Source organism: Lycium barbarum, chromosome 1, assembly GCF_019175385.1.
Source record: "Lycium barbarum isolate Lr01 chromosome 1, ASM1917538v2, whole genome shotgun sequence".
Classification (NCBI taxonomy): Eukaryota; Viridiplantae; Streptophyta; class Magnoliopsida; order Solanales; family Solanaceae; genus Lycium; species Lycium barbarum.
The window spans coordinates 155524303-155594848 of record NC_083337.1 but is presented as its reverse complement, the minus strand read 5'-3'; the positions used below and the strand labels follow the sequence as shown (position 1 = coordinate 155594848).

The 70546-nt window shown below is 34.1% G+C and overlaps 8 protein-coding genes across 16 annotated transcripts; 2 read left to right on the top strand and 6 right to left on the bottom strand.

The window, feature by feature from the left end:
- Window positions 1-2510: 2510 nt before the first annotated feature.
- LOC132598727 (uncharacterized) lies at window positions 2511-6609 on the bottom strand. Of its 5 annotated transcripts, none has more exons than XM_060311792.1 (5): window positions 6218-6450; window positions 4954-5210; window positions 3927-4017; window positions 2888-2954; window positions 2511-2726 (listed from the first exon to the last, which is right to left on the bottom strand). In XM_060311792.1, the coding sequence occupies exons 1-5, from the start codon at window positions 6283-6285 to the stop codon at window positions 2709-2711; spliced, it is 501 nt and encodes a 166-aa protein (XP_060167775.1). In that variant the 5' UTR covers window positions 6286-6450; the 3' UTR covers window positions 2511-2708. The 5 variants fall into 5 exon arrangements, with proteins under 5 accessions (XP_060167775.1, XP_060167771.1, XP_060167784.1 ...); XM_060311788.1 differs by having other exon boundaries at window positions 2511-2762; window positions 6218-6447; XM_060311801.1 differs by having other exon boundaries at window positions 2511-2762; window positions 4954-5215; window positions 6218-6445.
- A 5240-nt stretch (window positions 6610-11849) lies between these two features.
- On the bottom strand, window positions 11850-12996 carry LOC132598754 (uncharacterized). Its single transcript, XM_060311823.1, has 2 exons — window positions 12570-12996; window positions 11850-12220 (listed from the first exon to the last, which is right to left on the bottom strand). Exons 1-2 carry the CDS (start codon window positions 12751-12753, stop codon window positions 12051-12053), a joined length of 354 nt encoding a protein of 117 aa, XP_060167806.1. The 5' UTR covers window positions 12754-12996; the 3' UTR covers window positions 11850-12050.
- Window positions 12997-25804: 12808 nt separating this feature from the next.
- LOC132598714 (phospholipase D alpha 1-like) lies at window positions 25805-31544 on the bottom strand. Of its 4 annotated transcripts, none has more exons than XM_060311745.1 (4): window positions 31225-31544; window positions 30483-30584; window positions 26913-28812; window positions 25805-26548 (listed from the first exon to the last, which is right to left on the bottom strand). In XM_060311745.1, the coding sequence occupies exons 2-4, from the start codon at window positions 30576-30578 to the stop codon at window positions 26115-26117; spliced, it is 2430 nt and encodes an 809-aa protein (XP_060167728.1). In that variant the 5' UTR covers window positions 30579-30584; window positions 31225-31544; the 3' UTR covers window positions 25805-26114. The 4 variants fall into 4 exon arrangements, with proteins under 4 accessions (XP_060167728.1, XP_060167738.1, XP_060167758.1 ...); XM_060311755.1 differs by having other exon boundaries at window positions 31332-31544; XM_060311775.1 differs by having other exon boundaries at window positions 31387-31539.
- Window positions 31545-50323: 18779 nt separating this feature from the next.
- LOC132598701 (uncharacterized) lies at window positions 50324-53820 on the top strand. The gene is made up of 5 exons (XM_060311728.1): window positions 50324-50508; window positions 51470-51583; window positions 51899-51978; window positions 52891-53015; window positions 53463-53820. The coding sequence occupies exons 1-5, from the start codon at window positions 50456-50458 to the stop codon at window positions 53532-53534; spliced, it is 444 nt and encodes a 147-aa protein (XP_060167711.1). The 5' UTR covers window positions 50324-50455; the 3' UTR covers window positions 53535-53820.
- A 1551-nt stretch (window positions 53821-55371) lies between these two features.
- Window positions 55372-57450, bottom strand: LOC132598706 (uncharacterized protein At2g34160-like). The gene is made up of 5 exons (XM_060311733.1): window positions 57249-57450; window positions 57111-57159; window positions 56221-56283; window positions 56048-56112; window positions 55372-55719 (listed from the first exon to the last, which is right to left on the bottom strand). Exons 1-5 carry the CDS (start codon window positions 57366-57368, stop codon window positions 55630-55632), a joined length of 387 nt encoding a protein of 128 aa, XP_060167716.1. The 5' UTR covers window positions 57369-57450; the 3' UTR covers window positions 55372-55629.
- A 2227-nt stretch (window positions 57451-59677) lies between these two features.
- On the bottom strand, window positions 59678-63223 carry LOC132621088 (probable polygalacturonase At1g80170). The gene is made up of 9 exons (XM_060335267.1): window positions 62920-63223; window positions 62498-62629; window positions 62192-62362; window positions 61880-61900; window positions 61379-61586; window positions 60838-60919; window positions 60641-60749; window positions 60283-60399; window positions 59678-60207 (listed from the first exon to the last, which is right to left on the bottom strand). The coding sequence occupies exons 1-9, from the start codon at window positions 63154-63156 to the stop codon at window positions 59923-59925; spliced, it is 1362 nt and encodes a 453-aa protein (XP_060191250.1). The 5' UTR covers window positions 63157-63223; the 3' UTR covers window positions 59678-59922.
- Window positions 63224-63917: 694 nt separating this feature from the next.
- LOC132598688 (uncharacterized) lies at window positions 63918-68093 on the top strand. Of its 2 annotated transcripts, none has more exons than XM_060311706.1 (6): window positions 63918-64061; window positions 64210-64309; window positions 65247-65332; window positions 65435-65499; window positions 66288-66370; window positions 67683-68093. In XM_060311706.1, exons 2-6 carry the CDS (start codon window positions 64229-64231, stop codon window positions 67773-67775), a joined length of 408 nt encoding a protein of 135 aa, XP_060167689.1. In that variant the 5' UTR covers window positions 63918-64061; window positions 64210-64228; the 3' UTR covers window positions 67776-68093. The 2 variants fall into 2 exon arrangements, with proteins under 2 accessions (XP_060167689.1, XP_060167698.1); XM_060311715.1 differs by having other exon boundaries at window positions 63937-64061; window positions 64218-64309.
- A 1015-nt stretch (window positions 68094-69108) lies between these two features.
- Window positions 69109-69399, bottom strand: LOC132616787 (uncharacterized protein At1g15400-like). Its single transcript, XM_060331447.1, has one exon. The coding sequence runs from the start codon at window positions 69397-69399 to the stop codon at window positions 69109-69111; it is 291 nt and encodes a 96-aa protein (XP_060187430.1).
- Between the last annotated feature and the right edge of the window lie 1147 nt (window positions 69400-70546).

Here is a 70546-nt window from a genome sequence, read left to right as displayed (position 1 = left end):
TCTTAAATTTGGTGCTCAATCAAATTATGTCATATAAGTTTCGTGCCCAATCGAATTACGTCAGTATAAATTGGGACAGAGGGAGTATACTGTTTTGTTACCGTCGGTGTCACTGTTAAACCTTTATGACCAGATGGATAGGGAGAAGAAAGCCTCTCAATTCCATTAGTTTTCTCTGGAAACGAATCTGTACATTGATTGAAAATACCCTCCCAAAAATGAGATTCACTGTGTAAAAAGAAACTTTGTTCTTTCAGTGTCTTTCACTATTGATTCGGGTAACTTTTCCAGGATGCTGTCCTCCATGAATCTAGATTTTGAAGTGGCAACTGATAAGACATCACAATAGCTCTCTTCTTGTCCTCGAGGTTAACTGCAAGAAATCTCGTAGTATAACTTGGGACTCTATTTGTTACTTAAGACCTTCAGTTTCTATTATAGAGTTTTTGAAGGTACACCACATCAATAGAACCAATCAAAAAGTATGGAATCCTTCAATTTTGACAACAGGTGCAACTCCAACTCATCTTCCCAGGTAAAATAATCAGGCAACTTACTTTTTGAAAGTTAACAATATACTTCGCAGAAATTTAAATGCTTTTCAATACTAGTACTACTATTTATCAAACTTCCACGTCTACTTTAAAATCTGAAGGTGAACGAAGTAATCAGCTAAGTCAGAAGACAAGATTGACGAATAACAACTAGCCTGTTGCTTCGAACATGAAATGGAACATACTTTGTTTCTATCTTAAATCTAAAACCGAAAAGGTTCTTACAAGTCATTTCCGTCTGAAACTAACAAGAAAACAAAATAGAGAAAAAATATGTTTTAACTCTGAATTTGGCACGAAAATTCACTTTAGCAACTAAATTTAATTTTTATTTATTTACCCCCTTAACAACTTACGTTGCAATTGTTTTTCACCCCAAATACTGACGTGGCAAAAAAAAACAAAAAATTAATAATTAAGAGAATGAAAAATAAAAAAAGTGAACCCGCTCATATATATATATTATTATAAAAGACAAGTGAGGGATGGCTCAGTGGTTAAGTACCTCCACCCACGACCGGTAGGTCCTGGGTTCGAGTCACACTGGAGGGGAAGTATGGAAACACTATAAAAATGGGAGGGAAAAAAAAATATATATATATATTATTATAAATTAAAAAATAATAAAGATTATACAATTAAAAAATAAAATAAATATTATACAATTAAAAAATAAAATAAAAATAAAAACTATTACCATCTTCTTCACAATCCCCCTCTCCAGCTGCTTCTGCCCCCGCCACAGCACCCCCCCTCCAGCTGCTTCTTCTTCTTTTACTTCACTCCACAGCCCCCCCCCCCCCCCGCCACAGCCCCCCCCCCCCCCGGCCCAGCTGCTTCTTCTTTTCATTTTCACCATTTTTTGATTTCTTAATTTTGATTTTGATTTTGATTTTCTTTCAAAAATAAAGTTATGAAAGAAATGGATTTGCTAATAATAGTGGTGGAAGAAATGAGTTTGCTAGAAATGGTGATGGTTGTGGATGTGGGTATTTTGATTTTCTTTCAAAAATAAAGTTATGAAAGAAATGGATTTGCTAATAATGGTGGTGGAAGAATGGGTTTGCTAGAAATGGTGGTGGTTGTGGATGTGGATATTTTGATTTTAAAAATAAAGTTATGGAAGAAATGAATTTGCTAATAACGGTGGTGGAAGAAATGGGTTTGCTAGAAATGGTGGTGGTTGTGGATGTGGGTTAAAGATGGTGGTGGTGATTTTTTTTTCTTTTAAGAAATTTGATGAAATTTGGTGGGGAGATGATGGTGGTGGTGGGGGGTGTGGGTTAAAGATGATGGTGATGATTTTTTTTTTAAGGGCAGTTTGTCCAATTTTTTGCGGCGGCAGCGGAGGCGGTGGCATGGTGGTTGATAAAAGTAGGGTGAGGATGAGGAGAAAGAAGAAGAAAGAGAAAGAAAAAAAATAATAAAAGAAAAACAAAAAATGATGTGTTGGTAATTTTGACATGACAATGATGTGGCATTGACGTGGCACGAGTGTAATACACCTCCCATTGTGAGAATGGTATTATTTTTTTAGGGTGGAAAATAATTGAAACGTAAGTTGTTAAGGGAATAAATAAATAGAAGTTAAGTTTAGTTGCTAAAGTGAGTTTTCGTGTCAAGTTAGGGATTAAAACATGTCTTTTCTCAAATAAAATAACACTGTTACAACAGTTGACTTTCACATGACATGAATTTCGCTGAAGGTGCCTCCGATGAGAGGGTCACACAGAATTTAGAACTGCTCAAGTAAGATAGGCTTTCAAGACAGATCTGATACCCTCTAGGTGGAAGGTGATACATCATGATGGATGAGATTACAACTACTTTGAAAGAGGGTTTTACAAATTTAATTGGCTTAAATGTGGAAGATTCCATAGTGTAATGATCATCACAGTAGTTCCCTTCTTTTCCCTTAATCAATTAATAGAGCATAAGAAATAAACACCCGCTAGCAGAACCAGAAGAGTCCATAGTTTTTATAAACGTCAACAGGTTTCCCAGCACAATCGTTCGTTTAAATGTACACCAAGTAGATTACATATCATTTACAAAACACCCCATATCCAGAAACCTCTTCGAAGCAAATCAAGTTTAGATCATCCTAGACCTACTCCCTTGACAATTTGTCCCGCAGCCTTTGCTTGCAACATCTTAATCATACATTCCTTCCTGCACCCAAACATCCACAAGAAAATCTACCATTTCCTGCCCGTTTTATATGAGACGATAACATTTAAATAAAGAACATTTTTAATAAAGTGGGGAAAGTTAAATAAAGCACAGTAGAGAAGTATTCAATACAATTAAGCTTTTTCAACAAGCAGACTTACAGCAAGTGGGATAGGCTTGGCAAATGGCTTGTTGCTCCCCAGCAGACTATCATAGGTAGCATTCCAACTGCAAAAACAAAATTACAATTAAAGTATGATCCATCAATAGAAAACATTTACTGGAGCAGAGAACAAAATATCCAAGCATGATTATTCCTAAAATCCAAGCTAAACATCTGAATTTCCTACTCATGCAAATCCCAAGCATCATCCTCTCTGGCTTCTGCAGCCTTTCCTCCTTCAACTGTTAACCTTAATGTAGGACCACCCTATAAAAGTAATTCGACACAATTTTAACCTTTCTATCCCAACTTTAAGTGAAATCAGTAATGAGACAGAACGTGACAATAGTATCGCCTGGTTAAGCAACTGAAAATATTTGGCTAGGTCAAAGAGCCACACCTCCACTCTAACGTGTGCCATGTTCACATGGGATATTTACCTTTAAGGAGTTTTAGACAGTTATAATTTTAGAACTTGTTGCAGCATGTCTCAATAAAACAGGGTTACTGCACCAAAGAGGTGTTCGATCCAACTAACAGACTGTTGAATTATACTCCTTTGGTATACAATTTGCCAAATAAACATCAATCCTATTAGAATAATTTTGGCCTAATTTGCTTGGATCTAATTTGTTGAAGAAAGAAGATATGGTGAAATGTTGTACATTTGCCTTGCCAGAGCTCTAGAATGCTACATTTTATGATCAGAATTCAGAAACTCAAACACCTAGATAATTACCCATGCCAAAAGAATAGCACCATGTCCAATAACATATCACTTTGATTCCATTCTTTCAAATCCAGCTGCAGCATAGCACCTTTTTCTTCCCACAATAAGTTTCGCCCTAGCACCATATATGATTTATTTCTTCATTTTTAATCAAAGAATCATAATTTAAGGACAAACTGACAACAGCTTCAGTTGTTTAATGAGATGCTAAAACTTGAAATACTAGATCATTTGTAGTCAATTAATTGTAAGACAGTGCAGGGTTTTCGAAGTATCAGATAGTTCGGTAAAAATGATAACATCAAACCTTAATTTGGGTTCAAGTAGCTGTTTTGGTTGGTTCTCAGGAATTTTATGTCCGACCCACTGCTGTCTGATTTGGTTCCAGCGAACAAATCCTGATAGAAACGAACTGGCTGCATAAGTTAAAAAAAAAAAAAAAGGGCAGCCCGGTGCACTAAGCTCCCGCTATGCGCGGGGTCCGGGAAAGGGCCGGACCACAAGAGTCTATTGTACGCAGCCTTACCTTGCATTTCTGCAAGAGGCTGTTTCCACGGCTCGAACCCGTGACCTCCTGGTCACATGGCAGCAACTTTACCAGTTACGCCAAGGCTCCCCTTCACTGGCTGCATAAGTTAACTCATAAAAATGGATACCAAAAAGATGATGACAAGGACCAGAAAAACAGTCAGGAAAGAGTCCACAAATCCATAAATATATTTTTTTGAAACCTCTTGGCTGATCAATCTTGGTCTTAGGACCTTTTTACACAGAGACAGACACAAGGAGCAACTTTACAAACTTCTAACATCCCCGAGGGCCGAGGGGGATTAGTAGGAATATCTGGAACATCTACATTTTGGAGAACTGTTATTCGATAAAGATTAAAGTATCTTTATTTATATAAGTTGTTTAGGCTCCAGAAAGCTTTAGAACAATTACCCCCTAGATTTGCCAAGTGCAGCAGCTTTCCTGCCACATATTTGCTCGTCAAGCATAATAATACGTTTTCAAGACTATCAATTACTAGGTGCAACATAGGGAATATTTTTAGAAGAATAATGATCGATATGATCCATAGTCGACCACAGGTCCAAACCCATCTAAAAAAAGAGAGAGGGACCAGCGAACAACGAAAAGAAAGAAATCAATTGATGAAGCATGAGTACTACCTCTAGCCGTCTAAAGTTCACATTTGACAACTGAGATTATATTGGTCATGTTGAATAAAAAAGTTTCCATCGGAAACATTGTGGTTCATCTAAAAACCAGGGTGACAAAGAAGGCACGGAACGATATTAAGGTAAATGAGCACGAGAAGATCAGACACCTACCATGATTTACAAATTCAGAATGGTTTGTCGTATTTGCAGTGCCATGAGCATCGTGTGTCTGAGTAGATGTACTAATTGACGAGATGCTTCCTCGTGACTGAGCTGCACTGTGGTTATCCATGTCACACGTGCTAGTTGTCCAAAAGTCCGCAGATAGTTTAGCTTTATGTACTAAATGATCTAGATGTTTCTGCCCATTCAGTGGTTCATGAACTGAAGAAGTTAATTTGGTTTTACTACTGGATCCCAGACAGCCACTGCACTGTTACAAATGACATTTCTTTCTGTAAGAATCGATTAGAATACATAAAATGCAGTTACCTACAAGAAAGGTCTTCTAGCCAGACAATTCAAAATTAATTTTCATGCCACGTACACAATGGAAAGGATTAAATGGCTATAGGGCAAGGATGAAACAACATTTCCACCTCACTAGGATTGACTGACTCTTCCACAGATCATCAAAACTATATCAACCTCTATCAGTAATGAGGTTTAGAGCTATACTACTATATATCTAATTTAAATTATCAAGTTTATTTAATTATTCTTTTAATAAGTTACAGAAATATGGAGAGTCATACGGATGGACAGATTGAGATTTTGGACAACCTGATGACAAGGGCAGTGTAACACCAATTACTAGCAAAGCTTCTTCTATCATTGTGTAGACTAGATTCAAGCAAATAACATCAGTATTTAAGTTTGACTAAATAACTTAGAGACCTACATTTTGAAGAAAGTAGTTGTTTTAACTACTCTCTAAACTCCTAGGCTACATCCTCGGAGACAAGTGAACTACATTTTGCATTTTAAAACATGTTGAGAAAAAGTTATTCCTCAAAGAATCAAAATTATATGCATAAAAGGTTGTTCCTCCTTCCTCATTCACCATCTTCCGTTCCACCAGTATGTCAATTCATTCATAAAGAAATTAAAGCAAATAATTGCTGGATCACAAATTTGGGCAAATTAAATACTTCCTTAGTGATTGATTATATCACTATTCGCATTTATACAATTCCAATCAAGTAGACCGCAATCCTAAAGCAGTTGGGGGTTAACTATATAAATACTCTGTTTCTATTTTATTAAGGCCCATTTCAGATGATTGTCGTAGACTATTTTTAAGCTATGACAACCACACTAGTGTTAAAAAAATTCTACTCCTCAAGAACCATATCTGCTCAAACGCCTAAACAAAAAAGCCCTAATTGAATAAACCATAATAATTAATCTATGATGGAGACCAAAAATACATTACCCCATGCATGCGATCAATTGGAGGAACCAAGCTGAAATAGATCGGATAAGAAACAATGTTGCCACCATAAACCAAGATAAAAATTTCACAGGGCCTGCAATAAACAAGACAAAAAAATTGCACAAGAGCAATCTCTCTCTGGGCAAAACCCTCCAGAAATGGGATGCGGTGAAATTGCCTTTCAATTAATCATTACATTTTTTGGGCCCCATGTTTCCTTTTAAAAAACTTTTTGTGAGGTTAACGGGAGATGTATTACGTTGTTAGTTTAAATTTAATATTTATATTAAGTTTTATTTAAATTTTATTGTTAAGTAATTTGATAAGTGTCATTTTGTAATGATCCATTTAGTGTGATTGCATCGTTATCTTTTTTTTTGCTCATTTTATCTTTACTTATTATCTAATAATTTTATTTTACTCTTTACCCTATCTTTTTACAGTAGCTCTACCTCATACCTTGCTTTTTTTTCTTTTCTTTTTTTGTAGATTTATCCTTCAAATTGCTGATGTGATATTATGTTTCGACGAAAAATGATATCAACTATCCAAATATTATATCCATCAAAACAATATAATACGATACGTCATGAAACAATATGTAACAACCATTCAAACAGAGCGTACACAAATTGAATTATATCAGATTTTTATTAACGATTAATTTTGTTTTAAAAAGTTGTGCAAAAATATCCTCTGTGTGTGAAGAGTTTAATTTTTGAAGGATCATCAGAAAACTTGTAACAAAAGCATGGGGGATTACCAAGATTTAGTACCAAATAAAAAGCTTGGTAGATCAATAGGAGTTTAGATAACGGGTTCACCACAAGTTTTGGCAAATTAATGGGATTATAGTACAAGTATAGTGACTTAAAATAAATTGTTCATAAATTCTAGCAGTTTAGGACTTTTTGATGGATAGGTTTGCCATAACTTCTAACGAATCACCAAATTTTTAGTACAAGTTGTGTAAAAGATTTTAAACAAAATGTTTACAATATCTAGTGAATCACGATAAGTTCAAAGAAAATTCAAAAAAACATTTTGCTTTGAAATTGATCCCAAAATAGTCAAAATTAACTCCAAACTTGATATCCAGTATTGCAATATGAGTCCTAACATTATCTAATGGTTTGATTAGATTCAAACCTTCAAAAATCGATATAACCACTTTATCATCTTCGGTAATCAAGCTTTACGAAAACCAACAATGGTACTCTTCAGATTTAAAAGTAAACATATGTAAATCTAGATGGGAACATAATAAGTATTCAGTCAGATCCATTTGTGAACAAGTTCTTTTATCTTCTTGAAACAAGGACCCATTTTTTGCAATTTAACGCCTCTATCAATTTGGTTGAGTTTATTATGGCAAGAAAAATGAAGTTGCGTTATTTTTCCTTTAGTTTTAATTTCACGATAGTGATCCAAAGTTTACATTACAAGAATTGAATTATCATGAAGTTTGAAAGTGAATCTTTATCGTTCTCTTTAAATTACAATTATTGTAAATTATAGTTATGTGTTAAACAACCCTAAAAGTTATTGTTGGTTTACTTAAGTCGTGTTACAAATATCACATTTCTTAACTACTTAATCATCCCTTGATTATGTGTTTTGCTCTTTTTTTAATTATATCAAGGAAGGGGAGGAGAGAAAAAGAAAAATATATCACGCTCTTGTACTGGCATTTGATATTTATACCAAGCGAGACATCTATTATACAGTAGTTTGTGTATTTTTTAAGTATATATTTTATCTCTTTATATTCTTTTTCTATCTCCTTTTTACTTTCTGGGACTTGTATTTATGTGGTGGAGTTGCCTTATTAAAGTTGACACGTGATTTTCCGGCGTGTTCTTCCTCCTCCTTATAATTTTCTCTTCTTTCCCTTGAATGAGAAATTACGAATTTAGGATGAACGTGTTAGATTAGGGCCTAGAATTGTCAACTTCCGTTTTGTATGTGTGTTTTGTACATAATTCCTTATTATATAGAACATGTGAGAATTGTGATGATATTTCAAGATTTCTATTCATCTTTCAGCTGTTCCGATCTTGTGGTTGCCGCAATTGATCCATCATAAACTTGTGAACCGCAGTCACTTAAGAACCTAAAACCTTGTGATTTTATAGCCAAAAGTTCAACAAAGCACTACTCTTTAGTCTTCTCTGTTTTATTGGAAAGGTAATATCACATAGATATCCTACGTATTTCACGTTACTTAAATTTCTGGTTATTAGAGGAAAATACCGGATTCTAATTTAAAAGATTAACTATTATTCACTACTAAAAAAAAGGGAAAAAACCGACTGATTTTTTTTTTAAAGAAAACCAACGTATTTTCGTCAATTAATTATAATTATTTTTTTATGTTTTGTTCTAAAATAAAACGGCGATAGACCTCAATTTTTTTTTAAGTAAGACTGACGAACTCCGTCTGTTTTTAGAGCGCAAAATTGCAGTTTAAAGTATAAATTAAAACAATGAACGTGTTTGATTATAACAACCCGAAAATTTTCAAGTGCTTAGAATTACTTCCTTATTTGTAGAGTATTTAATTTTAACGAGTTTCATATCGGAGCGTGTACTAAGTATACCAATATAACATGTATGTATAAATTAGTTGTTGACTATTTTTTACATGATATAATATTAGTTGGTGAATTGGTTAAGAGTAAATTAGTGGGTCAGGCCCACTACTTCAGCTATTGGTCAGTTTTTAGATGAAAGTGGAGGGACAGAAAAATCATTATTCTATTCCCAGACTAAAACGAACAAAAAAAAAAAAGAAAAAAATGGAAAGGAGAACCGCATAGGGCAGTTGGTGCTACTGCGTTCAAGAACCATTACAGACAAAGATTTCTCTCGGTTAAGAAAGACAAAAAAAATTCCAAGTACATAGTATGTTATTATTTTAGTATTTAAAAAGAAAAGCATGTTGCAGAGTGATTTTGGATATTAACAAGAATGGTAGGATTTGTAAAGGGGGTTGGTTTCAAATTGCAAAAGTTGCCATTCTTTTGCTGCAATTCACGTGCAACTATATAGTGCCCATTTTGTTTCTTTTGCCCATTTTTGTTTCTTTCCCTCCCTTCGTCTTCAGTACACTCTATAATATTAAAATTTATTTTGGGATGTTTATTTTCCTTCTTTCACCCTTTTTCTGTACACTATAAATATTAGTATTCATTTTGGGATGTTGGGGTTATATAAAAATATTGTAGAATTGTTTAGTAAGGGTATATATGGAGATACAAGTTCTACTTTTTAAAAGAATTATGGATCAAGGTATAGAAGATTGAGATTTAGTTCTAAACCTAAAATTATAGGATTAGTTTTCCTAGACTAATTTAAACCATTTATTTATGTTATTGGATAGATTGAGGCTATTGGAGATTGTTGAAGAGAATTCGGCATTTCAAGAGAGTTGTGTTCCGGTTATAAGACAAGTGAGGCTTAAACTCTTAGTTTGCTTGCTTTTCATAAAAAGCATATGGTTTGTGTTGTATGTATGCATTTAAACCGTTTAGTTCGTGTGAGTGGGCAAGCATGATCTAAATTGGATAATTTCCAAGTTTATAAAGTAATGACCGTATGAGTTCTTTAGCGTAAATTCTCTTAAATAGATACTATTTATATAAATGTAAAGTTTAGAAGTGGTATTGATTGGATATATGTTCCACTTATCGTATCTTCAGAGGGGCACACTTCCATAGGTCCCATTGATGTTCAGTGAGAGATAGATGCTAGAATCTTAAGTGACCCGGGTAAGATGGGGGTAAATAATGCCCTCTCCGGAAGACGGGGTAAGACATAGACAAATACGTATTATGTCCCGTGAGCATAGATTCAGATTCAGTGTAGTGCATCTATTGCTCGTCCGGGTAAGATGGGGGTAAATAATGCCCTCTCCGGAAGACGGGGTAAGACATAGACAAATACGTACTATGTCCCGTGAGCATACATTCAGATTCAGTGTATTTCATGTATTGCTCGTCCGAGTAAGATGGGGGTAAATAATGCCCTCTCCGGAAGACGAGGTAAGACATAGGTAAATACGTACTATGTCCCGTAAGCATAGATTCAGATTCAGTGTATTTCATGTATTGCTCGTCCGGGTAAGATGGGGGTAAATAATGCCCTCTCCGGAAGACGGGGTAAGACATAGGTAAATACGTACTATGTCCCGTGAGCATAGATTCAGATTTAGAGTATTTCATGTTTTGCTTGTTTATGCTTCATGAGTTCAGCTTTAGCTTCAGTGTTTGTATATATTTAATATACTTGTACTGTGTATTTGCTTTTATGCATTATCAGGGATTTCAAAGACTTGCTCCAGGGGTAAGCTGAGAGTGTCGATGATCTTGCTGGGTCTTTTAGACTCACGCTTGTTGATGTTGTATGTGTGCAGGTGTGGTTAACAGTGACCAGGTAGCCGATACTTGATTCATTCCAGCTTCGTTCAGTCCAGCTCAGTCGAGGTGAACCACCATTAGATCATGGTGGCCTCTTCTTCTTTAGTTGACTTAATAGTATTCCGAGCTACGTCTCGTACTTTTCTATTCAGACTACTAGTTCCATGACTTAGACATTTTATGGGGTTTAAGGGCAAGACTCGGTATTTGTATTTCGCTTCCGCACTTTTCTTTATATTATGAGACTTTGCGTATTATTCATTTTATTCGTTAATTTTCGCATGATTTGCTTAGAGGGTTCGCCTTATGGGTAGAAGCTCGTCAGGTGCCCGGTCACGACCTGAGTGTCAGATTTGAGTCGTGACATTGATCAAAGAGCATGAGTGGTAGAATTGTTCAATATGTAGATACTTGAGTTCAATTCCAAGTTGCTACACTGCATTATTTTTTTTATTTTTAAAAAAGACAGGTTCCTTGGTTTTGGGCATTTTTCAGTGGTGATTTTGCTTGAACTCGAGATGAGAATCCAAAATTGATTGCTCAAGGACTGAATGTTGTCAATCTCGCTGGCAGAAAACAATTGAGTCTAGATATTCATATTCTAAAATAATGTTTGTAGAAACATAAATTTTATTGGGTTAAATTCATACAAAATTTGAATTAAATCCATGATAATTTGGGTTGAACAATTAATTCAGACTGCACAATTAAATAAGTCCATTCAATTAAATTCAAGTTCAAGGTCCATTTCATCTTGAGGTACAAAACTCATGCCACGTAACATGGCATCCCAGTCAAATTCAAAACCAACAAAATGATGTCACGTGCTCAAAAGATATGGCAATCCCAGTCAAATACAAAAGCCAATAAAAAACCGCCAAGTGTCTAAAATGGCATGTCTTGGCCAATCACAAGCAACCTTATCACACAACATTTGTGATAAGCTTGATGATTGACATGAGCCAATCAGAATGAAGCAAGAGAGTTCATCTGCACTTAACTTGCCTACTCCCTATAACTATAAATTGGGAGTTTACATAAATTTTCGAGGACATTAAATAACGAAGTACTGCTCGACATTCCTAAGGATCGAAATACATCTCTAGGAGATTCAAATCATCCTGCAATTCGAGAAATACGCTACCGAAGGCCCTCGAATCACGAAAACGTTTAGGAGAGAAGAATCAAAAGAACAACGAATTGTACTCACAAGATTCATATATAAAATTACATTTTTCTTTTATTTTTTATTGCAGTTAATTTTCGGCACTTTGAAATTTTGTTGCGAGCAATGTTCGTACATTATGATTTACAACCAAATCGGGAGCCTAAAATTTCTAATATTCTTTTCTACAGATCAATAAGAAAATTCAATGCGATGTACCCGATCTTTGGAGAATTCCAGTGTACAAAGCTCAACGATTCGATGGCATGCCCAAAATCTCGTTCCCGCAACAATTACTAGAACTTCTATAATGTTCTCTTCTGTACTCCTCACTATTGCCCTTTGAATCTTTCACATCAGCTGCAAAATGAACTCTTCTCTTCTTACTCTTCTTCTTTCTCGAATCCTTTTTCTTCTCACCTGTTAACATGAAAACTGTCACGCTCAAACAGGGATGATACCTATTAATTATTCCCTCCCTCCCTCCTAATTTATCTAATATTTTTTGCTTTCAAAATTCAAATTAGGTAAATTTTGACCAACATTTTAATATATCTGTCCATCTTATTGACATGTGATGAATTACAAGTTATAGTATTTTTTTTTAATAATTTTTAAATATTTAAAATGTTGATTTAAAATATTAGTTGATCTAATTCAGTTCAACTTCAAAAGTTAATTAAATTGACTCGATAAGCAAAAAGAGCCTCATAAATCGGGACATAAAACGAACTACCTAGTTTTCCAAGAACTTTAGAGAAAATGGTACCTGAAGATAAACAAGACTTCAGACTATGCTTTTTATGTGGAGAATTTTGAACATTCTTGGCAAGTTCAAGCTTGGCAGTTTCGATATACTTTTCCCCTAGAAGATCAAAAAGAATGACGGTGCCGGCAGAAACGGCCATGGCTGTTGCTAAGACAATACCTTGTGAGCTCATTAAACTGGACATAACAATTAATGGTAGAGTTGAATTGATGAAATTGATCAGAAGAAAGACGAATGAATGTAAGTTAAGAAAGTAGTAACTAAGACTTAAATGGAGATCGCTTTTGGTTGAGTAGTATGGATAGTTAATTGGTATAGAGGCTAGCTAGCTCCAGCTAATTAGCAATAGATAGACTACTTGTTGTTGCTATGTCCCGTGAGTCGTCAGAGAGAGGTTCAAGGACACAGTTAGGTGGGAGTCGGTATATGCTCCCCTCCTCTTATATACACAATGCTCCCTCCGTCCCAAAATAAATGTTGTTTTAGTATAAAAAAAGTATTCTAAAATAAGTGACATCCGAGAAATTCAAGATAAAAACTGACAAGTGTTTTCAAGTTTCAATTATGACCTAAGCATTAAAGAAGTAGTCATCTTTAATATTGCTCAATTATAAAAAAACATCTAATAAATATGAGTAATTAGTAAACTCCACATTCATTTATTGATTTCTTGAGCATGATTTTTCCTAAAATGACACTTATTTTGGGACGGATTGAGTACTAAATAGTACTCCTACATCTCAATTTGGCATTTTTCGGATGTCGAAAATCAAACAGGTTTTTTTTTTCACTTTAATTTTTTCACATGCCTCTTAAATATTTTAATTATCAATTATTGTAATTTATAGTTTTTTTTTTCCGTAATCACCAAGTATGTAATTTCAAAAACTAAAATATTTCATGTTTGAATTCAAATCAAAATTAAAAATTTAACTCTCAAAATTTGAACGGTGCCACATAAATTAAGAGACAAAGAGTGTATGAATTTTTAGTCAATCAAATCATTTATAGTCATTACTGAGTAGTAAATATCTTTTAACAAACACTTGCCTTTTAAGTTAGCTTTCGGGGTTAAGTTAGGCCTAAGATATATTAGTTATCATGATATCAGAATGAGTCTCATATTCTCATTCCAATTCTTGATTTACCCGACATATACATTAGTCTTAGTTATATAATTTTGGCAATTCTTACCTCTTGAGTTAAGCTCAAATTTCCTTTTCTATCAATTAATTTTTAATATGATAAAAATAATACTCTGAGCTGTTAGCATAAGTTAAAATTGTATTTATAGTGTAATCGTTTTTAATAATATTAGTGTAAATATATTAGTGTAAAAAAAGAAAAGTGGTGCAATGTATATTCTCGTATTTGGGTTTGGTTTTTGGCTTTTTCTTTCAATACTGCAAGTGCAACGCACGAAATGGGAAAGAGAGAAGAAACTAGCTAGAGAAGCTGGATGGTCAAAGTTTGAGCTGAGTCAAGCTGGGCATTCAGTTATGAACTTATGGTTGTCAGCGTCGGAGTTCTAGATTTTTAAAAGAAAAAAATACTCACTTCATCAAAGTGTCAAAGTTTTAAGAAATATAAAGAGACTTTTGAATTTTGTATTTCTAAATTAAAGATGTATGTAATGTATTAAAATATTTTTTAAATTTTGTGATTTTAAACTTATCATGTAAGATGTTTAATTATCTACTTACTAAATATATATATAAAAAAATATTCTTTTTGGGACATAATTAAAAAAATAAGATAGTTAAATTAGGACGAAGGAAATACTAAATTCTTGATAAATTATTTATACATATTAAGTATATTTTTTAACATGATATAAAATCTATATCAAAGCCTATGAATTTTACAAACCCATAATTGATATTATGCTAGCTCCACCCCTGGTCTACACAGTCCCCACAAGGCTAGCCAGTAGGTGTTTAATGCGTGTTTAAGGTGTATGTTTAATGAGTTGAATGAAAAAAAAAAAAATTTGATGAAATCGTGTCGATGTGCCCATAGGTGAGGGGAATTAGAAAGGTGGAGAATTGGAGACGTGGAAGTTCTCGCTTCTTCTTTGCTTTAGAAAGTCAAGCGAAAGTGAATCCCGTACCTATCACTGTTGAGTGCAGCAAATAGAAAAATCGAATTAAACAAAAACCGAATTAAATTGGGAAAAAAGACGCTCTATCCGTCCCAATTTATGATACAATTTGACTAAACACGAATTCTTAAAAAGAAAGAAAGACTTTTAAAATTTATAATCTAAAATAAAGTCATAAATATTTGTATGGTTATAAATCATTTCATTAAGAGTAGAAAGAAAAATTTTAAGTTAAATTAGAAAATTTTGAGTTAAATTTTTTCTAAATATAAAATGTATCATTTTTTTTAGAACGACTAAAAAGAAAAAAGTGTATCATATAAATTGGGACAGAGAGAATATTTTTTTTATTTAGTTTGATTTTGGTTTAGAAGGCGTTTGACCATTGAAATCAAATTTTTTTTCACTTTATTTTGAATTTTTGAAGTTGGAGTTAAAGTTGAATATAACATATTTATTGGGTTAACTTAACTGCCTTATAGACGAATGAAAACACACGTAAAAAGAATTTCAAAATTTGAACCGAAAGTGTATGATTAAAACACATTATTAAGAGTTGAGGCGTTCAATTGAAATATGATTTAATTCGTGTGCCTAAATTATCGTGACAAGTTTAAGGGCTATATATTAAGCCATGTTGGGATTACATAACAATTTATCTTAATGTCCAAACACTATTTTAACTTCCAAATTGACCAAACGCCTATGAATGTTCCTTTTGTATTTATATGCCATCCTCCTATGCACAGAGGAATTAACGACGGCACTAGAACGCTGGATATAGCACACTATCTATTTTCTTCTGCCATTTTTAACTGTCACGCATCCCCTAATTTAATAATCATAGGAACCCGCCCCCCCTCTTAGAAAAGCTTAACAATAAAAGACTAAACAAAACAAAGAAGAATATTAATGAAGTGAACATTAAAAAAGGTGGCTGGAAAATGTGGCAGACAAGAAAGAAAGCTAGCGAAAGACTTTCATTATTTATCTAGGTTTTCTTTATTTATTTTGATTGCTAAAAAAACTTCTATTCATTGTTGGAAAGCGCTAAGACGGGTATAAGAAAAAGAAAAAAGTGCAGAAAATTATAACCATTTTCTTTATTTAGAAACTTCCAATCATTATATTCTCATTTTGTTCTTAATAACATACTTTATAAAAAATAAAAATAACGACGTGACTTGCTGCGAGATGGAGCAGAATTTTGATTCAATATTTAGATTAATTATGCGTATAAAGTACTCCTTTTATAAACACTAAATCCAGTCAAATAGTATTAATCAAACTAGAAGGGAGTAGGTAAAGCGAAGATGTCATGATTGATTGCATTAGCCATTTGGCAATCTAGAAGGGGAATCCTTGAGCTAAATTTCTTAAAGATAAACCATAGTAGTTAGTGGTCGTAGCAATAATGACAGTTGTGACATCCAATGTGAAAACAACGACGTTGAAAAACAATCATTTGTTCACATCCAAATAACTCATTTCAAATTCCCACTTTGACAGACTCTTTCTGCCCTTATTGATTTTTTCACCAACTTCTGCTGATATCGATTGCTAAATGAAACCATAGGTACCAAATTAAACAAATGGTTGACCCTGGGAATGTCACACATCTCCATCTCGTACATGACTCGTGTGCTGAGAAGCCCAGCAAAGTCATGTGAGGACTAAACAGACCAAATTGAACAAATGGTTGAGCCAGATCACATCAAATATCTCCATCTCGTACATGACTCGTGTGAGGACTAAGATCACACAGCAATCCCTTTAAAGTCTTACGTAATTTAGATTAGGTGATCAGCGAGTACATAATTGATTCGTGCATGAAATTTCCAGTTAAAAATGACGTAACAAAGATTAAGATGGGATTAAGAGTCGAGACGGAAAGTATTACAGGGCTAATTTCCAAGATTGCAAATCTACTTCTATGACCATTCCAAAACACGCCTGTAAAACGTAAAGAACTACACCAAAGACTGCAAGTCAACAAAAAGAACCTCATACAAAGTCATGTTACTGTCCAACAAAATGCCCAGCAGAAATCTGAAAAAAAAAACAAGAACTATAAAGTATTATGCCACAACAAACTGCACCTTTCAAGTAACTCACGAGTTTGTTAACTCTTCGCCACAACAAGCTAACACGAGAGTTATCCACTTATGTAGTGAGGATAGGAGGAAGGTAGTCCGATTTAGTACCAAGAACTGGGGCCTTGGTGTCGGGGAAAAACTCATGGCCTGGTAGCTCCGTGACATCCCCTTCACTGGCCACTCCAATGGGGTAGCGAAGCAGGTGACCTGGCAGATCTCTTTCCAGACTCTCACTTGAATACAGATCCCAGTATTTATCAGCTATTTTATTCACCTTCGTCACACATTCCTCACTTTCTGGATGTAGAAAGGTCTCATCAAGCATACCAAGGTGCTCGTACCACAATGCCATTCTGAAACCATGAACTTGACCCCTAGCTGGTTCCGCTGTGGCCAAATGATGAGGCTGGTAGGCTCCCATGGCTATTTCAGAATCTCTAGCACCATCCATTGATCTCTGGTTTATGTTTGCGGATCCAACTATGATGTACTCGTCATCCACTGTTCAGAAATAAAGATAGTATGAGTACATTTATGAGCTAGTATAACATCTATGCAGTACTGTGCATGAAAATGTTTTTGGTATAAGCCATGAAAGTAATCTGTAACCGTTTTCACTTGGAATGCGCCGACACATTTTCAACACTGAGAAACCCTCTTTCCCATATATTCAATTCATAAACACTCAAAAGTTTTGATTTCATAATATTAACAAAACTAAAAAAATTGAAGTATTACCAAATTCAATACCTTCAGTCATTTAAAAACTTAAAAACCCAGAATTTTATGTTTAAGAGAACTCTAGATTTCATCTTTATCAGAAGGCCAATACTAAGATGGAACTATAATAGTAAACCAGTACTTACCGATCATCATCTTGGAATGGACATAGATCATGAAGCGACGAGCCTCCTGAGCTCGCATGTAATTAGAATCAGGCTCTGGGGTCTCCCACGGTTCATATTCTCCGCTCTTCTTCATCTCCCGGTTACCAATGCAGAAAAATGTCAAATAATTCCTGGGATCCTCCTCAATACCTTTAGCATTCATGGCTTGAACAATGTTCTTATACATCATCTCCATTGTCCTTTTCTGCCAATCTAATATTGCTTGTACTGAAGCGCTCTCGGGGATTCCTTCTGGCCACATTGGGACAATAACATAAACGGTAAACCTTTCCCCAGCTTCAATCTTACTGCAGATCTTCAATGCAAGTTCCTTTGGGATGACATGCAAAGCACCAATGTCCTCTACTTTGACATCATCACATTGCCAGTCATAACAGCTTCCAAGAAAATACTGATTTTCAATGTAAATAAAATTCTTTGCTCGACGAATAGCATATCTGCTATAATTTTTTCCTCAAGAACCATATCTGCTCAAACGCCTAAACAAAAAAGCCCTAATTGAATAAAACCATAATAATTAATCTATGATGGAGACCAAAAATATATTACCCCATGCATGCGATCAATTGGAGGAACCAAGCTGAAATAGATCGGATAAGAAACAATGTTGCCACCATAAACCAAGATAAAAATTTCGCAGGGCCTGCTATAAACAAGACAAAAATGTAACAAAATAATTGCACAAGAGCAATCTCTCTCGGGGCAAAACCGTCCAGAAATGGGATGCGGTGAAATTGCCTTTCAAATTAATCATTACATTTTTGGGCCCCATGTTTCCTTTTAAAAAACTTTTTGTGAGGTTAACGGGAGATTTACCTGCTGTATTACGTTATTAGTTTAAATTTAATATTTATATTGAGTTTTACTTAAATTTTATTGTATCGTATTGTTAAGTAATTTGACGAGTGTCATTTTGTAATGATCGATTTCTTGTGATTACATCATTATCTTTTTTTTGCTCATTTTATCTTTACTTATTATTTAATAATTCTATTTTACTCTTTATCCTATCTTTTTACGGTAGCTCTATCTCATACTTTTTTTTTTTTTTTTTAGATTTATCCTTCAAATTGCTGATGTGATATTATGTTACGACGAAAAATGATATCAACTATCCAAATATTATATCCATCAAAACAATACATCTACAATACAAAACGATACGTCATGAAACAATATGTAACAACCATTCAAACAGAGCATACACAAATTGAATTATATCAGATTTTTATTAACGATTAATTTTGTTTTAAAAAGTTGTGCAAAAATATCCTCTGTGTGTGAAGAGTTTAATATTTGAAGGATCATCAGAAAACTTGTAACAAAAGCATGGGGGATTACCAAGATTTAGTACCAAATAAAAAGCTTGGTAGATCAATAGGAGTTTAGATAACGGGTTCACCACAAGTTTTGGCAAATTAATGGGATTATAGTACAAGTATAGTGACTTTAAATAAATTGTTCATAATTTCTAGCAGTTTATGACTTTTTGATGGATAGGTTTGCCATAACTTCTAAGAATCACCAAATTTTTAGTACAAGTTGTGTAAAAGATTTTAAACAAAATGTTTACAATATCTAGTGAATCACTATAAGTTCAAAGAAAATTCAAAAATACAATTTGCTTTGAAATTGATCCCAAAATAGTCAAAATTAACTCCAAACTTGATATCCAGTATTGCAATATGAGTCCTAACATTATCTAATGGTTTGAATTAGATTCAAACCTTCAAAAATCGATATAACCACTTTATCATCTTCGGTAATCAAGCTTTACGAAAACCAACAATGGTACTCTTCAAATTTAAAAGTAAACATATGTAAATCTAGATGGAAACATAATAAGTATTCAGTCAGATCCATTCGTGAAGAAGTTCTTTTATCTTCTTGAAACGAGGACCCATTTTTTGCAATTTAACGCCTCTATCAATTTGGTTGAGTTTATTATGGCAAGAAAAATGAAGTTGCGTTATTTTTCCTTTAGTTTTAATTTAACGATAGTAATCTAAAGTTTACATTACAAGAATTGAATTATCATGAACTTTGAAAAGTGAATCTTTATCGTTCTCTTTAAATTACAATTATTGTAAATTTTAGTTGTGTTAAACAACCCTAAAAGTTATTGTTGGTTTACTTAAGTCGTGTTACAAATATCACATTTCTTAACTACTTAATCATCCCTTGATTATGTGTTTTGCTCTTTTTTTAATTATATCAAGGAAGGGGAGGAGAGAAAAAGAAAAATATATCACGCTCTTGTACTGACATTTGATATTTATACCAAGCGAGACATCTATTATACAGTAGTTTGTGTATTTTTTAAGTATATATTTTATCTCTTTATATTCTTTTTCTATCTCCTTTTTACTTTCTGCGACTTGTATTTATGTGGTGGAGTTGCCTTATTAAAGTTGACACGTGATTTTCCGGCGTGTTCTTCCTCCTCCTTATAATTTTCTCTTCTTTCCCTTGAATGAGAAATTACGAATTTAGGATGAACGTGTTAGATTAGGGCCTAGAATTGTCAACTTCCGTTTTGTATGTGTGTTTTGTACATAATTCCTTATTATATAGAACATGTGAGAATTGTGATGATATTTCAAGATTTCTATTCATCTTTCAGCTGTTCCGATCTTGTGGTTGCCGCAATTGATCCATCATAAACTTGTGAACCGCAGTCACTTAAGAACCTAAAACCTTGTGATTTTATAGCCAAAAGTTCAACAAAGCACTACTCTTTAGTCTTCTCTGTTTTATTGGAAAGGTAATATCACATAGGTATCCTACGTATTTCACGTTACTTAAATTTCTGGTTATTAGAGGCAAATACCGGATTCTAATTTAAAAGATTAACTATTATTCACTACTAAAAAAAAGGGAAAAAACCGACTGATTTTTTTTTTTAAAGAAAACCAACGTATTTTCGTCAATTAATTATAATTATTTTTTTATGTTTTGTTCTAAAATAAAACGGCGATAGACCTCAATTTTTTTTTAATTTTTTTTTAAGTAAGACTGATGAACTCCGTCTGTTTTTAGAGAGCAAAATTGCAGTTTAAAGTATAAATTAAAACAATGAACGTGTTTGATTATAACAACCCAAAAATTTTCAAGTGATTAGAATTACTTCCTTATTTGTAGAGTATTTAATTTTAACGAGTTTCATATCGGAGCGTGTACTAATTATTCCAATATAACATGTATGTATAAATTAGTTGTTGACTATTTTTTACATGATATAATATTAGTTGGTGAATTGGTTAAGAGTAAATTAGTGGGTCAGGCCCACTACTTCAGCTATTGGTCAGTGTTTAGATGAAAGTGGAGGGACAGAAAAATCATTATTCTATTCCCAGACTAAAACGAACAAAAAAAAAAAAAGAAAAAAATGGAAAGGAGAACCGCATAGGGCAGTTGGTGCTACTGCGTTCAAGAACCATTACAGAGAAAGATTTCTCTCGGTTAAGAAAGACAAAAAAATTCCAAGTACATAGTATGTTATTATTTTAGTATTTAAAAAGAAAAGCATGTTGCAGAGTGATTTTGGATATTAACAAGAATGGTAGGATTTGTAGAGGGGGTTGGTTTCAAATTGCAAAAGTTGCCATTCTTTTGCTGCAATTCACGTGCAACTATATAGTGCCCATTTTGTTTCTTTTGCCCATTTTTGTTTCTTTCCCTCCCTTCGTCTTTTCTCAGTACACTCTATAATATTAGAATTTATTTTGGGATGTTTATTTTCCTTCTTTCACCCTTTTTCTAAGGGTATATATGGAGATACAAGTTCTACTTTTTAAAAGAATTATGGATCAAGGTATAGAAGATTGAGATTTAGTTCTAAACCTAAAATTATAGGATTAGTTTTCCTAGACTAATTTAGACCATTTATTTATGTTATTGGATAGATTGAGGCTATTGGAAATTGTTGAAGAGAATTCGGCATTTCAAGAGAGTTGCGTTCCGATTATAAGGCAAGTGAGGCTTAAACTCTTAGTTTGCTTGCTTTTCATAAAAAGCATATGGTTTGTGTTGTATGTATGCATTTAAACCGTTTAGTTCGTGTGAGTGGGCAAGCATGATTTAAATTGGATAATTTCCAAGTTTCTAAAGTAATGACCGTATGAGTTCTTTAGCGTAAATTCGCTTAAATAGATACTATTTATATAAATGTAAAGTTTAGAAGTGGTATTGATTGAATGTATGTTCCACTTATCGTATCTTCAGAGGGGCACACTTCCATAGGTCCCATTGATGTTCAGTGAGAGATAGATGCTAGAATCTTAAGTGACCCGGGTAAGATGGGGGTAAATAATGCCCTCTCCAGAAGACGGGGTAAGACATAGACAAATACGTATTATGTCCCGTGAGCATAGATTCAGATTCAGTGTAGTGCATCTATTGCTCGTCCGGGTAAGATGGGGGTAAATAATGCCCTCTCCGGAAGACGGGGTAAGACATAGACAAATACGTACTATGTCCCGTGAGCATACATTCAGATTCAGTGTATTTCATGTATTGCTCGCTCGGCTCGGCTTTGGCTTTGGCTTTGGATTTGGAATCAAATGATCTGATTGATAATCTTTTTGGACCAAAATTCTTTTAAATTTTAATTTAATTATTTATTAATTAATTAATTATTTCCAGATTCTGACCCGTTAGTGACCCGGATCCGCGTGTCTGACCCGCGACCCGTTTCTCTCTCCGGATTAATTTAAATTTCCCTCCATTTTTTTTTTAAAACGTACATTTTCTGAAAGGTTGCAAACCTTTCTGAAAAGGTGCAAACCTTTTCCTAACCAGTGCGTTAATGGCTATAAATTTCAGTTAATATTCAGATTATTACTTACGAATTTTCTGAAATCCTCTATTCTTTTACTCTTCTTAAAAGTTTTCTTTTCTGTGTGATATACTGCCATTGAATGGTTCGCCGCTACCAGAATTTGGAGTACTACTATTTTGGTAAGATAATCGTTCTATCCTGGGAGGGGATATTCCATCAACCTCGAGTACTGTGAGGGGAATAATTTTCTTAAGGACACACTTTGAACTAAGTGGGCTCGATTATGTTCTGAATATATTTTTTCTAACACTGTTTCTGTTCATTTGTCCATTTTCTGTAATTTACTGGTTTTAAGTTTTTACAGATTGTGTAATCTGCTTTTACTAAGTGTTTTATAGATTCAGAAACTTTATTTAGACTTATACAGATTATTTTTAGACAACAACACTTGCCTTTTAAGTTAGCTTTCGGGATTAAGTTAGGCCTAAGATATATTAGTTATCATGATATAGTCTCATATTCTCATTCCAATTCTTGATTTACCCGACATATACATTAGTCTTAGTTATATAATTTTGACAATTCTTACCTCTTGAGTTAAGCTCAAATTTCCTTTTCTATCAATTAATTTTTAATATGATAAAAATAATACTCTGAGCTGTTAGCATAAGTTAAAATTGTATTTATAGTGTAATCTTTTTTAATAATATTAGTGTAAATATATTAGTGTAAAAAAAGAAAAGTGGTGCAATGTATATTCTCGTATTTGGGTTTGGTTTTTGGCTTTTTCTTTCAATACTGCAAGTGCAACGCACGAAATGGGAAAGAGAGAAGAAACTAGCTAGAGAAGCTGGATGGTCAAAGTTTGAGTTGAGTCAAGCTGGGCATTCAGTTATGAACTTATGGTTGTCAGCGTCGGAGTTCTAGATTTTTAAAAGAAAAAAATACTCACTTCATCAAAGTGTCAAAGTTTTAAGAAATATAAAGAGACTTTTGAATTTTGTATTTCTAAATTAAAGATGTATGTAATGTATTAAAATATTTTTTAAATTTTGTGATTTTAAACTTATCATGTAAGATGTTTGAATTATCTACTTACTAAATATATATATATATATATATAAAAAGACTCTTTTTGGGACATATTTAAAAAAATAAGACAGTTAAATTAGGACGAAGGAAATACTAAATTTTTAATAAATTATTTATACATATTAAGTGTATTTTTAGCATAATATAAAATCTATATCAAAGCCACTGAATTTTACAAACCCATAATTGGTATTATGCTAGCTCCGCCCCTGGTCTACACAGTCCCCACAAGGCTAGCCAGTAGGTGTTTAATGCGTGTTTAAGGTGTGTGTTTAATGAGTTGAATGAAAAAATTTTTTTTTGATGAAATCGTGTCGATGTGCCCATAGGTGAGGGGAATTAGAAAGGTGGAGAATTGGAGACGTGGAAGTTCTCGCTTCTTCTTTGCTTTAGAAAGTCAAGCGAAAGTGAATCCCGTACCTATCACTGTTGAGTGCAGCAAATAGAAAAATCGAATTAAACAAAAACCGAATTAAATTGGGGAAAAAGACGCTCTATCCGTCCCAATTTATGATACAATTTGACTAAACACGAATTCTTAAAAAGAAAGAAAGACTTTTAAAATTTATAATCTAAAATAAAGTCATAAATATTTGTATGGTTATAAATCATTTCATTAAGAGTAGAAAGAAAATTTTGAGTTAAATTAGAAAATTTTGAGTTAAATTTTTTCTAAATATAAAATGTATCATTCTTTTTGAGAACGACTAAAAAGAAAAGTGTATCATATAAATTGGGACACAGAGAATATTTTTTTAATTTAGTTTGATTTTGGTTTAGTAGGCGTTTGACCATTGAAATCAAATTTTTTTCACTTTATTTTGAATTTTTGAAGTTGGAGTTAAAGTTGAATATAACATATTTATTGGGTTAACTTAACTGCCTTATAGACGAATGAAAACACACATAAAAAGAATTTCAAAATTTGAACCGAAAGTGTATGATTAAAACACATTATTAGGAGTTGAGGCGTTCAATTGAAATATGATTTAATTCGTGTGCCTAAATTATCGTGACAAGTTTAAGGGCTATATATTAAGCCATGTTGGGATTACATAACAATTTATCTTAATGTCCGAACACTATTTTAACTTCCAAATTGACCAAACGCCTATGAATGTTCCTTTTGTATTTATATGCCATCCTCCTATGCACAGAGGAATTAACGACTGCACTAGAACGCTGGATATTTTATAGCACACTATCTATTTTCTTCTGCCATTTTTAACTGTCACGCATCCCCTAATTCAATAATCATAGGAACCCGCCCCCCTCTTAGAAAAGCTTAACAATAAAAGACTAAACAAAACAAAGAAGAATATTAATGAAGTGAACATTAAAAAAGGTGGCTGGAAAATGTGGCAGACAAGAAAGAAAGCTAGCGAAAGGCTTTCATTATTTATCTAGGTTTTCTTTATTTATTTTGATTGCTAAAAAAACTTCTATTCATTGTTGGAAAGCGCTAAGACGGGTATAAGAAAAAGAAAAAAGTGCAGAAAATTATAACCATTTTCTTTATTTAGAAACTTTCAATCTTTATATTCTCATTTTGTTCTTAATAACATACTTTATAAAAAATAAAAATAACGACGTGATTTGCTGCGAGATGGAGCAGAATTTTGATTCAATATTTAGATTAATTATGCGTATAAAGTACTCCTTTCATAAACACTAAATCCAGTCAAATAGTATCAATCAAACTAGAAGGGAGTCGGTAAGCGAAGATGTCATGATTGATTGCATTAGCCATTTGGCAATCTAGAAGGGGAATCCTTGAGCTAAATTTCTTAAAAATAAACCATAGTAGTTGGTGGTCGTAGCAATAATGACAGTTGTGACATCCAATGTGAAAACAACAACGTTGAAAAACAATCATTTGTTCACATCCAAATAACTCATTTCAAATTCCCACTTTGACACTCTTTCTGCCCTTATTAATTTTTTCACCACCTTCTGCAGATATCGATTGCTAAATGAAACCATAGGTACCAAATTAAACAAATGGTTGATCCAGGGAATGTCACACATCTCCATCTCATACATGACTCGTGTGCTGAGAAGCCCAGCAAAGTCATGTGAGGACTAAACCGACCAAATTGAACAAATGGTTGAGCCAGATCACATCAAATATCTCCATCTCGTACATGACTCGTGTGAGGACTAAGATCACACAGCAATCCCTTTAAAGTCTTACGTACTTTAGATTAGGTGATCAGCGAGTACATAATTGATTCGTGCATGAAATTTCCAGTTAAAAATGACGTAACAAAGATTAAGATGGGATAAAGAGTCGAGACGGAAAGTATTACAGGGCTAATTTCCAAGATTGCAAATCTACTTCTATGACCATTCCAAAACACGCCTGTAAAACGTAAAGAACAACAACAAAGACTGCAGTCAACAAAAAGAACCTCATACAAAGTCATGTTACTGTCCAACAAAATGCCCAACAGAAATCTGAAAAAAACAAGAACTATAAAGTATTATTCCACAACAAACTGCACCTTTCAAGTAACTCACGAGTTTGTTAACTCTTCGCCACAACAAGCTAACACGAGAGTTATCCACTTATGTAGTGAGGATAGGAGGAAGGTAGTCCGATTTAGTACCAAGAACTGGGGCCTTGGTGTCGGGGAAAAACTCATGGCCTGGTAGCTCCGTGACATCCCCTTCACTGGTCACTCCAATGGGGTAGCGAAGCAGGTGACCTGGCAGATCTCTTTCCAGACTCTCACTTGAATACAGATCCCAGTATTTATCAGCTATTTTATTCACCTTCGTCACACATTCCTCACTTTCTGGATGTAGAAAGGTCTCATCAAGCATACCAAGGTGCTCGTACCACAATGCCATTCTGAAACCATGAACTTGACCCCTAGCTGGTTCTGCTGTGACCAAATGATGAGGCTGGTAGGCTCCCATGGCTATTTCAGAATCTCTAGCACCATCCATTGATCTCTGGTTTATGTTTGCGGATCCAACTATGATGTACTCGTCATCCACTGTTCAGAAATAAAGTTAGTATGAGTACATTTATGAGCTAGTATAACATCTATGCAGTACTGTGCATGAAAATGTTTTTGGTATAAGCCAAGAAAGTAATCTGTAACCGTTTTCACTTGGAATGCGCCGACACATTTTCAACACTGAGAAACCCTCCTTCCCATATATTCAATTCATAAACACTCAAAAGTTTTGATTTCATAATATTAACAAAACTAAAAAAATTGAAGTATTACCAAATTCAATACCTTCAGTCATTTAAAAACTTCAAACCCAGAATTTTATGTTTAAGAGAACTCTAGATTTCATCTTTATCAGAAGGCCAATAATAAGATGGAACTATAATAGTAAACCAGTACTTACCGATCATCATCTTGGAATGGACATAGATCATGAAGCGACGAGCCTCCTGAGCTCGCATGTAATTAGAATCAGGCTCTGGGGTCTCCGACGGTTCATATTCTCCGCTCTTCTTCATCTCCCGGTTACCAATGCAGAAAAATGTCAAATAATTCCTGGGATCCTCCTCAATACCTTTAGCATTCATGGCTTGAACAATGTGTTTATACATCATCTCCATTGTCCTTTTCTGCCAATCTAATATTGCTTGTACTGAAGCGCTCTCGGGGATTCCTTCTGGCCACATTGGGACAATAACATAAACGGTAAACCTTTCCCCAGCTTCAATCTTACTGCAGATCTTCAATGCAAGTTCCTTTGGGATGACATGCAAAGCACCTATGTCCTCTACTTTGACATCATCACATTGCCAGTCATAACAGCTTCCAAGAAAATACTGATTTTCAATGTAAATAAAATTCTTTGCTCGACGAATAGCATGAATATAAGCATCTTGGATGCTTCTGTCGATTATGTTATCCTTCCCACTGACAAGACCAGCTTTTGCTGCATCTTCAGGTTTGTCAGGAAAGCCAAAAGCAGCCCCGCCATCAATTGATCTGAATAACTGAACATTCCATGTTTCAGGATCATCAGGGTACATCACCGGAGATGGTGGAATGATAATATCATCAAGCTCTCTAAAGTTCACAAGAATATCCTTTCCACCCTGCTTTCTCCACCTCTGCTCAAAATTAAACAGAACGTCCCATGCGATTGGGCCTTCAAGCCGAGAGTGAATGTCATGCCAAGGCTCCCTTGGTCCACCTTTGGTAATTGAGCCATCAGGGTAATTAGGTTGGTGGAAATCATCATGGTGTGCAGTGTCCAATGTCCTAAAAAGTGAATGGAAAGGTGTATCATATCTACCATCACAAAGATCAATACCACCCACAAAACTCACAATTCTCCTCTGTTCCGACTCTCCACTGGGCTGCGCACTGTCCACTGCTACGATTTTCTGGTGATGAGTAAACATGGTAGAGATTTGAAAATCTTGAACAATGCTTCCACCATTATCAGGATTACGAGGGCAGAGGACACAGTGTACATCAGTACCTTGAAAGTACTGTTCAGTTTCTTGATCATGAGTGGCCATCAGACCATCCTTCTTCAGCAAACCCACAGACGTTCTATCATCCCAAACAAGCATAAGAACTTTAACACCTTCACTTGCCTTCTTCTTGAGCAGCTCCCCAAGTGTGATGTCTCCTCCAGGTTTCTGCCTCCTCGAGTCCCTCACCAAGGTTATTTCAGTATGCACTGACCAGCCAGTAATGTAAATCAAGTGCTTTGCATTAGTAATAGCATCAAAGATATCTTCCCAACATCTGTGGGGCTCATAAAACTTTCCGCCAGCAAGAGGAATTTTAGGAATAAAATTGTCTGGCACATGCGCATCTTGATACAAGGAAACCCGACATCCTTGTCTCTGTGCAAAGAAAGTGTAAGGGACACCAGGATATCTAGAGCTTCTAATTCCACGTTCCCAGTTTTTATCTCGAGTGACATCAAAAAACTGTAGCTTTACGTGGATTTTAGAACCTTGTGATATAGGATTCATTTCTTTATCCAGTAACTCAACCCATTTATCAATCTCCTCCCCTTCCAAAAGTTCATCAACCGGAATATAAGCTCTTCCAATTAAGGTTGCACCAATGGGATTGTCATCTTTGACAGTGAATATAACATTTGAAGCCATATGTGCACAGTAAATGTGAAAAGACTCATACCACCTCGGATTGTTTGGTTCATTTTCAATCATTCTGGTTCTCCCAACCCTAGCCTTTTCCAAATCAACTGTAGCATAAATTTTAGGAGTCCCAGCTCCAATACCAATTGTCTCCTCCACACGTTGCTTTATCTGCAATATGAGATTTCAAAATCAAATCTGTCATAAAAGGGGCAATCATTTCCTCAGGAAAAATCCTATTCTAGTCAAATCGGTATTAGAATTCCAATAAATCTTTGTATCTAAAAGGGCATTCTTAAACATCTACCTCATTTAAGAGAAAGTTGTCTATGTTCTATTAACAGATTCTCTAAAGTCAGAGATTTATAACACCAAAAATCATTTAATGTCACTTCCGGAAAAGATTCAGAAGTCCAGATTTTTAGCTGAAAATATGAGGTGCCCAAATACGGGACTATAGTCTAACATTGAACTCGGGCTGTATGGGGCCCAGCCCTCTACTGCTCCCACTTAAATAACAGGTTTTATATGTACAACAGCTTCACTTATCCAACAGGAGAATGATTGAGATTAATTAGCACAAGAAAGCTATTACATGTATTACCAGGTAAAAGAAACTATAAAGTACATAGGGCATTGGTAAATGTCTCTAGCAGCTTTAACCTTAGGTTTTTCACATGGTCAAACTGCAGGATTCTATCTGTAATTCTCTATCATGAAACTATGCTTTGCTCATACGCTTCAACCTATATGCGCGCTGCTGTCGACTTTGAAGGATTTACAGAATTAGATTCATCACAAAGTATACATTCCATATGTTGATACTTGAAAGAAGAGTCAAGAATCAACAAAATCCATTTTAAAAAGATGGCTGTAACCAATAAATACCTTCTACTAGCCTATTTAACCTCAGGAAATCGCCAAAACCTTGTAACTAAATCATATTTTTTAACCAAGGACTCCTTTATCCAACTGGCCGTGTTGCATAGTCCATCACGGCTTTATGATGTTCTGAGAAAAGGCTTAGGTGTAATCACAAGGAACCTACTTAAGCCTAGATCTAGTGTAAAAATCTCACTATAACTTAGCAGCTAAGAAAAGTAGCACTCTTCATAAGCTTCATGGTACGGCCATAACTTATATTCAGCTCAATTGAGAATCGACATGGAAACTATCCACCCTACGCTGCAATAGGGGTCTACGAGTGTTATCCATTCAAACAACTCCCTTTTACTAGTCCCTGATACTAAAAATAACTTTTCCCTTTTAATTGTCCATTTTAGCAAATCAAAGAGAGATTTATAATTTTTTGTCCAATATTACCCTTAACTTCAAACCTGTTCTGAGAACACTTTCCCTGAGCGGCGGGTATATTGGAAACAACCTCTCTACCCCACAAAGGTAGGACATCTTACCCTTCCCCAGACCCCACTTGTGGGATTGTATTACCCTTAACTGTATAGAGAACTAGCCAGCTTCTCTACCTCTCAAGGTAGGGGTAAGATCTGCGTACACTCTACCCTCCCCATACCCCACTTGTGGGATTATACTGGGTATGTTGTTGTTGTTGTATAGAGAACTAGTAGTCAAATTTAAAACAAATTAATATGGGTAATTTGGTAAAACAAACACTTAATAAATGATTTTTTTAAATGGAGTGTCATGTCAATAGAGGGCCGGTAAAAGGAAACTGGAGGAGTACTATTTTGGGAACATGTGATCCAATCTTCTATACTCCCACTCAATTCAGGCAAAGCACAAGGGAAAACAAAAACTGAAATTGAACACAATCCAAGTCGATCAAGAAAATTGATCATATACATATGTATATGTATACCTACCTTGCTGAAGAAGTGTCCACCACCCCCATGACCCTGCAAACCATCGACCTCGTAGATTGTGACATGGAGAGTACCGTGAAGCTGAATCTGAGCCATTTTCGCCTGCTTATCCAAACATTAAAAAAAACACATCACACCCTCAACCATATAGTTCACATCAAAACATTAAACCCACAAAAGGTATACTAAAACACAGAGTTGATTTCTCTGATGATCACTCAACTAATAATTATTATTCTAGAAAGTCACTTTCTTTGTTAAAAGAAAATTGAAATCAAGACAAAAAGTGATTTTCTGAGATAATAACTATTAATTGAGTGATCATTTGACAAATCAACTCCTAAAACTCAAAGCCATTACTCCAAAAGCAAACAAAGTTGAACACAAACCAAACAAACTGTATTTGGATCCAAAGTTAGGTGGGATGGGCAATATGAACTTTCTCTACTCAAAACAGAAAAACAAAGTTGAACCCAAGCAAGAATATGGAAAATCCGTGCATATGAAAACATGAAAGCTTAGCAAAAACTTATGTAAGAAAAATCAAGAAAGTTAAGAGGAAGGAGATCTGAAATCTTACACCCACGAACGAAAATTAATTTGAAGTGTCGGTTATGATCCAATCTTGGTTGTAAGAGAGGAGTAAATGAATGAGGAGATATATAGTGATCCAAGAAAGTTTTTTAATTTATATCTATATAAGCAGTGCTCAAAAGTTGAGAGAGAACGAGGGGAGCAGTACCTTTTTAATTTAGTATATCCTAGATTTAAGTATGGGACCAGAAACCAGATCTTTATGCTCTATGCAAATATTCTATTCCAATTTAGATCTGTATACACAGTACACACCTAGGGGAGTTGAAGAAAACCAGAAAAGTTTTAGTCAATCTAAGATCATGAAAACCTTGTGCCTCTTTCTTCTAGAACAAAAATTCTGAAATTTTGCCTTAAACAGTTGCACTTTGAAGAAAAAGAAAATGTAAGATTGATCTCTGACTCTTTACACGCTCCGTGATATTTGATCTATTTTGACAGGTCGCTTGTTTTTCCTCTAGTCGTCAGCGGTGTCTAATAGATATTTATATATATAAATATTTTTATTTGTAAAGTACAAAGCTATGCATGTGATGCGCCCTCTATTTCAATTTACGTGAACATAGATCCCCATAAATTAAGGTGCCGTCTGGCCATAAATATAAAAAATAACTTCTCTTTTTATGGAATTTTTAAAGTTGGAATTGTGTTTGGCCATAATTTTTGAAATTATAGTTGGATAAAAAATTGAAAAATAAGATTTTTTTATTTTTGGTATTTCGAAATACAACTTCAAGTTGTATTTCTAATATTTATGACCAAATGCCCAAAAGTAAAAAAAGTGAAAAAAAATTCCGAAAAAAAGTGAATAATTTTTATGGCCAAACGGCTACTAAAACAAAGAGAGTAGTATTTTTCACAATCACTCACTTATAAAGTAAGGTAAATATTTATAATAAGTATTAATTGATAAAAATAACATATTATTACATGTTAAACTATATTGATAATGTAAAATATTTTACATTGACGCGATTGAGGATATACAACTTAAATCTTTAAATGCATGGACATAATACATTACTATTTATTTTGAATTATCAATAAACAATTACTAAATATAAAAATTTATCTGCAATTACCAATTAAGTGACCTAGTAATGAAAAACTTTTACTCCCTTAATATATAACACTTTAACTCTAACTCGGTGTATAATTAAATTTCAAATGATGTTGGATAGGTGCATTTGTATTTTTAAGCACAACACTAAGGGGTCGTTTGGTTGGAAATAACTTATCCCGAGATAACTAATTTCGGGATAAGTTATCCCGGGATTAGTTATTCCACCCTCAAGGTGGGATAAAAAAACACCCTAGATAATTAATCCCGGGATTAATTATTTCAAATTTTTTCCAACCAAAGTGGGATAAGGCGATACTAATTTTTATCTCAGGACTATTTTTCTCTATCCATCGTACCAAACGAGCCCTAATTGTAACGTTTGCTTTTCGGTTCCCTTTTCCGTCCTTTTCTTTCATTGTAACGTTGATTAGTAAGTTCAAGATTTTTTATTGTTTCGCCGAATAAAGACTATTGATTCATGTCCAAAAAGTCATCAAGGAGAAAATTACGCCACGTGTAGTGCCTTAGCCTAAACTCAAAGGTTTACGCGTTTTTGCCGTCGACATGTCAACTCTGCTCAAAAGTGCTTTCTGCTAATTACCATACAAAATGTCATTCCCATATTCACCATTGAGGGCTTTGTTATGACCAATGATAAAAGAAGAAATTAACTTGACTTTCGATACACGGATTTAACACGCAGGTCTTAAACATGGGATTTGGTTAAATTTCTCGACGAAAATTAACCTCATGGACAGATTATTAGGAATGGCACAAAGTAGCATATAGCCCGCCCTAATTTGAGGGGTTAGGCGGTAGATATTTTACAAATGGACCAACAAAAAATTTGCTAGGTAACCCATTTCAACAATTGTTTAATGGCGTAATAATTTTCTTTTTACTTTTCGTGTATCTTATAGAATTTTTAGACTATGTCTAACGATTCTTTTTGAACCAATTGAAAATTTTATAAAGCAATGTAATAAAATTGTCTGAAAACTTATAATTTTTTAAACATTGAGGGTTCAGATAAGGCCACATTTTAGATGAAAATGTCCTAAGTAAGACGCGAATTTTCAACTTCAATTGCATATGTTTGAAATTATTTCTGAAATGGCTAAACTTTCAAAAACATAACTTCAGCTATAAAGTAATTGGCGGCCTCAGAAACATATATTTATGCACTTCGACCAACCTAAGATAATCAAGAAAAATAATTTCATGAACTATATTTAAGCAACTATTAAAAATAAATTAAAATCTAGATTTTACCTCGAAAGGAATATTTGCATAGATCACAGCTCAAATTGACTCATTTTGGGCGCCGCACAAATTACCCCTGAGGCTGTCCATAGTTGATCCATGTCTGTGATGTAACGAAATGATCAAGGGCCCATTTGGCTCCAACTTTTATTTATTTATTTATAAGCTGTTTTGAATTTATAAGCTACTTTTTTCAAGCTAAGTCAAACAAGCCCCTTATTTTTTTGGCTTTATTTTAAGCACAAAATAATTTATAAACTAGTCAGTCAAACACTCAAAAAAAAATTAAAACAACTTATAAATTGTTTTCAGCAACTTATAAACTAAGCCAAACGAGCTCCAAAAGTCCGTTGGGGACAAAACGTAACCTCTGGGAACTTTCCCTTTTTCTACCCCAACATCAGTTGTCACTTTATCACTATCCTTGTCACACCCCGTCCTTTTCCTTTTAGATAAAGGTAATTCATCTATAATTTCTTATTTTGTCTTTTGAACATAAAAACTAATTATTATTTATTCCTTTGAAAAGAAGATTATTTCGTGTGTGTTTTTTCCAAAAAATATTCAATTATCACAAAGTATGTTGATATTATAAGCTTAGATTCTCAAAGAGTTATTCTTCTTAATGCCTTTTTAAAATTTTAATACAAAGTATTAGAACACAACATACTAATATATTTTTAAGAAATCATATCTTAAAAGCACTTTAATTTATGTTTACATGTGCATCTCATGTATTAATTAGTTTCTTTTTGGGTTGGAAAGATTGAAGCAAGTAACTGTAAAAAGGACTGCTCGATGCATTAAATTCTCGCTATGCGCGGAGTTGGGAAATAGCAAGTAACTATATGAGTTCAAAATTTGCAATTGTTAAGTATGTAACACATACCCAATTCATCTTAGGTAAATTTTCGATAAATTGAACAATAACTTATTTATTAATCAACTTATTTTAATCTAACCATACCACATGAAAGCGTTAAATGTAATGCCAAGTGCCAGTTATTATTAAATAATAAAGAAACGTAGTAGGGAAGACAAAATATTCCTTCATTAAGCGCAAGTTTAGCCTGAATGTCCGATCGGTTAAATCAAAAATGGCTACCTAGTCTGAGTCCGGAACTTTGCTAACCCAAAAAATAACGTTAAGAACTAAACTAATCCTTTTAAAAAAAAATCAAAGTAGGCTTCACGCACAGAATCTATGCGTGAAATCTTCTTTCCCCCCGACCCCAGCCTTTGTTCTTTGGAAATCAAACTCAAAATTAAGCTTTTTTCCGTACTTTAACCGAAGATTAGTCACGTTTCAAAATACCGGAATATAAATATTTTATATAGAATTTAATATTTTTTTAGCGTATAATAATATCGGCTCATTACATCAAGTATACATATACATTTGGATCGTCGTTTTAGGGGTTGTAAAGTGCTGCGAAGTAAGTTTAAAAACTTGTTATATTTAGGTTTAAGTGTCATATTTTATAGGGTTTTGGTTAATCTCTTTTGTTTTACTCCCAAAGCTATGAAAGTACTTTTCCGGTTCAAGAAAGATAGAAAAGAAAAAATTACTCTACTTTGTATTAGGTTGCTTTTTTCTTTTATGTCTTTTTATTTTGTTATAGCCTTGAGTCTTTCACTTAGAAACCAGCCTCTATACCGATTTGTTTGAGTCATCAACCTTAAACTCCCTCATATCCTTTATACAATAAATTTTGACAGCCCGCTGCAACGCCTTTTTTGATATGAACATCATTCCCTTTGCAAGGACGCAATCATCAGTCATGAGATTTTTTGGTTCAATCCACGTTTTTTGGCGACTTTGATCATCATCTCTTGTGAAGACAAATGCATCCTCACGACCTTGTAGACTGTCAAGATATGGAATATAGTCAGAATGCCACTGCATTGGGCTGTCAGGAATTGGGTTTTTCGCCATCGGAGGTGGTACATGGTGGTGAGTTGGTTCTGGTTGGTTCGGGAGACTAAAATGCATATCTTCTTCATCCCCTTCACTATCTTCATCATCAGTTACCTCTGCATTATTAGCGGGTTCATCGCCATCACTCTCTGATGTATCCACATAACTTGGACAATCAGCGCCATCTAAGAAAGGCCTCCTCCTACACGATAAAAAGCATATGTTAAATTCCAAATTCAAATATATATATATATATATATATATATATATATATATATATATATATTAATTATTCACCATCAAGGTGATGAACCTACACATATTGAGAATGAGCATGGTGTGGAGAATGATCAACTCCATCAAACTGAAAGGACTGCTCAACATCCATAGTTGGTACCACTGGCGAGTTTTGATAATAATCAGCTGCACCGAACTTAGAATTATTATAATAATCAGCTCCACTGAACTGAGAGTTTTGATAATAATGAGCTGCTCCACTAAATTGATATGATTGCCCAATATTACTCGTATCAGGTCTATAACCCCTACAAAGATTTAAAAATGGTTATTTACCAATACATAAAATAAACACGTGCTGCTACACAAAATAATAATATAAGAATGCATATTTACCAAGTTTGATTAAATTGTTGGGTTAGATTTTCCATAGGCACCTGGCTACTCAAAATGCTCCCGTAAGAACTAATATCTCCATAAGTATTAACTTGACTGGGCTGTTCTTGAGAGACCTTTCGGGGTATCTTTTCAACATACATCTCATGAACATTAACGGGGATTAAATGTTTATATTCTTCTGGCGCATTCAAACAATCCCTCAAAGAATCATCATCATTGATATAATGCATACCAAGCACTATACCATGGGAAACTGATTGTGGATATCTGTCTGTTATAGAGATTTCATACTCATCTGGACTAATGTTCATTTTTTCATGTATGTAAGTGACTAGTGATTCATAAGACATTTCAAGTGGACATTTAACATGAACTTTTGGTCTTTTATTGTAACAAACTGTACTATTATCATCAAGGATAATACCATCCCAATGTAGTGAAACTCTAACTGGTGGAATATCTTGAGCCATTTTTTGTATGAAGTTTGATTTTTTTTTTTTTGAATGACTTAATAGACTTAAACTTATCAAATGTATGAGTTTTTACCTTGTCCAACATTTTTCTTAAATAGATTCATATTGACCCCTATTGCGCATTGAAATGTTGCGCAATAGTCACTATTTTCGTCATTTCATGCATTGTATTGTTAAATCGGTCATTTATGTGTCATAAAAAAGCTGAAATTGGCATGCATGATGTATTATCAAATCAAGCATGGGTGTCATAAAAAAGCTGAAATTGACATGCATAATGTGCTATCAAATCAGTCCTTTATGTGTGATAAAAAAGCTGTAATTTTCAACCATGATGTGTTGTCAAATCTTGTTATATTGCGCATTGAAATTTTGCGCAATATGAATTAAATTCAAATAAAAAGATAAAAAAATGTGATAAAAATGTTGAAATTGACATGCATGGCGTGTAGTCAAATCAAGCATGGGTATAAATACACTTGTATTGCGCATCGAAATGTTGCGCAATGTGAATTAATGTTTAATAAAACGATCAAATATTGCAGCATTGTATTGTCAAATCGGTCATTTATGTGTTATTAAAAAACTGAAATTGGCATGCATGATGTATTGTCAAATCAAGCATGGGTGGCATAAAAAAACTGAAATTGGCATGCATGATGTGTTGTCAAATCGGTCCTTTATGTGTTATAAAAAAGTTATAATTTTCAACCATGATGTGTTGTCAAATCATGTTATATTGCGCATTGAAATGTTATGCAATATGAATTAAATTCAAATAAAATGGTAAAAAAATGCAGTACTATATATAACATGATTGACAAACAACTAGTATTCACTTTAAAACGAGTTATCATGACATTCTACACCCAATTTGATAATCTTGATTCTATTACATGTTTTACCCCAGCAAACATATTTGAAGCAATGGGTAGGACATGAGAACTAGATGATGATGATTTTCATTACTCAAATAACCCTAACAAAAGATTCAGTCGAGAATACAATAAAACAATGAGAGAGAAGTGAAATTGGCGTGTTAGGGAGGCTAAAGCACTGGAGCAAAAGTTAGCTTCAGTAGGGCTTAAATGTCACGCCCCGAACCATGGCCTGGGCGTAACACGACACTCGGGCCTTGCTTGCATGTGTCCGAGCGAACCTCATGGCTTGCTTGTCAACATGGGCATCAAAACAATATGATCTATATGATGCAATTTAAATGAATCATGAAAATATAATTTGCGGAATAAAGTTTTGAAATTATCTCATAGCATGAAATATCATGCAAACATAATAGTCTGCAAACATGAAAGCATAACTGACTCTGTGAACTAACATCTGTCTATGAAACCTCTAAAACATGTTTGAATACTAACTACCAGGATATGGCCCTGGGCTACCATAAACTGAATACTAATGCAGACTCCATGCTGAACCCCGAGAGGAATGGAGCTCACCAATAAGCTAATAACTGAAGTGACCCTACTGCGCAGATGTATGCTCCTGAAAATCGGTATCTGCGCCGTGAAGTGCAGGCCCCGGGCAAAAGGGACGTTAGTACATGGTGAATAGTACTAGTATGTAAAACCTGCTGAAATGAAGAACATGGCACAACATAGGTATAGGACATGAACTGAAACTGAATGTAACTTGAACATGAGCATGAAACGTGAGTAAAGTCTTAAACAGTAAATCAATGGAAATACATGTATGTAAAATTGCTCGTAATGTGGGGAACGCAGAACACTCACACCTTGCCAGGGATATGAGATTTAAGTAATAATAAGCATGTAAGGATCCAAACTGCATAATGAAGGTGTTGCCTCCTTGCTGACAACCCTTATCCTACGGTGGCAACGTAGTTTCAGGCTATCTGAGCCTTCTCGGTTAACTAAGCAATTCCCAAAAACATGAACATGATATAGTTGGCTAAGAAGCCCATGATTTTCGTGAAATAACTTGTAAATAACTTGTAATCATGATTTCACGAAATAACTTGTAACATGGTTTCATGAAATATCTTGTAATATGGTTTCATGAGATAACTTGTTATAGTCTTGCAAACATGTTCTTGATTCATGAGTAATAACAATAGTTCATAATTATATATATATATATATATATATATATATATATATATATATATATATATATATATATAATTGACTTGAAAACATGCTTGTAACTTGCTAGATAAAATCATAAAGTTTCATATAAACATAATGAGAACACATGAGGAAGAATTCATGATTCATGGATTAAGCTAGAGTTCCTAATAACCGTAATGGAAGATTAGGAATACAATAACGAATATAGATACAAAATTCATGTACATAAATACGGGCTATCAATATGTTGGGTTTAATGCCCTAGGATTTGAACTTCATGGATATCAAGAAACAGAGCATGGGGAAGAACGTAGAGATTCCCACATGTGGATAGAAGTTCTACATACCTTAATTGCTCCAAAACTTGAATTAGAGACTTGAGTTTTGGAGAAGATTTCCTAAATCTTGATTCTTGAACCTTGAGATGGGTTTTCTTGAAAACCCTAGTTTGTGAACAATGATTTCTTACTTAGATGATTAGAGTATATGTTAGAATTGAGTTGGAAGGGTTTGGATTGACTTACCTTGATGTTTTGGATTGTTGCTAGGGCTTGGAATTGTGAATAATGAAATAAAAGAACTCAAGGCTTGAATTTATACAAAAGTGAGGCGGAAGTTATATGGACGTATTATACGGTCCGTATAATATGACCATATTTCATCATGGCTGAACAGAACGTCGATTTGGAGCGTCATGAAGTACGGACGACTTATATGGTCCGTATAAAATTATATGGGCCGCACAAGTAGTTCGTATAACATGACAAGTGAATGGACTGCTCTATACTTCTTCAGTAAAATTGCCATAACTTTTTGTACAGATGTCCCCTTGACCCCCATAATATACCGTTGGAAAGGTATTTCAAAGGGCTACAGCTTTTATTCAGGAAGTTTTCCCAAATTCCAAATTAATAAAGGGGTTATAATCGTAGGAAGTAAGACCTTCTACAAACTCACTTGCAAACATGCCCCGTAGAGTGGCTTCCAACTTTGCTTTGCCCAAAGACATTTCTTATGACTTGATTAACTTCAAAACACTTCCTATAACCCTCATATTGGTTCCATTATATTATCATCTTATGAGTCAAACCTTCGCCCGAAGCTATGAGGTGTTACATTAAATGCCCAAAAAAACGTGCTATGTCAATACCTCATGGAACTCCACAAGAGTTTAATTTTGCTCTGAATCGTTTTCGCGAAGAGAACAATCGGATGCAAATATGTTACCATAGGGGTAGAATATGGTGTACAATCTAACACAAGATTTAGATCCAAGTGGGATTCGGACTGTGAAATGTCCGATGAAGATTAATATTTTTCTTATAATAAGGTAAGTTGGTAGGGTCATAAAGACCCCCCCCCCCTACCCCGAGGGTACTTGGGGGTTTGCAACTATATAAGTAGCTTTTTCTTTTATTATTAGACTACAACGTATTCAATGTCGAGTAGTAAAAACGCAGCTTGGTCTTTACTCCTTCCAAAAGAACCAAATCATAGCAGTTTCTCGAGTGATAACAGTGATTTCAAACTAGACGAATTGAATCCTCACTTTCTTATAGAGCGTAATAATGATTTCGGCAGTGTGAAATATTCAGATTCGCGAGACTATTATTGCGGGTTTCGCCGAGAATGGTCACATCGGTTTGCCGAATCAGAACGTCTTGTTCGTGACTTGGAAAATCTCTACGCTCCAATCCCAACAAGGTACTCAATAACCATGCCTCTAGTAAGTCCAGAAACTTGCAAATTTGTCGTACAAAGGATTAGAAAAGAAAACAACAGAATGCTTGCAAAACGTTGTAGATTTTACATGCTAAAGTTGACCGAAGAACAAGCATCATCAACCGGTAGAGAACTAACATCTCCTGGAAAAAAAATGTGTTAAGAGACCGCCAATATCGTTCTGAGGACGATATTGAGGACTTCTATTCTGATGACGATTAGGGTCTATTTAGGCTCACTGTGTTAGATTATGAGTCATTTAAGTTTCGGACTAAGGCTGTTAATTTGTATTTTTATTTTATGATGAAGTCATCAATTTGAATTAGTTTGGCATGTTTTCAATTTGCTTTTATTGTTAAAGTCTATTATTAATTGACAATTTAACAAAGAAACACAAATAAATTAGTACATAAAGGGTGCGGATTATATTATAGGGGAAAAGGTACAACTAGTAAAAAACATAATCCATAGAAATATTAAACTTAATAAAATAAATACATATAAATACTAAACAACAACAAGATAGCACAAATAATCCTTCACAATTTAAGTTTTTCTTTCAAAGCTATTATCTCGTGTTGAGCGTCTCTAAGGTTAGCCTTAAGCAAAATTCATTTTTTTTTTTTGAACTGGTGAGCAAGACCTCCAAAAGTTCAATTTTTTCTTCAGCTTCCACAAGCTTAAATTACGAGTCCAACTTAGCGGTATCTTTAGAGATACGTGAAGTCGTGGTATTTCTATCAAAAAGTGAATTTTTAAACTTCGCCGCCACCGTTTTATCCACGTGAATGCTATCTTCGCACTGAAAGTGTTTGCAACCGCCCATATCCTATAAACATTACAAGAAAATTAATTTTTTTAAAAGTAAAATATGTGGATAACGTGAAAAAAAAACACTAAAAAATGTAAAAACACTTACTTCGGGCACTTTACAACGCCAAAAACGGCGATCTGGATTATCTTGGGTCTTCGATGTTTTTAGTTTACAGTAATAACCGCATTCACAAATATCGGATTGCATAGCAAACTTTGAAGTTTTAAAACTTTGAGACATGTTTTTGGGAGTGCAAAAGTGTGTTGAAAGGGTGAAAATGGAGGAAATAAAAGAGAAGAGTATGCTGGAAATGGGAGGTTTTTGGTGGATTTTTGTTACGCCCTTCATGCACATATTCTGTGCGTGAAACCTACTTTGTTTTTTTTTTTTAAAGGGTTAGTTTGGTTCCAAACATTATTTTTTGGGCTAAAAAAATTTTGGACTCAGCTAGTCTCTATCATCTAAGCGCAAATAAACGAGTCAACAAATTGGTTAAGGCTTTTGCGCTAGGCCAATAACACCAAATTGGTATCAACTTTATGGTCTATTATAAATATTCATTTAACTATGTGGTCATTGTCGCGGAATATCGGTTAAAAGAATATAAAATTTTGACAAATAAAATCTACATAAAATTTATAAGGCAATTTTTTATTCATATTATTACTGGCAGAGATTGCAGTCATACTTTCATAAACTCTTGAACGAATATGGGGACAGAGACATTGTGTTGGGAGATTTGGAGTACTCTGAGAGGCGTCGCGACTTTGATATTGTAGGAGTATAAAGGTTAAGGAGGTTAAGGGTGTTGTTCGTAAGATGCGCAAAGGAAGAGCAACCAGACCTGACGAGATTTCTGGGGAATTTTGGAAGAGTACAGGCAGGGTAGGCTTGAAGTGGCTGATTGGGTTATTTAATGTCATTTTCAAGACGGTGAAGATACTCAAAGAATTGAGATGGAGTACAATGATTCCTTTGTACATGAATAAGGGCGACATTCAAAGATGCAACAACTATAGAGGTATCAAGTTGCTAAGCTGCACTATGAAAGTGTGGGAAAGGATGGTGGAGATAAGGATAAGGAGAGGCGTGTCTATTTCAGAGAACCAATTTAGTTCATGTCGGGGCCCTCTAATACAGAAGCCATTCATATTTTAAGGAGATTGGTGGAGAAGTATAGGGAGCGGAAGAGGGACTTGCACATGGTATTCATCAACCTAGAAAAGGCTTACAACAAAGTGCCAAGAAAGGTCTTATGGAGATGCTTGGAGGCTAAAAATGTACATGAGACGTACATTATAGCGATAAAGTACATGTATGATGGATCCAAGACCTAGGTAACGACAGTAAGTGGAGACTTGGATCACTTCCCAGTTCTGAAGCGGTTGCATCAGGGATCAGCTCTTAGCCCGTTTATATTTGCCTTGGAGATGGATGGATTGAAGCGACAAATTCAAGATGACGGGCCATGGTGTATGTTTGTTCGCGGATGACATAGTCTTCATTGGTGAGATTCGCAGCGGAGTTAACCCTAAGCTAGAGGGTTGGAGACAGACGTTGGAGTCTAAAGGATACAAGTTGAGTAGGACCAAGACAGAGTACTTGGAGTGTAGCTTCAGTGGCGTACCACATGAGGCTTACATGGAAGTGAGGCTTAGTACCCAGGCTATCCAAAAGAAAGGAAGTTTCAAGTATGTTGGGTCTATTATACAAGGAAATGGGGATATCGAAGATGATCTTACACATCTTATTGGTGCAGAAATAGAGGCTCGTTTTGGGAGTGCTGTGTGACAAGAAAGTCCCACTGAAACTTAAAGGAAAGTTCTACAAAGTGGTGGTTAGACCGACTTTGTTGTCCAGTCAAGAACTCTCACGTTCAGAAGATGAAAGTCATGGAAATGAGAATGTTGCGGTGGATGTGTGGGCACACTAGGAGAGATAGGATTAGGAATGAAAATATCCGGGACAAGGTGGGAATGACATCAGTGGAGGACAAGATGCGGGAAGCGAAACTGAAATGGTTTGGGCATGTGAAGAGGAGAGACATAAATGCGCCAGTGAGGAGATGTGAGAGGTTAGCTATGGACGGCTTCAGGAGAGGTAGAGGTCGGCCAAAGAAGTATTGAGGAGAGGTAATTAGACAGGACAGGGCCCAGTTTCAACTTATCAAGGACATGATCTTAGATAGGAGGTTGTGGAGGACTCATATTTGGATAGAAGGCTAGTAGGTAGTCTTGCTTATTCTTTCGTACTAATAGTTGTAATTTTGCTCATTCGTTTATTGCCCTTTGATTTCTGCTATATTTACTAGGTCTTGTACTTCGATTATCTAATTTATCTATGGTAGCTATTGCCTTTCTTTCCGGACTATTTTATCATGACTTTCTCGCTTTTGTTATTTCTCACTTTCATATTGCTTTGATATGCCTGTCCTTATTTGACCTTTTTGTCTTGTTCTCTCTTGAGCCGAGAGTTTTTCGGAAGCAACCCCCTATCTTTCAAGGTGGGGGTAAAGATCTGCGCACACTCTACCTTCGCCAGACCCCACATTGTGGGGTTCCACTGAATATGTTGTTGTTGTATTGACTAGAGACCACCCCTCAACTTATCTAATGAATTAGTAATGATATAGACTTCTATATCCATATCAAAACAATTAGTTCTAAACCAAACAAGCACAACACAGGAAATATTCTCAAACAAGGGGAAGGGGGACCGAATACAATTCCTATAGTTAAAAGAAATAAAAACATGAAAAAGGTATTGATCTATTTATGAACTATGTGAAATTATTCAAATGTATCATTTGTTAATAGTTTGATCAAATCTACAATTGATCACACAAAAAATAGAGTACATTATTTTGTATTGACTAACGAAGCAACCTTAATCCATAATGATAATATTTAACATCTAGTAATGTCACGTATCCAACACGAAGACTTTTTTATTAGGGAGAAGAGTTAAAATTACCTTGAAGTGTGTAAAATTGTCTAAATTTGGCCCTAAGCTTTTGAAAATGGTATAGATTTGACCATCATTATTTTCACCCAACATCGACCACTCGTCTAAATTGATCATCAGTTCATTGCCATAACAAATGATTAGCTCCGCTCTACAAGCACCACATGAAGAACACGGTTACTCCGCCACCACTAGTCCCCTACACCCACGACACTTAAAGAAAGAGGACACAAAAATTTCACACAATAATGACCACATTCAGATGATCTTTCTCACACCTTTATCCTATCACCTTATATAGTTGGCATGAAACCACCTCTCAAACACTAATACACCTTGAGCTACAATACTGCTACAAATTATTAAGAGATGAATTCTATGTACCTAAATTTGTTTTACCATGAAAAAGTTAATATGCAGCTTTGTCATTACTATTGGTTATTAGAAAGATTAGCGACAAATTATGTCTATAGAGTTGCAATAGAGGCGAAATTTCAATTTTATGGTGCAATTGACATGTTTGAGTTTCATTTTGAGTCGATTTGAGACTTAGAAGTATTTAATTTGAATGTAAGGGAAGAGATCTGACCACTGACGGTTTCCAGTGTCAAAGAAGGCGGTGGTACAACTGCTGTAATAGTGACCATTATTCAAAGTGTCGAGCACAAGAGGACACATTAGCCTAATTTTGTTTTAGCATGAAAAAGTTAATATGCAGCTTTGTCATTACTATTGGTTACTAGTTTTAGCGTACGCACTTTACGCGTGACCAAAGCGCGTCTCTCATTTGACAACAAACACTATATAGGATTAGCGACAATTGACGTTTTATTATTTAGTTTTTCCTTCATATTTTAATCATTTGATCAAGGATTCATTTGTTTTGTATTCTTTTATATTTTACTATGTGCAATCGCGTGAATCAATAAATAATTTTTATAAGAAAAATACATTTTCATAATACATTATCTAAATGACGAAAGTATAATGTTATTACACGGTCATGATAGATGAATTCAATATTTTACTGAATATACAAACTGTGAATATTTTTAAAATTTAATGTTGATTTAAAAAGTACAATAATGATAGATTTAGAGAATTTATTTAAATGGAATAGAGTTTATTGGAATACATTTTTTTTTTGTGCATAAATATTATAGAAGAGTTTGATTAAAGAGTGAAATTTTTGTAGACATTTTAGTCGATCAACTATTTTCACCATATTTTGATGAGTTGAAGGCGATGTGCAGATGTTATCTTCGTCTATATATTAGTAACACTATTGTTTATTATATGGCCTCTGAATATTTAGTATTATGCACTATTAATAAATTATTAAGTCTCAACTCATAGATAGAAATAATTAATTTGGACTTAAACTTGATCTTTCCATAGTAGTTTTGCTGCTACTGCTTCTCAGGATTAAGAAAAATTATTCAACAAAAAACTTGTCCTTCTCTCACTTTTTTCATAATAAATAAAACTTTACTAAAATGCTATAGTTTTAAGAGGAAATCTATTTGAAACACTTTCAGAAAACATATTTACCATTTTCAGTGAATTCCTTTTTTATAAATTCTAACAAATTATGTCATAATGTTTCTTTTCAAACTTATGATTGTCCCTTTTAATCCTATTTGCAGAAAACTAATTACACCCAAAGTACATTAAAGGTTTTCAAAATAAAAATTTTAAATTATTTTTGTACTAATACTTAATGAACCTTTGGTACTACCATTTTAACAAAATAAAGATTTTTTATTAATTATGTTACATAATAAAAGTCAAAGCTCAAAAAAAGTGCAATTTTCTGCCCGAACAATGTTTATGGCGGTGTTATTTACCGAACAAAAATAATTACTTAAACTCAAATAATAAAAATATAGTAATTGATTCAGAATTTAAATATGGTAAATGACTTAAATATTACAATTTTTATTTGAAGTTTGAAGTAAAATCTTAATAGATTTTAGATCCTAAATATTAGGATTTCCAACTTAGCATAAAATAAGGAAATATCTGATATACAAATCTTAGTTGATCTCAAAATCCTAATAAATAAAACAATAATTAAATAACATTCCGCCTAATGTAGATACTATTCTTGAAGGTCAAAAAAGGCGATCAATATTTTGCTAAGGTGTTTCGTGCCTCAGACAAAATTTGTCTATATCCTGTGGTCTTTGTGAAAATTTTCATATCAATAAATTTCTTGCACTAAATGACAAGCTTTATTGTATATTCAATTTATATTAATTGGGGACATGCCAAATTATATATTGCTACAAGTACTCTTTTTTAAAGCATTTACCTTCTGACAATTCATTACATATAAGGTATAGTATTAATAAGGTAAATTTCTCATTGCAATTTCAGTAAGAATACTTGTAATGAAAAAATTCTTCCCTTGTTTCATTGTTCCTGAATTTTCCATTTTTTTTTTCATTTCATTTTATTTTCCTTGTATTTTGTTTCCAATTATACCATAAAAATTTAAGAATAGACCAATAAAAGGACTCCTGCATCTAAAAGAAATTGAAAGTGGGGCTAATTATTTTTTTATGTAGTGGGAAGAAAAAAGGACTCTTAATCCTAAAAGATACAGAAGAAGTACTAAATTTTAGGGATATAATTAAATGTCTATATCTAAATATTAGCTGAATAATCAAATGACTATTTTATAGTGTTAAATATATTTTTAAAGGGTGAAAAAGGCGAAAGACCTTTCACTGCGTGCTTTTAGCATAACATGAAATGGTCATACTTATTGAAAAATAGAATGATTTGGCTAATCAAATTGAAAGAGAAGAATGAATTAGTCCAAAAGATAAATTAAAATTTAAGTTACATAGGAACTTCTGTTACTACAAAATTCCAAATATATCTATTATCATATAACTTCAAATATTCCTGAATGGTAGAAAGTGTTCATAGACAAAAAAAGAAAATTGGAAAATTAATCGACTTTTCTATACTCTTTAATAGGTATATTAAATAATAACAGTAATATTTAATAGGTATATTAAACAATAACATCCCCTGATCCATATCTGGCCTTCACTCTTTTTTTTAATTCTTTTTTTATCAAGACCCAAAACAAAAAGCTATAATATATAGTACCGCTCGCCTATGCATGCAATTGTAACTTATAAGGATGAAGCTGTCATCAAATCCTCTACTTTATGTTTTTGGACCTGAAAGCCTTCTGAAGAATTAACTGTTATGAATCTTTTAACTAATGCAATTCATGTGTTCCAATAGCTATAACTCAGTCATGCCACATCCTAAAAAATTTGTTGGATAGTTGTCACAATTGAAAGTAAAAGGTACTAGGGATTAACTATATATTATGTTTTACTACAATTGAAAAAGAAAGAGCAAAAGAAATACATCCAAAGGCACAAAAATAATGTAACACTTTATCTATGTGAATGATATATATAGTAATCTTATCTACTTCTAAAAAGAAATTCCTTGTCATAAATAGTTTAACTGCATGACATGTACCTGACTAAAATTAGAAGAGATGCGAAAAATGTTAGAATTCATATAAATTTGCATGGGTCATTTAACGTATCCATTAATCTTGAACTCTTATCCACATGTGACTACCAACAATTTTGCTAGTGGAGTGGAAGACTTGGTTTTGTTCATGCACAATCAGTTGTTTGAAGATTGCGCTGCAAAACAAATTAAGAAAACTAAAGAGAAGAAATCAAGTACTACATATACCAACGGAGCGGTTTGAAGCCATGAACAGGAACCCTGACGATATCAAAATTATAAGTGTGTAAAAATAAACAAATCAGAAGAAGAAAATTGTACAGTGAAAATAAATACCAGGCTTTTGCCCCCGGTCTAACCATTCTTTGAAGAATATAATTTTCAATCACATCTTAAACTTAAAGGTATAAAATATTCCAATATATGGACCAAAGATCACTAAATTAATTATGTGTTTCAATATTTAAAAGATAGATGCAATACTCAATTTCGGAAAAGGGCAAAAGAACTAATACTACGTGTCGAAAACTTTGCTGTGTTTTATTACCGCAATTTATGTCCGATAACCCCTAAACAATTTATGGTGAATAACGTGGAACAATGATTTCATACAAATTGGAAAAGAATATTGTTGTCAGAAAAGAATTAGTACAAATTTATGAATTAGGAGAAAGAGTTATACCCATAATCAATTTTGTGGAAATTATCGGCCGGCGTATGTACGTGTATTGTCAACTGTAAAAGAAAATCACACCTAATGCTTTTATAGATGCCTTTTGCTAACCCTAAAGTCCTAAATATTGAGAGTTTTAGTCAAACAAAGAAATAATTAATAAATAAATTTTAATTTTTTTAAATGACTATTTTGTCTATTACATAGTCTTTTAATGAAGGGCAAAAAGTTCAATCAACATTTCTAAGGTCCTTCGTACTTTTAATATAATACTAGTCTCTATGTTCGTGCTTCGTACGAATATATCTCGCTTCATATGCTACAAAATGCATAAATAAAATCTGAACATTCAACTGCTTCTATATTCTAAATACAATTGATAATTTGACGCAGAAACCTCTAAAGTTGATAATAAGTTTATACCACATAATAGAATTGTGTAATCATCATAAGCCTTAGCGGGATCTCATTGTTATCAAACTAATACGAATTCCAATGTCGTAATCCCGCATACACATTTAACAATACTTCCACAAAAGCCAAAATTATTATTAGAATCCCCCATCATTAGCACTCGAAAAACTACATAAAGTTGAAAAAAAGTATAATAATTGAAAAAAATAATACCTTTCAAAAAATTTACCGAATTTTGTCATCTTCTTTTTGAAGCAGTACTAAAGCTAAGTTTACTATGGAGAATGGGAACAATGAGTTTTTATTTTTATTTTTTATAATAGAAGTGATTGACTCTCATATCCAATTAAATTAGGATACCGTTCAAATTGAAAAGAAAAGGAGATACTCAAATGTAAAACGTGAGTTAATTTCCTAGTTAAGTTGATAATCCTTAGGTTCTGTAGTCGTAAAAGGATAATGCTTACATTCTGTTAGGTAGTGCAATTAGAAATAAGGTTAGATATTTACGTTCAGTAGGTAGTGGATTCAATACGAAATAGGATTAGAGCTTATTAAGGGTATAAAAGTCGTTCAATATTTGAAAGGTATTTTGGTTAACTAAACATTTATATTCATGCTTTTAAAATAATATAGATAGATAGATTAGAAGGATTAGCGACAAATTATATCTATAGTGTTGCAATAGAGGCGAAAATTCAATTTTATGGTGCAATTGATATGTTTGAGCTTCATTTTGAGTCGATTGGAGACTTAGAAGTATTTAATTTGAATATAAGGGAAGAGATCTGATTATCGATGGTTTCGAGTGTCGAGGAAGGTGGTGGTACAGCTGCTAGAACAGTGAACATTATTCAAAGTGTCGTGCACAAGAGGACACATTTAGATCATTTCATATATTCCATCCGTCTCAAATTATCTGTTGCGGTTGTCAAAAATAGTTGTTTTTTCTTTCATTTTACTCTTAGCAGAATTTTGTCATTCATGAAGATAACACACAAATAGAATAAATATTTAATGAAGAGAGATTATAACTTTGACACACAGAGGCGGATCTAGGATTTGAAGACGACGGAGGCACCACCAAAGGCAAATGCACGTTAGTCAAAGAGATGTCACGCAACACTACCTTATAATTTTACTAAAACACCCATGGAACCAATGTACTAGCCTATAAATATAAAGTAAATGGTACATTTCAATGAAACGCGTTCTGTGGACTAGTGGTTTGGTCTCCCTTTTACATGCAATAGATTGCTTGTTTGAAACTTGCCAACAACGCTTTCTTTTTATGCATTTTTTACAATTATCAACTTAAAACGAAAATGCAAAAAAATGTATGCTGCAATCTAGGTTCGAACTCGGGTTGCGTGGCGAAGAACAAGGGCCTAGGGCACGCTGATCAAATGGACCACTCCAGCAAATATGCTTGAGGGGTCTTTTTAAATATATGATAGATATTTAAGGTATATACATATATATATATATATAGAGAGAGAGAGTTTTCTTCGAAATTACTGGGGGCACGTGCCACCTCTTCTAATACGCTAGGTCCGTCCCTATCGACATATTAGTAAGGGTAAAATAATCAAATATATTTTCTAATTAATATTTCTTGTGGAAAGTGTGAAATAAAAAAACGACACGTATGAGACGGAGTATAATTATTTTTCGGCAAACTCGACCTTTTTCTAAATGAAAAAAAGAAAAAACAGCAAAACTTGTAATTGCAAACCCGTTAGCGACAAAAACGACGCCTTTGATTGAGATCCGTTTTCGTTGGTGAGCCCAGCAAGCGATCGCATCGGAAAAGGGGGTAAGAAAATGCTTCTAGCTCTGTTATTCGCCAACTCCCAAGGCAACATCCTCGTTGAACGGTAAACCCCACATCTCATCTCCCATCTTTTTATCATACACTTTCCATCTGCGCCGCTTAAATTCGGTCACAATTTTGGTCTTTTCAGGAAAATGTTTTCCTCGATAACCTTACAATCCAGCATATTAGTGCCCCTGTATAAATTAGAACTATGTATATATAATTTAATTTTCCTAAGACGTCTATGTATTACTCCCTCCGGATAAAAAAAAAAGTATTCACTTATTAAATCAAGAAACAATTAACCTTATCTTTTTAGATTTATCCCTATTAAGTGTTATGTGATCAAATCTCAATGCCTATTTAATTAGAGGTAGTTTAGCTAATTTACGCATTTTTTTCTTGAAGTGATTAGTTTCATAAGGGGTGTGCAAATAGATAAGCGAATTTTTTTTTTTATCCGGAGGAAATATTACGTACATAATGTCTTTAAATTTGGGATCGGTCCAGTCTCTAGTTTAGTCTTACCTATCTTCAGAATTGTAATGTCTTTATTTGAAATTTAATTATTAGCTACATTATGCTGAATTTAACTGGTACAGATCATACTATAACAGAATGAGGAACGAAATGAAAAGGAAAAATGTATTCAATTTTCCTACATTATTTTAGGTTTCCTCCAAGCTATAGAACTTGAAGGTTATCGATTGATTTGATCATGATTCATGAGTAAATGTCCTAGAACTCCTAATTTTATTCTTTTATCTGTTTCATGTTTTGTAATAAAACTTTAGTTGTCTATTTCTTGTGGCTAAGACTAAGTAAATTTGTAAGACATCACATTTTGATACTTCCACAACATAATAATTCATACCGTGGTACTGCATTTTGCTACTAAGGAAAGATGCTAATATTTGTTGTAAGAGAAGTTCTAATTTCCTGTTTAACTAACAGATGCTTCCAGTCCAATCCCTTTCATACTGATGCTCAAGTATCACCTTATATTCATGGTTTGCATGCAGATTTAATGGAGTACCTGCAGAGGAGCGGCTGCATTGGCGTTCTTTCTTAGTTAAGCTGGGTTCAGAGAATCTTAAAGGGGTCAAGAATGAAGAACTCCTTGTTGCTTGCCACAAGTATATAAACTTCTCTCTCTTACTCTCTGTTTACTTCATTTCCCATCCGTCCCCATTTTTTAAACATATATCTGGAAACAATTGGGTGGTGGAAGAGGCATAGGGGGAGAAAGAGATTTTTTGTTTGAGAAGCAGGATGTGACTCACGAGTTCCCTCGAAGATTCTATTTTCCCAACTCAAATTCATATCAGTTACTTGCTTCTGCATATGTTATCAGGCTGAACTTTATTGGAAATTTCTTTTATCATAAGATACTTTGCTAATCATGACATACTAGTACTGTTTTCTAAAGGATCACATATTCTTTTGTGCAGGTCTGTATACATTGTATATACAGTACTTGGAGATGTAAGCATTTATCTTGTCGGGAAGGATGAATATGATGAACTTTCTTGTAAGTCATACCTGGTTCGGTGTTCCTACTTCCTAGGCCTCATCAGAACATAAAAAGTATAACTAAAAGTTGTGTTATCTTCGTCACGTGTGGATAATTGCTTAACTTCAATATGTTATTTGTGCTCCATCCATGTAATTCAGCGTGTGTTGACACAAATTTTGGGTGGTTAAAAGTTGAAATAAGACGAGACGAGTTTATGACCTGTAGTAAGAGTTGTTAATGCCTTGGAAATACAATTAGCTCAATGTTCCAGACCATGATAGCTTAGTGATGTGGGATGTTTATACATACTGCTCATTTGATTATCGTTCCTTTTTGCTGTATATTAACTATTAAGAAATTCTGGAGGTTTCTGTACCACTATATGACCCTTTCAAATATTAGTGTTACTCTTTGAGATACGTTAGAAGATCATTTGTACCTTAAAATAAGAAGTGCCATGTCGGTCGAGGTTTCTTAAAGTAATTGAATTATGTGATGTATATTATGTAAGAGAAGCTTACCGCTACTTGCCATATCTTAGGTCAGCCTGCAAAATATATTACTCTCCATTTCATGAATGAAGAAATCTACTTTATGAAGGTATCTGAAGAGCCTCTCTATCTGAGCTTTAAATCTCTACTCGACATTTCTTAGAAGTGTATATTTCGTTCATGACATAAAACTTTGTGAAGCCTATGGCTAGTATTACATTAGGTTAGATAGAAAATCATACACTAATTCCACTTGGCTGACTAAATAAATCAACTGGTCAGTCAACATTTGTTGTTCTAATAGTCCTCATTGTGTCTTTGTTGAGCAGCATGGCCTCCTGTCCTGATTGGGAGTTACGCTCCACATCTGTAGGTCTTTGTGATGCTTTTGTTGCCACCATTCTTCTTCATCTGATCTTTTGGGCTTCGTTTGCAGTGTCTGAAGCAATCTTTGTTATAACATCAGCTCTCAAGGATGTGTGTGGGAAACCTCCAACAGAGAGACTTTTCCTGGACAAGTATGGAAAGATTTGCTTGTGCCTCGATGAGATTGTGTGGACGGTAAGGGGAATTTTTATTTATGTTTGAACAATAAAAAATTTCTGTTAGGTGGAGCTCTCATTTCCTCGAGTTACTGTGGCATGAAGCTTGTAGTGTAGGAGGACCATAGAGTGCTAAGAAAACCTTTTTTTTTATCAAATACTACCATTATTATGGAAAATCAGAGATTTTTTTGAGTTGGTAGATGACATGCACAATTAAGATTGGTAAACATATTTGTATCGCCGTTTGCCTAGTGCTAAATTTACTTGAAATAATTTTTACTTGAATAGATTTTTAGATTGATGATCCTTTTTAATCCCAGATGACAAAGCAGTGGCTAGATATTGTTTTGAGTGTAAAACTCTCTAGGCACTTCTACAGTTCTACTTGATCCTCTATGTAAGTTTTGCTATCTTCCATTTGGTGCAGTCTTTCTGATGATATGCTTCTTTGTTTATTATGAAGGGTTTGCTGGAGAACATCGACAAAGATCGAATCAAGAGACTTGTTAGGCTGAAACCACCAACCGATTTCTGAGAGATATTTGTAGTCTCTATGTTTAGGCAAAGCTGTTGAGGCTCTAGCAGCGCGATGTATGACAAGTCTACGGAGTTGTCAGCATCTTTCGGATTTTACTGCATTGTTGTTGATTAACAAATATATTGTATAGTTGTAAATTGTAATACTCATCTTAGTACTACTCTCTTGTTCTACTTGCCTAGATGAGAAAGGTGATATGCTACCCCATCTAGTTAAGGTGGGCTGTTTATACAATCTACAAGTGAAGATGTTAAATTTTTTTTCCTTCTGAATTATCCCTTCAGATTGTTCTAAGTGAAATTGTTGTTGTCCCTTAACTAAGTGAAATTGTTGTTGTCCCTTAAAATTTGGTTCTTTTGGGGATAATAGTGCCCTTTCAATTGATGAATTGAATTCGGTTTGTGTTGGACCTCTGATTTTGGTACAAGGCACAGCAAAAAACTGTAATGCGAGCAAATAACAGCTCCACTTTTTAATCTTTCGGGTCAATATTGTCAAATGTGAAAATTGTCGTGGCTTGTTCTGTTTTTCTCTTTGGAAACTTATTTTGTTGGGTGAGGAGTAGGGTAGGGGAGACAATTCTTTTCTTTGATTGAATCCCCAACTATAGGGACCAAAGCCTAGGCTTACTAAACATTGTTGCATAAATTGTCTTTCTTCAAAGTTGCGCAGCCATATTATCTGCGTCAATGTTTTGCATTCTATTGAAGTTACAAACTAAGTGGATCACAGCAGGGGTCATAGAGCTACTTTCTTTTCTCACACAGTTATATTACATTGACCACAATGTAGCAACTGCAGAATTTTATTCAACACAAGGTTGGAATCTCTATCTTTTTAGGAATGTAAATGATTGGGAAATAGAACGAGTATGCCTTTTGCTTCAGCTGCTAAGCAACATAGAGTTGGACTGCAACAAAACAGATTCTATCAGTTGGAGTCTCTTTACTGTCAGAAGCTGTTACAGGAAGCTGGTATCAAGTATCAATAGGGGTTTTTGCCCTTGGCAAAAAATTTGGCTAAGTCTCTAGCTTCTCTTGGATTGTGGCTAGATGGGCTTGTCTCACTCATTCCAACCTCCAAAAGAGGAAAATTCAGCTTTGCAGGAGGTGCCCCATATGTGAAGAGCAGTATGAAGATGTAGGCCACCTCTTTTTGCACTGTAGAGCTACTACCCAGCTGTGGAGCATGTTTCTGTCAATTGTACGCATGTCCTGGTCCATGCCAAAATCCACAAGGGAGCTACTGCAGTGTTGGAACAAAGAAGGAATGTGCAAGAAATCACAAAAGATTTGGAATACCATCCATCAAGCTATATGGTGGATGGTTTGGCTTGAAAGAAATGACAGAATTTTTGAAGGCCATAGGAAAAATTTACATGAGCCTGTTTGGATGGGCTTATTTTAAACAGCTTATAAGCTGCAAACTTATAAGCTGTTTGCAGCTTCAGCTTATAAGCTAAAAAAAAATAAGTTGGGGTAGCCCAACTTATTTTTTTTTTTTGGCTTATAAGCTGCTTTAAATAAGCTAAGTCAAACGGGCCCAATTATTTTTTTGAGCTTATTTTAAGCACAAAATGACTTTAAGCTGACCAGCTAAACACTCAAAAAAGCTGAAAACAACTTATAAGCCAATCCAAACGGGCTCATAGTCTTAAACAAAGATGTCTTATTTTGCTAGCTTTTTGGTGCAACCTGGTTATTGTACAGGATGTGGATGCAATTTCAGATATAATTCGGGATCTGCACGATCTATAGTTAGGTTTTAGCGCATTGGCTTAGTGCAAGCTTTTTGTATACAGCGGTTATAGAGCATGTAAGACTCAACACGATAATTTGAACTGGTGCCACAACGACCCAAAAATATACAATGTAAAATTCAGTTTAGACAAAAAAAGAAAAGAAAAGGCAAATGTCTCTTGTAAGTAAAAGAAAGGAGGGAGGTGGGAAGAACTTTGGACAAAGAAAGCCTGTAAAAAACATAAGGATGAATATATAGGTGGAAAAACAGCTGCATGGTTGTAAATTTGCCTCTAAACTACTAGAAAACTAGAACTGATAAAATCCAAGAAAATTAACTACGAATTTTGCATTCAACTCTGTTCCTGAATATTGTTCCCATCATTTTGCCCAGCAAGCATCAACTCATCAAAGTTCACTGTCTTACCCAGAACGATTTCCATCTGAAAATAAGCATCCACATTGTTAACAGCATACTTCAACAAGAGGTAGAAACAAGTTGCAATACCGATAGCCAAGAACATCGTTATTGTATGAATTGCAGAACATGGAAGATTATACATTAGATGGAATAGCATTAACTAATGTTCGAAGATGGATTATATGTAACGACTGAATGCCATGCTAGTCTCTGTTCTACTGACGGAAAGATAACAAACATGCTAAATTTTGATATGGGATGAGTCACACTTTATTCCAAAAGCCAAACACAATTGAACTTCACAATGCACAACCATAATAAAAGATCCCCACACACGCGCAAACACATACCTTGGCTTTTTGAACAGGTCTTCCTCTCATGTCTTCCTTTACGTCAACTGTAGAAGTCATGATTTCTGCATTTATGTTTCAAATAACAGATATCAATATGAATGTCGATATCATAAACTTAGAACAACATAGAGCAACACTGAAGTAAATTTGCATCTAATGTGAAGACTCACGTTTTTCAATGGCCAGCCCATTATTCTTTAGAATTTCAGCAATTGATACAACTGTTGATATTGCTGCAAATCCACATCAGAACCAGAGTGTCAGAACCGTGTTAAGTGCTTTATGCACCGGGCCATCATGAGTAGTTTTTAGAACAATTAGGCTTTAGGTTAAAAAAAGTATAAGCATAGAGCAAAATTAGGACAAAAGACACGGAGAGAAATTACACTGAGCTCAGGGATTATAATAAGCAGAATTTCTTTAATCATAGAGCAAGCAACAAGGATACACTTTAACGTTGAAAACCAATGCTAACAATAATTTAAGCAGATGTAATAATTCCTGAAAGTCAAAATCGGGGAGCTATGAAGTAAGCTCTGCCGAGAAGATTCTTTGCTATAAAACCTTAAAGAAGACCGGCAGTATCTTGAAATAGCTTTGCTTGGGAAAGAGGAAGCACAATCAAACACTGCTGCCTTCCCAATTTAAGAGGGTTGATTTGTCCGATCGGTCACTCAATTAATAGTTACTTAATATCTAGAAAGTCACCATTCTTCTTGATTCCAATTTTTTTTTTTAACAAAGAAAGTGACTTTGTGAGATAATAACTGATCATTTGAGAAATCAACTCCAATTTAAGACAAGCTTTCTACTTTGATACGTCCCAAAACATTCGACACAGTTAACTAATAATTATAATAGTTTAACGAATTGAAATTTCAAATTTTGATATGCTGTGTCAAACTAAATATTTTGAAAAATCTTCTTGTACCACCACCAATATAGAGAATCCCAATCAAACAAATCATATAAAAAAGGAGACTAACTAAGTTCAAACTATAAGAACATGTAAAATCAGGATATGAGTAATAAAAGAAAGAGAAGAGTTGAGATGAAATACCCATTCCCAAAGCTGAAAGCTCCACTTCATTATACTGCTGCATATACCTCTACAACCATGTATTCAAACATCAAAATCCAATAACAGAGAAAGAACAAAATTAACCGATTAAAACCATATACAGACTAATGGGATTACCTTGGAAAGATTAACGTAGAAGAAAAGAGGTTTCTTTGTATTAGAAACTTGAATGCGATTACTCTTCTTCTGAGAATCAACCAGGTTTAAATTGCTCACTGCTTCTGTTACCTCTTCCATATTCTTCAACCCTTTTACCAACAATACCTTTGCAACTATATGAATGAGTAACCGTGAAACGAAACGGCGGGGTAATTAACTGGAGAAAAGGATAAAATTGGTCCCTTAACTATGATAGTATGTTTAAAATAGTCCTTTAACTATGCATTTAACAGTTTTAGTCCTTTAAGTTTGTTCAAGTTAACAAAAACGATCCCTTAACTATGAGAGTAGGTTCAAAATAGTCCCTTAACTATGCACTTAACGGTTTTGGTCCTTTAAGTTTGCCATAAGTTGACAGTTTTAGTCTCGACAAAATATTCATCGAACTCTATTTGTTAGATTTGACGAGAACTATGAAAAAAAGGGAAAAATTAGTGAGAACTCTAGATCGGTCAAATAACTCGGGACAAAACCGACGGACGTTAGTCGGTTATAGGGTGGACTTCAGCGCATTTTTCCTCAAAAATAACCGATGGACTTCCGTTGATTTTCGTAAAAAACAATAAAAAATAAATAAAAAATAAAAAATAAAAAATAGTGTCCCTCGATTTTATCCATCGGTTTTCGTCCATTGCTTTTTTCGCTTGTTTTTTATAGTGACAACTTTTTTAGTTTCTGCTATTTCTAATTTATTTCTAAAGTCTAGTGTATTTTATTTAGTCGATGGATTCCTGAGTTTTAATCGATAGAGTCCGTCGGTCTTTGTGTTTCGAGACATCATTTTCTGACATTATCAAACCGTTAAGTGCATACTTAAGGGATTATTTTTAACCAACCCTCATAGTTAAGGGACCATTTTGTCAACTTATGGCAAATTTAAAGGACCAAAACCGTTAAGTGCATAGTTAAGGGACTATTTTGAACCTACTCTCATAGTTAAGAGACCATTTTTGTTAACTTGAACAAACTTAAAGGACTAAAACCGTTAAGTGCATAGTTAAGGGACTATTTTAAACCTACTATCATAGTTAAGGGACCATTTTTATCCTTTTCTCTAATTAACTGTAACTTTTGTTTTTAACAGCTACTAGGGCTTCGTTTCGACTAACGTGGGGATTAAAAGTTGAGAAGAAAATTATCAAAATGGTCCTTTAATGTATTGAGTTTAATTATTTTTGTCCATCATGTACACTATGTAACAGGAATAGTTCTTAATGTTTAAGAAAATTTAACGTTCTGGTCCTAAGTGCATAAATAGCTTTTTTTAAGACCCCAATTTAAATTAGGGAAAATGGTAAAATTAGGTGTTTTGCTCGAAAAAAGAACATGGTAAAAGTTATCCTCTAATTATATGGGATGGTCTAAAATCTAAATTTATCCTTCATTAATATTTGAGGTCAACTCTATCCTTATCTTACATAAGTAAACTAGATTTGCTATTATTGATTAAAGAAAAAAACTTAAATCTCTAATGACAGTGTTTAGTTTCCTGTAATTCTACGTGTGCCATTTACAAAAAAGGTCAAATTTTCTTTTGACAAACTCGCTTCTAAACTTTTAAAAACAAAATTACTATCTTGACGGTTGCACCACCACCTTTTTCAACATTTAGAAAAGTGTTTTTAAGCATTTATTTTTAAGCCAAAACAACAAAAATAAGAAGAAAGCCATAAGTTAGGAATCTTAACTTATGACTTTGGGCTCATAAGTCCAAAGTCATATCATAAGCCCATCCAAATGGGATCTCCAATGACCAGATTTTCTCAAATGCAAATTGACCATTCACAAGGTTCAAATTAATCTAATGAAACTCAAATAATGATCAATTTCACCACTAAATTGAATTCTCATCTTTGGGAAAACTTCATCAACACAACTTCATTACCCTTCCTTATGAGATCACCAATGGTGATGCCAAAATTCCACATTAACCTCCTAATGCTAAAAAACCCCAAAAAAACATATAATTCAGCTCATAAATCATTTGCAGCAATCAAAGTGGGATTATTTCCGGTAGCCTGCTATGATGGAATTAAGATGACGATTGGGAAAAGTGGTAAAAATAAATGGATGAGATCCTACTATGATGGAAGGAAGATGATGAACGGGAAAAGTGGTAAAAATAAATGGATGAGAGAGATTGCATGAATGTGAGTGCATGTTTTCGTATGAACTTTTTGTGTATTCATTCTTCACGTCCTCATGGCGTGAAGTGCTGGCGGACTAACAATATCTTCGAACAGTGTTTTTGAAGTGGATAGAGTCAATTAGTATAATGATGATATATTTATAGGGATGAGGAATAGTGACAAATAAAGATACAATAATTATTAAATTTCCAAAGATAAATTTGGACCATTCGCATAATTCAAATTTCAGCGGTAAAATTTAAGTGTGCTATAGGTTTTTGGCCACAAATGCAACATCCTTTCAAGGACAGATTATTCATAAAACATAACCATCTCATCTCATCAAGTATTAAAAATATTTACATGCTCACTTAACATAATATGCAAGCACCTATTTAATTACACGCTTTGCCTAGGATAACAAATATAATACTTACATACATTTGAATTTACCAGCAGCTAGCTCTCATATGATGTGGATGGTCTAAGCTAAGCCTCTTAATTTATGCCGTGAGCAAATTGGATAAACGTTCTGTGGGCTGTTGCCTATTGCTTTCACCAGAGGAAAAGCAAGAAGGGGGATTGTTTAGTCCTGAGGTTGTACCATATGCTTTCCAGCAAAACGATGTCGTGCGAAATAACCTCAAAAATGAAACAATTTGAACATCTTTCAAGTATAGCCTTCTACATGGGCAGCTATCACTGCAGGCAAATGTTATTGCATTTTTTGTTGCTGAAGTTCCTCTAATGCCCAAAAAGGATACGCTTTGAATACTAATAGCTAAAGTCTGCATATCAAATATTCCCATAAATATTAGTTGCACAGAAACGTAATTGCAACATATATATGTACTATAGCATACCTGGTTTGGGCAGGGCGTTGGAGAATCACAATAATATTGATCTATTATTATTGGATTTGACACATTTTTCATCCACACGTTCTCAAATGTAATCTTTCTCACAAACCCTCTACCTCCCTGAAATATAATTAAAGCGTTATATATGAGGAATTTCAACCGGGATTGCATTAGCAAATTAAAGTTCTCAAAGATGAAAACTAGTGTGGAATTAACTATGGCGGAATTAACATTACTATCTTTATTCTAAAAATTGTGACACTATTTTCTTATTAGTCCGTTCAAAAAAAATTGTTACCTTTCTAAATTTGCAAAATAATTTAACTTGAAATTTCATTTTCAAGTAAGTAGGATTACCTACCTGCCAAGTCTTTATCCTGACACCATTTGCTGTGTTGGAAAGATATGCTCCATCAACAAGGACATTTTGCACCTGAGACCATGAATTTGACTTTCCCAGGCTTCCAATGCTAAAGTTATGGTGCATACATCAGCCAACAAATTAAAAACTTTTTCAACACATGTATGATCTCAAAGAAGGTAAATTAAACGTTGTACCTTATACCATGGCCTGGGCCACAAGCGATGTTTTTCACAAGGATCATCGAAGAATTGCCAACTATAGATATGCAGTCATCTCCTGGATTCGAAAAGGAAAATATAAGAATAAAAGGTTTTCTATTATGATAACAGATCAACTGAGACTATAGACAAGAAAAACTGAGACAATATTGCTCGGACCATATAAGATCAATATGCATGAAAAGGAGGCTAATCAATTTGATAAAGTAATTTTTAAGAGTAACAACTTGTGTTAGACTAATTAATTTAATAATAATTTGTGAATATTAGAGCATTAATTTGTAACTTGTCAAGGTTTTAAAAGTGTTTCATTGCTAATAGGAAAAAAAATAATGCTTTTTAATTTCATCTTTTAAAAGCATCTATTAATTCCTAAAAGCTTGATCAAACACCTTCAACCTCTTAAATGAGCACTTTTTTAAATAAAGGAAATAGAATGTCAGTCAAATAGGCTATTAATGTGCCATCTATGTCTCAAACACAAACTCGTTCCTAAGACTCAAAAAACAAAACAAACCTGTGCGAATACTGCAATCCCTGATACCAACAAGTGTGGATGAGCTTATGTGGATTCCATCAGTGTTAGGGCTCTTAGCTGGTGCTTGCACTATGATACGTGATACTTCAACATATATGCAGTCTGAAATTGATATATGCATTTGTTGACTATTAAGCATCCTTAAGTTCCTCACTTTCAGATTGCTGCATCTGTGGAAACTCATAGCCTGTACTGTCATTAAATTAACGAATCATGACCGGAATAATTTAAGTTAAAGTCTGCTATATATGTAATTAAACAAAATGAATTTATCTTAATATATATTGACAGTGTAAAATCTTTTTTATACTATTAATGAATATAACTTGTTATAGCAGGTTATCTCTCTTATTTTCCGGACTACTAGTTTTACTTATTATTTTTTTAGGTGACCTGATAATATAAAATTTCTTTTAACGCCGTCAATCTATAGAAATTAAAAGTTTTTAAAAAGATGAGATTGGGGAAAATAGCACCTACTGTTGGAGCATGTCGACAAGGCTGCAAAAAGAGAAGATTGTAACACGTCAGACTTTCTTGGTTGTGAAAGAATTTCATAAAGCACAAAGGGGAAAAAAATACAAATAGCCATTTTTTAACTCTATAATTAAAAATAATCATCTGTCTGTCCTGGAGTTTTAAAATTCGCAAGAAAAACTCCAAAATAATAATTTAAAATTTTACTTGTGGAATTTGAAACCCTAGGATAGTAATTATTTTCAAAAATAGAGCTCAAAAGTGAACAATGAATATATTTCTATGTACTAAAATATGACAATTAATGATGATTACATTGGTTGTATTAATCTTGCATGACCTAGCCCACCACTTATGGCCCATCCCGTTTATTGTTCCTCCTCCTTGTACAGTCAGGTGTCTCACTTTAAGGAAATAAAGCCATTTATGTGGATCCAATCCATCCCACACTTCTGGATCTTTCGGCGCTACAATTGAACCTGATATCTTATATGAGTGTATGTATTGCAAAAAGAAAAAAAAAACAAAAAAAAAAAAAAAAAAAAACAACTGATCATCATTTTTGAAAAAACACAGTACTATTGTTGGACAAGTTACAATTGTTAAGAGTTTAGCACTTACCACAAGAGAAACCTTTGACCGGCAAGGCCCAACAAAATCAATTGGTCGAACTAAGAATGAATATCCTTGTGGGATTATGATTTTTGGTCGTAATGGTGAAGAACAGGCGATTTTCCAAATGTGTTGAAAAATCTGAAAATACATAAGAATTCCTCAACTCACAAGTGAAAATAAGTACTAGCATTAATTGTGTGTATACGAGGATGGTAAGCATAATGTACACTGATGTTGTAATTTAACTTGTTATATCAGGTCATGTACCATTTATTTTAAGTTACTTATTAATGATAAGAATATTAAATAGTGTTACCTGTAATTATCTTTTAAATGACTTGATAGTATAAAATTATGGTATCTACTTTAGAAAGATGGTGCATAGAAACATGGCAAACATTAGTGGTTTGATCCCAAAAAGGACTTACCTTAGTGTCATCGGTGATGCCATCTCCTTTGGCTCCAAATTCATTCACGTAAATAAGGGTTATTGATTTGCCTGTTGTGTTCTTCAATATAGGAAACTGAATGAGGGGATCAAAACTGTTCACATTTGCGACAAGCAGGAAGGAAATAGTAGTATATACTAATCGTGATGCCAAAATAGAAACAGAATAAGAAAAAGTGAAGCAAAAGAAGGACAAATAAGATCTCAGCTCCCCCATGTAATTCTGTTAATTAAACTGACAGAAATGACGAGTGAATTTATAATTACTTACTCGACAATATTCAAGATCATTCATGTCAGTAATTTTGGAAGAAAGCAAATAATTTAATTCCTGCTAGTTTTTTTTCTCCCGTGTATGGTGAAAGGGAAGGTTCCAAGAAAGTAATTAAAAGGGACTTGGAAATTTCCAAAATTGGCAATATTAGACATTAAACTTAAACAAATCATGAAATCAATCAATCCTTTCACTGTTAGCTATTTTCACATGCGTCTACCTAGACAAAATATAGAGGTATATATCTCTGTCAAATGCCGCTATTTAAAAGATATTCAGTATTTAAAATATAATCACAACTTTTAATTCGAGCTGTAGAGATACACTATTTCTGCGTTTGAACTTCAACAAATAATATCCTAAATTTAAAATTTGAATTGTGAAGTTCGAACTTCATAACTTATAACTCTTATATCTCAAGTTTGAAACTTCATATTCAAAGTTAGAAGTTTGATTTTAAGGCGGCTAAATATTAAATACTTTGTAAAAATGAATTTGTACTAAAAAGTGGTTCTAAGAGTAGCTATTTTGTACCCTTTGTTCCTATTTTGTGTTGGTCTTCAATTTTTGCAGGCAAATAACTCTTTTCCGCATAAGTTTATATTTTCACATTATAGTCTCATACAAATTATGCCCTGCGGTCTTAAAAGAACTTATGCTCCGCTAGGCATAAGATGTATTTTAGGACAAAATTAAAGACCAACCCATTTGAAGGTCAAACCAGATCATTATAGGCCCAACTTTCACTCCACCAGAATTTCTTCTTCGGCCCACCTCTTCCTTGTGGTGCGAACTTGTCCATCTGTTTATTCGGCGAACTCCTCGCGATCTCATTTCATAATCAAGTTGTAAGTACTTTCTAGATTTCCGTACATTCAAAATTGTCTTTACTTGATACAAAGATCAGTAAAAATTTCTTCTAACGTCATTATTCAAGAGTGGATTTTTGTACGTGTAAATTAAAAAGGTGAATTTGATTGAGTTTTGTGTTTGAAGGAATTTAGGGATCGGGAAAATGGCAAGCACAGCATGTTTTATGATTGTAAGCAGGAATGATATCCCTATCTACGAAGCTGAAGTGGGCACTGCCCCTAAGGTAATTCCACCTTGTTACCACATTTTATACCATTACTCTTCATCATGTTTCTTGTTTTTTCTTTTCTTTATACAACTAAATATCTTTACATTTGAAGTAGCATAGGAGTATTTACATATCCCCCTTTTCTTATCAGTGACATATATTATTTGATTCTATAATGAACTGATCACTTCGAACCTGGTTGATGGGATGGGAAATGTACAGAAAGAAACCTCATTTTAATTTTCGGAAAATCATTTATAATCTACTGAATATTGCTCTCAAACTAGATAAATAAATGGTGTGGAAAGCTGAATTTTTATTTGTCATTATTTTCTCTCTTTGGTTTTACTTTAGGATCAGCATTGGATTTTCTTTAAGGAACAATATTTCTATATCTGGACATAATATATCCGTAAACAAGGTTAAGAGATAGACGACAGTGCTTATTAGTTTCTGGGTTCTTTCTTTCTTTTTGGGATAATGATCAGTCACTAGCTCCGACAGGGACAGATCCAGAGGCCCAGTTATGAGTTCACGTGAACCTAGTAGCTTTCTGTATGAATATAAAGAAATCTACTAAGTAACTACAAATATTTGACAGTGAATCCAGTTACTATTATAGTATTAACTTGAGGTCGTTGTAGGAACCTATAAACTTCAAATCATGGATCCGCTTATAAGCTCCCATCTCCCCTTAAATCACAAATCACAACATAATTAATATCCGATATAAAGAACCTTTAAAGTTTTACATCATAAATTTCATTTCATAGCGTGTGCACATGAGTTTTTAATGAGGTAGTTATAATGCATTTGAGTTTACAGTGTGGACTGTGGCGTCTTTGTCATCGTTATCAAAGTGCATGCACATCTTTCTATTTAACTGTGTTTTTGTCATTGATGAAAGTGGTGTAGTTACTTGGTGATATTTTACGTTGTACTTGCATGCTAGAAAGAAGACGCTGCTCACCAGCACCAGTTTATATTACATGCAGCACTGGATATTGTTCAGGACCTTGCATGGACTACAAGTGCTATGTAAGGTTGCCTCCCCCTTAGCATTAATTGCAATTTTCCGTTTTAAATTTTCTTGCTCTCATCGTCGTCGTAGTGATTCTCCTTCATTCTTTCTTCATCCAGGTTCTTGAAATCAATTGACAGATTCAATGATTTGGTGGTATCTGTTTACGTCACTGCTGGTCATATCCTCCATATGTTGTATTAAATCAGTATTTAGTGACAGTACTGTTTTGATTAATAGAATATACATGATGTTGCTAGCTTGTTTTATATCTGCATTTCTCTTTAACAATCAGTACAACATCTTGCTTTTACTTCAACTGAAATTATTTGATTTACGGTGGTCACTGGTCATTTATAAAGATAGTCATTATTTACGAGTACTCCTTGTATCGCATATGAGTCTGCTTTATCAGTTTTTTTTTTTATGACTCCTCTTATAGAAGGTTAGTTCGTAGAGTTCATGGATTGATGTGTGAAGTGATTTACCATAGCAGAATTAGGAGGAAGAAATGACCCATATTTCTTAACATTTATGATCTTGAAGGGGACCTTTCCCCTTCCACTCCATCTTGTCCTCCTCCTCACTCTTTCCTATACTTGGCTCACATAACTACATTTATGTCTTTCTTTATCCCCTTCTGTAACCAATGATGATAGTTAACTCTTAACCTCGAGCACACTAATGCAAAATCTCCTGATGTTTTTTATTAGCTAACCTTCTTGACTGATTCCTTGGTTTGATGCAAGTTGGAATGTCGAGGCAGGCTTCTAGTTGTTCTCTCTACAACATCTTTTTAACTATCAAAATAAGAAAAAGAAAAAAGAGGAAGTAGCATGTTTTAGATGTTCTCATAGCTGGCATAAGTTAATATGTTTTCGTATATGGAAACTGCACAATTAGCATCACCAGTTTGATTTTACAAATGTGAACATTTTGTTTTTTGTTCCCTTGACCAATCAAGCATACATACGCGATTGATGCTGCTTCATGACTCGCGCAATGATGATGGGATCAAAACCTTCTTCCAGGAGGTCCATGAGCTATATATAAAGGTAAAAGCCTTATCTGAAAGCTTTTCAATAGGACATAAAAAACACAGAAGTTGTGCATTTTAATTTATTTGATCTCATCTTGCTGCTCTTTTGCCTTGGTCATTATTCTTTGGGAATTGGGGGATGGTGCTGACATCTATGCATACCTGTTGTGAGCGCTCATTGTATTTTTCCACTCTATGGTTTGTCTTCCTATCCTATAGCAAGAGATTCTTTTAAGCTGAAACTTCTGTATGTAGGCATGGCTATTGAAAAAAAAGGTTCGAATTATTATTTTTGTATGTGATAATAAGATCAGTTGCTGTCAAGTCAATCTAGAAATCATGTCTACAGTGATTATATATCTCTATGATCCTATGAAGTTCATTTGGGCTTCTAATGATTTCATCTTTGGAGTTCCTCACATGTGATTAAAGTCGTTGCCTTTTCGTTTCCCTTTGTGTTGCTCTTTTGGGGTTACAGTACATCACAGTACTCTCCACGTGTACAACAGTACCTTTTTGGTACACATCAGCAAGAGTACTGATTTGTTACGACTTATGACGGCACTCTTCCAGTGTTTTCTAAGATACCTTTGGATTGTTTTGCTATAAATGGAACACATGATCTAGAGTGTTTCATGTAACTGATCACTTGATATTGGATAGATACATGGGCTTTTATCAAATTAGCTCTAAAGGTGTATGGTTCAGCTTGGTAAATTGTTATGAAGGCAATGAAGCCATGAACTAGTTGGTAACAGCATAAGATTCATAAATTTGTGATGTACAAATCTTTGACTAGAATCCCCTGCCACCACAATAACAAGAAGTCAACAACTATATCGAAGTCCCAAACTAGTTGAGGTGTAGAACTTTTTCAAGTAGATAAATTACAGTAAAAATTAATTGATTTATGAACTTTGTGTCTTATTAGAAGAAAGCCTGGTATTTAAACATTCTAATTGAACTTGTGTCGTAGTGAAACTAGATTTTTATCCCCAAAGAACTGTTTGCAGTTCAAGAAGTACATAATTCAACAAAATTACTAAAGTTTATACTAAAAACTGAGAGATTGAGCTTAAATGCCACCTCTGGGGAAAAAGTTGTGCAATTCTATGTTAATGACCTTGTTAGGCATGCAGGGATGCACCCTTACTCAAAACGCATCCTCATTGCTACCTTTTCATTTATACTCTTGTAGATAATGTAATGTGCTACTTCTTCATGCCCTGGTTTATCTCCTGCCTGCAACCCTTCCTGTTTAGAAGAGAAATATGTGGTTTAACTATTTTAGATGGAAATTCACTGATCTGTTACTGCAAAACTTGCAGATCCTTCTGAATCCTCTCTATTTGCCAGGATCTCGCATCACATCATCTCACTTCGATACCAAAGTTAGAGCCCTTGCCAGAAAGTACCTCTGAGACTATACGGACCAAAGCTAAACAAGAACTATATCAATGCAAAGTTCGTTCCTTACAATATTCATTTGCTGTTGATGACTGGTTATTGTGTTTGGGAGTGACCATGGTAAATGATAAATTGACTAGTGGATCTTCTTTTCACCAAGTTAATGTTTCATTATTGTTGTATAACCGCAACAATAGGTGATACACTGAGCTAAGTTAGTAATTGTTTTGCTGTATACTAGTCTCCTACAATGATTCCAATGTATCTGAGTGTCATGCTATTGATCTATTCATGCATGTGATGCAACAGCTAGCTCTGGGCTTCCAAAGACTTGTCATTGGTCCCTTAGTAGTCACTTTAGCTCAGCCAAACTCATTGATTAAAGAAGTCAATTTACATAGATAACCTGTTACTATATGTTTAATTACATTGATAGTGTAAACATTTTTACACTGTCAATAGTTATCAACTATAAGTGGTTCTTGCATCCGTTAAAAATCATTCCTTACACTGTTAATAATCAATGTATATGTTAAATCATGTAATGTATAGGATAGCAGTTGGTTTCCATTGTCGTTGAACCCTCTGGGTTTCCAAGTTTTTGACAGACTAATATGGAAAAACTCTCATTCACTCTGTGTTCCAATACCGTCAAAGTTTGGAACTAGTTTAAAATGAACAGTGGATAAGTTACGTCAATTTTCTGATAATGATGGCTACCTCTTCCTTTTCTACTTCCCGAGTTTTGGTGCCAAATTCACTTCTCGAAGCTGGATTAGTTATATCGACAGTCATCCTTTAATAGTAATATCTGTCTATAGGTTTGTGTGGGAGTTTTTGAGTATTGGATTCAATTATAGAACTTACAATAGTAGTAGTGTAGTAGTAGAACATATAAAGCCCTTTAGGAACCAAATGTGACACTCTACAATTTTTTAAATTCTCCAAGTGGCTCGACCGAAGGAAAGCTTCATGCATGTTGAATTTAGGAAGGAAGATGCTGCAACAGCAACCCAATGTACAGCGAAAAAGATCAGAACATATTCATTACAGAATATAAAATCAAGAGATATTCCCAAATTCAACTTCGATTTCGTACATAATTACATTGAATATTTGCCTCACATAAGTCTCAAAAGGAGAAACGAAAAAGAGAGACACTTGATAAATACTCAGAGGTTACTGAGACAATCCAAGAAACGTAAGAAACCTGTCTCTGCAGAGCCTAAAATAACAAATTCTCTGACTGAACAAAGGCAAAAGAAAAGAAAACATGGTACAAGTCCTTTAGCTCTAAAAAATCCTGCTTGCGCCGCTGACTCACAAAGCATGCTTACCATACTGATGTCAATGTCGGGACTTATCCTTTTTGCCAATGGCACTACACAGTCCACATGCAGATACCTTAGGAGATGGTGGCTCTACCGCCCCACCATTGGATCGGCTCCTCTCCGTTGATCCAACGGCCCTTGATGAAGCCTTCACCAGCAGCATATCCTTTTTGGGTTGCCATTCTAGTTCTTTGTTAGTTTCTTCTTTACGTTTAACAAGCTGACCTGACAAGTATTTGTCGTCCCATATTAGTCCAGATGAACCTTGCCTGCGGAATGAAACAGCCGATCTTTGCAACCCAGCCATCAATGTGTTGTGAAAATAAATGACACAAGAATTTAATGAGGTTCAGCTAAGCCTAATCCTCGGGGCAGAAGCAGAGAGTTTTCCACAATGAAAGAGATCAATGAAGTGTACAATATAATGAACCCAACTACAGCCCCTATATATAGATGATAGATCTTCAAGAACTAGTTCCAAACCTATAAGAGAAAGGTTTTTCCAACCCTACAAGGACAATATGTTTTCCTTTTCCAATTCTATTTGAACAATGGGTTTCCTAAACCTAAAGGGATTATTTCCTATTTATAATACTCCTATCTCTAAAGATCTTTCTTGGGATCAGCACTCTGAATCAGGTATGGAGCCCCTTGTGCTTAAACTTTTTCCACATGCATCAAATGAAGGCGACAGATTTATACAAAGACAGGAGGAATTTATATTTAAGGGAGGTAAAGGAAAATCAAGTATGGCATACGGCTTGTCCTCTTACCACTGGTTACCGGGACAACTCTGTCAATTAATTGTTGAAAAGTAATTCTTACTTGAAATTAATTCGTAAATAAATAGTTAGGTGTTACAATTGAAATAATGATAAACAACTTCTCTACGAAAATAACTAATGTGTCCTTAAAGTTATTTAGAAAAACTATTTAAAAAGTATATGAACAAAGAGAATAACGAACGACGAAAATAGAATGAAGAAGAGTTAGGAGTTCTACTTTGAAAAAAAGTACTTTGAGAATTAGAAAAGATATTAAGTATAAAATACAGTGGTAAAATACTTGATCAAAACTCAAACCAAAAGTGTTCATACATTGAAATTTGAAAGTTCATAAGTTGGGATGACCAACTTGTGGTTGATGACTGATGATTGATTTTGTCTTATAAGTACTCCCTCAGTCTCAAATTATTTGTCGTGGTTACTGAAAATAGTTGTCTCAAATTATTTGTCGTTTTAGAAGTTCAAGTCGCAATTAATTATTTTTTTCCTCATTTTATCCTTATCGAATTTTGTCGTAAATGGAGATGACACATTAATAGAGTAAACATTTAATGGAGAGACGTTATAACTTAGACATAAATAAGGATATAGTTAATCAAATACCCCTCCTAATTAATATTTCTTAAAGAACGTGTAAAGCAAAAAAGCGACAGATAATTTGAGACGGAT

Excerpts from the sequence above, each read along its gene's own strand:
- LOC132598727 (XM_060311788.1), bottom strand. The coding sequence starts at position 6,285 with ATGGTGGCAACATTGTTTCTTATCCGATCTATTTCAGCTTGGTTCCTC. Across the intron at positions 2,955-3,926 it reads CTACTTGAACCCAAATTAAG|TTGGAATGCTACCTATGATA; the intron begins GTTTGATGTTAT and ends TTGTTTTTGCAG. Across the intron at positions 2,763-2,887 it reads CCAAGCCTATCCCACTTGCT|GAAATGGTAGATTTTCTTGT; the intron begins GTAAGTCTGCTT and ends TAAAACGGGCAG.
- LOC132598754 (XM_060311823.1), bottom strand. The coding sequence starts at position 12,753 with ATGTCCAGTTTAATGAGCTCACAAGGTATTGTCTTAGCAACAGCCATG. Across the intron at positions 12,221-12,569 it reads GAAGTCTTGTTTATCTTCAG|GTGAGAAGAAAAAGGATTCG; the intron begins GTACCATTTTCT and ends TCATGTTAACAG.
- LOC132598714 (XM_060311745.1), bottom strand. The coding sequence starts at position 30,578 with ATGGCTCAGATTCAGCTTCACGGTACTCTCCATGTCACAATCTACGAG. Across the intron at positions 28,813-30,482 it reads GTGGACACTTCTTCAGCAAG|ATAAAGCAACGTGTGGAGGA; the intron begins GTAGGTATACAT and ends CTCATATTGCAG. Across the intron at positions 26,549-26,912 it reads CCATTCCAAGATGATGATCG|TGGATGACGAGTACATCATA; the intron begins GTAAGTACTGGT and ends ATTTCTGAACAG.
- LOC132598701 (XM_060311728.1), top strand. The coding sequence starts at position 50,456 with ATGCTTCTAGCTCTGTTATTCGCCAACTCCCAAGGCAACATCCTCGTT. Across the intron at positions 51,584-51,898 it reads CTCCTTGTTGCTTGCCACAA|GTCTGTATACATTGTATATA; the intron begins GTATATAAACTT and ends TCTTTTGTGCAG. Across the intron at positions 51,979-52,890 it reads TGAATATGATGAACTTTCTT|TGTCTGAAGCAATCTTTGTT; the intron begins GTAAGTCATACC and ends CTTCGTTTGCAG.
- LOC132598706 (XM_060311733.1), bottom strand. The coding sequence starts at position 57,368 with ATGGAAGAGGTAACAGAAGCAGTGAGCAATTTAAACCTGGTTGATTCT. Across the intron at positions 57,160-57,248 it reads TCTACGTTAATCTTTCCAAG|AGGTATATGCAGCAGTATAA; the intron begins GTAATCCCATTA and ends ACATGGTTGTAG. Across the intron at positions 56,113-56,220 it reads TGGGCTGGCCATTGAAAAAC|AAATCATGACTTCTACAGTT; the intron begins GTGAGTCTTCAC and ends ACATAAATGCAG.
- LOC132621088 (XM_060335267.1), bottom strand. The coding sequence starts at position 63,156 with ATGGGGGAGCTGAGATCTTATTTGTCCTTCTTTTGCTTCACTTTTTCT. Across the intron at positions 61,901-62,191 it reads GCAAGATTAATACAACCAAT|CCTTGTCGACATGCTCCAAC; the intron begins GTAATCATCATT and ends CTCTTTTTGCAG. Across the intron at positions 60,400-60,640 it reads TCAGGATAAAGACTTGGCAG|GGAGGTAGAGGGTTTGTGAG; the intron begins GTAGGTAATCCT and ends ATTATATTTCAG.
- LOC132598688 (XM_060311706.1), top strand. The coding sequence starts at position 64,229 with ATGGCAAGCACAGCATGTTTTATGATTGTAAGCAGGAATGATATCCCT. Across the intron at positions 64,310-65,246 it reads AAGTGGGCACTGCCCCTAAG|AAAGAAGACGCTGCTCACCA; the intron begins GTAATTCCACCT and ends CTTGCATGCTAG. Across the intron at positions 66,371-67,682 it reads TCCATGAGCTATATATAAAG|ATCCTTCTGAATCCTCTCTA; the intron begins GTAAAAGCCTTA and ends CAAAACTTGCAG.
- LOC132616787 (XM_060331447.1), bottom strand. The coding sequence starts at position 69,399 with ATGGCTGGGTTGCAAAGATCGGCTGTTTCATTCCGCAGGCAAGGTTCA.